General features: G+C 34.8%; 13 protein-coding genes across 14 annotated transcripts; 8 read left to right on the top strand and 5 right to left on the bottom strand.

The window, feature by feature from the left end:
• The first annotated feature begins 11706 nt into the window (after positions 1-11706).
• Positions 11707-18100, top strand: LOC142973669 (juvenile hormone esterase-like). Of its 2 annotated transcripts, XM_076115614.1 has the most exons (7): positions 11707-11869; positions 12474-12566; positions 12836-14102; positions 14595-14674; positions 14803-14963; positions 16006-17297; positions 17807-18100. In XM_076115614.1, the coding sequence occupies exons 5-7, from the start codon at positions 14814-14816 to the stop codon at positions 18018-18020; spliced, it is 1656 nt and encodes a 551-aa protein (XP_075971729.1). In that variant the 5' UTR covers positions 11707-11869; positions 12474-12566; positions 12836-14102; positions 14595-14674; positions 14803-14813; the 3' UTR covers positions 18021-18100. The 2 variants fall into 2 exon arrangements, with proteins under 2 accessions (XP_075971729.1, XP_075971731.1); XM_076115616.1 differs by lacking the exon at positions 14595-14674.
• Positions 18101-18648: 548 nt separating this feature from the next.
• Positions 18649-27073, bottom strand: Kap-alpha1 (karyopherin alpha1). The gene is made up of 11 exons (XM_076115617.1): positions 26916-27073; positions 26055-26228; positions 25574-25786; positions 25120-25343; positions 24202-24311; positions 23620-23773; positions 23260-23464; positions 22979-23106; positions 22737-22903; positions 21904-22136; positions 18649-18985 (listed from the first exon to the last, which is right to left on the bottom strand). Exons 2-10 carry the CDS (start codon positions 26226-26228, stop codon positions 21946-21948), a joined length of 1566 nt encoding a protein of 521 aa, XP_075971732.1. The 5' UTR covers positions 26916-27073; the 3' UTR covers positions 18649-18985; positions 21904-21945.
• Positions 27074-28257: 1184 nt separating this feature from the next.
• On the top strand, positions 28258-29298 carry LOC142973667 (UPF0389 protein CG9231). The gene is made up of 3 exons (XM_076115612.1): positions 28258-28365; positions 28462-28680; positions 28972-29298. Exons 2-3 carry the CDS (start codon positions 28481-28483, stop codon positions 29180-29182), a joined length of 411 nt encoding a protein of 136 aa, XP_075971727.1. The 5' UTR covers positions 28258-28365; positions 28462-28480; the 3' UTR covers positions 29183-29298.
• A 567-nt stretch (positions 29299-29865) lies between these two features.
• Ccdc58 (Coiled-coil domain-containing 58) lies at positions 29866-30651 on the bottom strand. The gene is made up of 3 exons (XM_076115613.1): positions 30491-30651; positions 30115-30387; positions 29866-30036 (listed from the first exon to the last, which is right to left on the bottom strand). The coding sequence occupies exons 1-3, from the start codon at positions 30518-30520 to the stop codon at positions 29929-29931; spliced, it is 411 nt and encodes a 136-aa protein (XP_075971728.1). The 5' UTR covers positions 30521-30651; the 3' UTR covers positions 29866-29928.
• Positions 30652-31165: 514 nt separating this feature from the next.
• Positions 31166-32994, top strand: RpL24 (ribosomal protein L24). The gene is made up of 5 exons (XM_076115611.1): positions 31166-31261; positions 31387-31462; positions 31736-31821; positions 32224-32385; positions 32825-32994. The coding sequence occupies exons 1-5, from the start codon at positions 31257-31259 to the stop codon at positions 32961-32963; spliced, it is 468 nt and encodes a 155-aa protein (XP_075971726.1). The 5' UTR covers positions 31166-31256; the 3' UTR covers positions 32964-32994.
• Positions 32995-34421: 1427 nt separating this feature from the next.
• On the bottom strand, positions 34422-36206 carry LOC142973663 (ATP synthase subunit beta, mitochondrial-like). The gene has a single exon (XM_076115609.1). The coding sequence runs from the start codon at positions 36090-36092 to the stop codon at positions 34554-34556; it is 1539 nt and encodes a 512-aa protein (XP_075971724.1). The 5' UTR covers positions 36093-36206; the 3' UTR covers positions 34422-34553.
• A 338-nt stretch (positions 36207-36544) lies between these two features.
• Positions 36545-39886, top strand: Nmd3 (60S ribosomal export protein NMD3). The gene is made up of 8 exons (XM_076115610.1): positions 36545-36745; positions 37067-37201; positions 37490-37640; positions 37791-38034; positions 38193-38596; positions 38681-38838; positions 39014-39196; positions 39603-39886. Exons 1-8 carry the CDS (start codon positions 36696-36698, stop codon positions 39787-39789), a joined length of 1512 nt encoding a protein of 503 aa, XP_075971725.1. The 5' UTR covers positions 36545-36695; the 3' UTR covers positions 39790-39886.
• A 772-nt stretch (positions 39887-40658) lies between these two features.
• LOC142973662 (sphingomyelin phosphodiesterase 1-like) lies at positions 40659-47606 on the top strand. Its single transcript, XM_076115608.1, has 10 exons — positions 40659-41006; positions 41176-41321; positions 42497-42658; positions 43100-43258; positions 43541-43921; positions 44318-44493; positions 45753-45947; positions 46149-46319; positions 46711-46885; positions 47224-47606. Exons 1-10 carry the CDS (start codon positions 40940-40942, stop codon positions 47551-47553), a joined length of 1962 nt encoding a protein of 653 aa, XP_075971723.1. The 5' UTR covers positions 40659-40939; the 3' UTR covers positions 47554-47606.
• A 590-nt stretch (positions 47607-48196) lies between these two features.
• On the bottom strand, positions 48197-50104 carry Uqcc1 (Ubiquinol-cytochrome c reductase complex assembly factor 1). The gene is made up of 5 exons (XM_076115923.1): positions 50005-50104; positions 49667-49846; positions 49111-49389; positions 48700-48894; positions 48197-48388 (listed from the first exon to the last, which is right to left on the bottom strand). The coding sequence occupies exons 1-5, from the start codon at positions 50029-50031 to the stop codon at positions 48308-48310; spliced, it is 762 nt and encodes a 253-aa protein (XP_075972038.1). The 5' UTR covers positions 50032-50104; the 3' UTR covers positions 48197-48307.
• Positions 50105-50583: 479 nt separating this feature from the next.
• LOC142973661 (ATP synthase subunit beta, mitochondrial) lies at positions 50584-52280 on the top strand. Its single transcript, XM_076115607.1, has one exon. The coding sequence runs from the start codon at positions 50676-50678 to the stop codon at positions 52221-52223; it is 1548 nt and encodes a 515-aa protein (XP_075971722.1). The 5' UTR covers positions 50584-50675; the 3' UTR covers positions 52224-52280.
• A 1517-nt stretch (positions 52281-53797) lies between these two features.
• LOC142973660 (uncharacterized) lies at positions 53798-59176 on the bottom strand. Its single transcript, XM_076115606.1, has 10 exons — positions 59046-59176; positions 58410-58605; positions 58136-58297; positions 57771-58055; positions 57406-57565; positions 56795-56942; positions 56479-56638; positions 56161-56395; positions 55361-56080; positions 53798-55275 (listed from the first exon to the last, which is right to left on the bottom strand). Exons 2-10 carry the CDS (start codon positions 58596-58598, stop codon positions 53915-53917), a joined length of 3420 nt encoding a protein of 1139 aa, XP_075971721.1. The 5' UTR covers positions 58599-58605; positions 59046-59176; the 3' UTR covers positions 53798-53914.
• A 405-nt stretch (positions 59177-59581) lies between these two features.
• On the top strand, positions 59582-63747 carry Uba3 (Ubiquitin-like activating enzyme 3). Its single transcript, XM_076115605.1, has 6 exons — positions 59582-60087; positions 60163-60323; positions 62380-62548; positions 62652-62901; positions 63025-63244; positions 63481-63747. The coding sequence occupies exons 1-6, from the start codon at positions 59750-59752 to the stop codon at positions 63693-63695; spliced, it is 1353 nt and encodes a 450-aa protein (XP_075971720.1). The 5' UTR covers positions 59582-59749; the 3' UTR covers positions 63696-63747.
• Positions 63748-65696: 1949 nt separating this feature from the next.
• Positions 65697-67946, top strand: twr (signal peptidase complex catalytic subunit SEC11 homolog C twr). The gene is made up of 4 exons (XM_076115603.1): positions 65697-65849; positions 65931-66190; positions 67109-67286; positions 67783-67946. Exons 1-4 carry the CDS (start codon positions 65802-65804, stop codon positions 67831-67833), a joined length of 537 nt encoding a protein of 178 aa, XP_075971718.1. The 5' UTR covers positions 65697-65801; the 3' UTR covers positions 67834-67946.
• Positions 67947-68098: the final 152 nt, after the last annotated feature.

Genomic DNA, 68098 nt, shown 5'->3' with positions numbered 1-68098 from the left:
GGCGGGTTTTCGCGGTAAACCGAATAAAAAGGAAAAATTTCTACAAATATATCGAGTACCATATGTGTACATGGGAACATGTATGATAATACATACATAGCATACCTATGAACATTGTATATACATACGTAGGGTAAACCCAATCACCCGCTTGCACACATGTATGTAACTACAATCTAATTTTAATAACATAGTGAGAAAATTACAAGGACAATTGTCCCAAATCCAAATTGTGCCAAAACCCGCATAACGACGTACTTGGTTCATAACTTGCTACATGTTCATAATCGTATCTAAGTTACGGCAGACTGTGTGACATTACTTAGCACACAAAACTTTCGTGACGTGTTTCTAGAAAAAATAAAATGTATAAAAAACAGTAAACAGATTTTAGGCTAGAGTATTATGCGTGACAAAGTGATACGGTAAAGTCATGTGAGTACAGCTGTATTTTAACTTCCGACTAGAACAATTTATGCGAAAAAAATTAACAGAAATCGCATAAAAAGTGTCTTAATTTAATGAAAATGTTGCTATCACATTTTCACATTTTCATTAAATTGTAACTGAGTATTGTACACATCACATTCCTCTCAATGGTTCTGCGTTTTTCGCATCAAATCAAACATAACGCTTACTTGTTACCACACTAAGCGCAGCTGCACCGTGATGTGTAATATTTCACGTATGTCGTGTCGTATTCATAGAAACCAGAATTCGTATACCGAGATCGAAGAGAACGCTATTTGCCGGTGTTAGATAGAGGTGATTAAGTAACAAAATAAACGTGAAATAGGCCGAAGCATTAGGCCATTAGCGACGGGCAACACTAAACGGTTTCGTGGAACTAAAAGTGCGCCTTCAGTGGAACAAAATCGCTGTCATTAGGGTAACGAGGGAGGGCCGCTGACGCAGCGGGAGTGTCCGACGTAACTCTTTAGCTTGCAAGACCTAATGAACCGGCTTCCCCTGGCAGCCAGCCTGCACTGGACCATGCGCTGATTGCCGTACGCTAACCTTTTTGTAGCTAAAAAGCTAATTGTCGGTTCTTTCTTTCAGTTCTCTAAGATTTATCTTAGTAACATATTCTTTCTTGGACAGGATCAAATTTTAGTTTACAATAGATTATAGATTTACGTATAGTCATTAGGTTATAGTTAAATAGTAGTTAAAAAGTTTTAATCAACAATATTGTTATATTATTTCCTCATAATTTCATTAATAAATTACTTAGGTACTTGCTTTAGTTTCTAAATGAAAGAAGCCCTTTGAGAACCTTTTTATCGTCTGGCTGATGACATCAGTGTAGCTCGTCGGGTGGGTACTTTGCGGGTTTTATTTACATTTAATATTAAACTGAATTATCAAGCGGCATTAGAAATTTAACGATGTTTTCCAGAAGACAAAAAACACCCTAATAGATTATAGTGACAAAAATATCCTTATTTGCGAAAACAATGCTGATGGGAAGTTTTTCTATTTTAATGAGAACTGGTTTTAATTACAACTTAACCATTAGGTGGTTAAACATAATCGTCATGGACATTATTATATAATTATACATACATATATCTTACTCCACCGAGTAGATAATGATGGCCAAAGCCTTTGCAAATGTAGATCATTACCCTCCCATATGTCACGAGTTATGTTAGATAATACCCCTAAAGTCCCGACCTTTCAAATCCGGAACTTGAATATGAGCGTTCACAACCATTGGCCCAGCAACAAGGCAATCAGTGCGCCTAAGGCCCACCTCACACTTAAATGTGTTTTGGTCCTACGTTATACGTTGCGTTCAATGTTATTGCAGGAGAATTTAAGTCTTGCAGAACTTTACTTTTTCAGCAACAAATAAATAAAGAAAGAAATGTTAAACTGTATTCTTTGTTACACATTTTGTTTTAAAAAGTTACTACTGTTGGAAACACGGTTTGTTATTGTATGTGGCTTAACCTTAATAAATTAGGTGCTGAGAATCCTGGAGTTATTGATATGAAAAGAGAACAAATTCAATCAAACATAATATTTGACTTTTGTTAAATAAGACAGTTTCATCAAAAACCGCAATAATACCGTATGAAGTCGATCAAATATAAATGAAAGTATTAAAAATCTGTAAGAAACTAAATCCGTTTACGCATTGTTAATCGTCCTGTCCAGTGGAGAGTCGGTTGAACCGTGGGAACTGTAATAAGGGTCGTGGCGTAAAACTTTATTACGCGCTCCACCTCAGCCCACAAGGCGGGATGCGAAATGACTCTCATTCTCATTAACCTCGCCTTTGCCGCCTCACTTTGTATCAATGCCAGATACTTTTTTGTAGAAAAACATGGTTGATGAACACAAAAAATATATAGACGTGTTACAACATTGTTTGTGGGTGTTTAGCAGACATTCGGACAACTTTTACTGGACCATGTATCTTTGCAATCAGACGAATAGTAATTCCATCACAATTTGAAATTTACTTTTATTCTTCTATATTAATAGGGTAACCCTTTAGGTCCGGTTAGTTTTTAATAACTAAATATATATAACAGCAGCAACTACCTATACATAAACTATTTTTGTAAGCCGATGACACAGAAGCATGAATTTAATGTTAGGAATGTATACGTGTATTGATTTGAATCGGTCATCGGCAAACAGCAATCCTGAAGGTCGACACTTTAATCAATCACACTCCGTTCGTTTCAAAATGCACGTACACGCCTCCTTGAAATATGAGAGCTCGCCCCCGGGGAACTAATGTTTTATATTCTGTCGTTGTATTGACAGTCGTGACTTATTGCCTGACAGATTGTGTTCTCGTCACCTAACTACTCTACTGGTATACAATATATTGATTGTTATGTAATCATCATAAGCACATCAGTCTCGCTACATATTCTTATCAAATATTCATCTCCATATAAATATATCGTTAATGCTTTTTTAACAACAACGACACAATAAAAATAATGTAGAGCGTCATCGTGTCATAAGGGCAGGCAAGTCACATTAGATAAGAAAAAATAAACAGGGTTATCAACGGAATTTAGTATCAAGTGAAACAAGTAACTCAAACGTTATAACGTGCACAAGATACTACAATTTGTTAAATACATTTTTGTCTTATTGTCTAATTCTACTATAAGGTTAAATCAACTCTACAGCATTACGAAACTACCACTTTTCATTAAAAAAGACAACCAACTAGCAGTGGCACTATTAAAGGCGTTGTAAAAATACTGCCGCACTTTCTTTCTCTTTATATTTTTTATGGCGCTCTGGATACCACCTACATCATAAAAAGTGAAATATTGTGTCTCAGAACGGATGCCTCCTCCCTTTATGAGATTGAACTGAAATCCGATAGAAAAGTGAACGTTGGGTGGAAATGAAGACACGTATCTAGAAATTATATATTCCATTACACGATGTTTTTAATCAATACAAGAAAAAATATACCCGGTAAAATGTGTGAATATTGTCAATTTTTACTAGTTAAACATTTTTTATAAAAAGTTATAAATTTTAAAAAATATTATTTTTCAGGCGCATTGAGAATACCGATTTAATGTATAAAAAGTTATTTGAATTGTTTATTATAATCCGTACATATTTAAATTCCTCAAACTAAGAATATACACATGACGTAGGAAAATCAATTCCGTTTCAGAACTTGCCACACTACCTTAGTTTCGAGGATAAAAGCAAAGCAGACAATGTACCAGATGTTCATCTTCCCGCCCGAATCGTAACAATCGATTGTAGCATCGCATCTATGAATCGTGTGAATAAAACGCGTTACTGTTCATATCTAGGCTACGTATTGTCTATTACGAGGCTTGAATTTGTCCGCGACTGGTGAGCGCGCGAAAATTTTGCCAAGATTTAACTACACCTTACAATTTAACTTTAACATATCTATCGTAACTGGTGAGTATAGTAAATATCTAGGAATATTGCATGAAGTACTGATCAAAAGAAGTAAACGTGGAAACTCTAAGATTGTTGATTAATAACTTTTCTTAACCTGCATTTCTGCATCATGATTCGGCAATAAAAAGTATTTCACCAACTAAAAGTTAAAAATAGCAGGTAGGTACTAATAATCAAAGACATAACGTCTTGTTTGAAATAAATTACAATAAGATTTAACTGGTCATGAAGAGCTTTTCCGACATAGAAAGTAATATCAGCAAAAAATAGAGCAGTTACCTTATAGCCCGTGTAATTTTCAGCAAATGTGATAAGCTCATGGCTAAAAACTAATGGTTTGGAAACTGATCGCTATGCTTCTTCCTTTTGTAGTCACTACTATCGGATTTGCATGAAAAGACTAGAGTCGTAAATGTCTTTCCAACTTATAAATTACGAATACATATTAGGAACCCAAATATATGTACCCTTTAAGTAAGGTCTATCTCGGTCAGTCCTAAACCTTTTTAATCGAAGATAGCAAGATATTTTGAACAAAGTGAAATCATGCCGCATTTTCCTATAAATATAGCTTATACGTGTTTCCAGATAACTTATTTTGTGATATTTGAAATAGATAATTACAATATGAGCATCTAGCTCAGTGAGCGCGTCGGGTAGGATGGGGCTAAAGATCGGACTACATCCGGAGCTCTTATCTGCACAAATAAACCGAAACATCCCCATATTATTGGCGACAGTTTGGCGGCAAACAACACACGTACTTCTTAGCTTACGTAATAATGTTAGTTTAGACGTAAGGCCTTAGAACTAAAATGGCATAATGGTAGGGAGTATATTTTTTTTTCATTAAATTATAATTACTTAAGTTCTAACCCAAAATAAACGAAATAATTTAAAACAAACTATTATGTCCGTGAGGGATATATTAGCGTGTAAAAAAAAATTTCCCACAACATTTTTTTTGTAAGCCCTAAGTGTACCCAATATTGAATGTAGGCTGCTCCTCGTTGCTTCCAAATCTCTCTTTCCTGTGACATATACCGCCATGATGAGCCCGTAAATGCCAAGAAATAGTCGCACCAATTGTGCCATCATGTGCTGTCCAGTCTGTTACTAACCTCACCCACCTATCTAGATGCCTGTGTGTACGTGGCCTGACCACTCTCATGTCACGTCACAGGTGATGTTCCTAACACGATCTTTTAGCTCAATTCTAATTATGCTGCGCTCCATTGCACGCTTGAATGTCGTGTTACTGGACTACTGCTGTTTATCAGTGACATTCGCAAAAATGATAGAAGCTTGCGATACTGCCTCATTAAGTTAATTTTAGACTATGCTATACTATTATGCTATACAGTATAGCAAAGGCGGACCTAATGCTATACTATATAGAGAGGAGGAAGAGGGTGGCATGCACTGCTGTCTTGTGAACTCAGCGTAACGTACCAATTTTTTGTTACAGTAAGCCAATAATACAATAGTATATGTGAATTTGTTCTTATCAATGTATGGTGTGCGATATGGTTGTGTTATAATCAATATACAATATGCTATATTACAGCGTAGTGTGAAACAACCTTTACTCTTAATCTACTGCTTTATAGTCATAACTATAATATTATATTGCTTAATACAGAAATATGCCTAAAGTACTTAAATAAATGGTCTTAAAGCCTAACAGTTTCATTAAAAACAACGAATTTTAGCTAAAATAAAATTACATGCAAGAAAACGTTCGAAGAAAACGACTAAGTGGTCGCAATACCGGAACATTTTTGCTGATGTCTAAATCATACACTGATCGCTTCCCCGCCTTAAGTCATCCTATAACTTTATAATATAGGTATATTCTTCTGTATAGGGAAACTTTGAATTATATCTCTAGCATGAGTACATTACTTTTTATCTCTGTACGTCTTAGTACCTGTACCTTCTCATACACTACTCATATCAAACTGCAATCATTGAAGCCTTTATTAATAGCATAAATAATGGGAGCGAATACTCGTACAGAAGGTACCTTAAATTGTTCGATATAAGATTCCGCTATGCGCTCATAGCATTATCCACTGTCATGAGCGTCGCCGCCACATCTGCGACGTTGCTCGTTCATTTGAAGCTAGAGCGACTACGAAATACTCCATTAGAGCGCAGCTGTCGGACGAATTTGTAATTGACAGACCTATAAATATTTTTCAAAAATTATATCTAACCTGGTTGAAACTATATTAATCTGTAAAGTTGCATCGCACCAAACATTCACGCTGATAGGTATTTACTCATCACGCTTTAGATGTGATGCATTAAAAAGATATCAGGAACAGATATGTAAGCATAGCACATACCTCAATCTATCCATATCGCTACTTAAAACGACACCTTCCAATTATATTTACTCATTGTATTTTTCACCTGACGTGATAAAAACTTATTTGAACAAAGGCTTAAAATAAATCAACTCTACTCCATTACAGCTAACATAAACCCAGCAAGCAAAAATGTTTCAAAATAGGCTTACAGTTTACAAAGTACTCGTTTTAATTATATCGAGACTAAGCATAACGATTATTACACATTAAACCCCCGCCATTCAAAGCGCGTATACTTGGAAGTTACATTAATTAATTCTCTTAAATCAAAACAACGTTGCTCCAAAGTCTTCGGTGGTTCACTTTAAATTTAATTGTGGAGGGGCGAAAAGCAGAAACAAATTGCCCAAGAAAATTCGAAGCGAGAGAATTCCAGCTAGATATTTGCTTTAAAGCGCTGTACTCTTGCACAATTTTTCTTTTTGCTTCTTTTTTTTATAGGGCTAATAAAAAACGCATTTATTTAAAGGGTAACATTAGACTGCAACATTCCTTAGTTTGGAATCAGGTGACCGTGTGTGAGTTGACCAAATATATTTATTTATATACTTTATTGTTTTGTTGTAAATTCATATATGAAATGAAGATTTTTAGTGCATAATGTATTGATGTAGCATGATTTAAACCGTATATACCAACATATATTACATACTATAAACAAATTTCCTTAACATCCCAGTACATTTGCGAGCCGAACCTTGTCAAAATTCAATGGGAAATGGAGCGAAATATTCATTGCCGGGTTTCAGCCCCTGACGAATTCGTTATCAGATAGCTAATAATCCAATTTGAATGGGCTGTTCTTACGTACGGTGAAATTTCGTTCTTTTTTCTCTATAAAAAAAACGTTTACACGTTGACTAAAAATGTATGGAATTAACTGCCAAACCTAATAATTTTAACTAACGGCTAGATTAGTATAATATCTATACTTTCTACAGAAATAATTGTAGAGCATGTTGAAATTTGAGTTGAGAGTCTAAGACTATCAACGAGACATAGCAACTTAGTTTACTTTATAGTATTTCTAGCTTACATTCAAAAATATGTATGAAATGTACTCAAATATGATGTTAATCCAAGTTATGTCTTTCTAGCTGATTTTTGACTACATCCCAGATTCGTTGAAAACAGCCATACATGCAGGACTTCATAGAATATAACACGAGAAATTAAAGTTAATCAACCTTAAAATAATATGTCAGTCGTCATTGGAATCGTATTGTGAAAAATCTTTGAAACTGTAGGGTAATACAAAGTAAGTTAAGTCAGGCAGCGTTTGGACGACTAAGGCTTACCCAGGGTCGACTAATTGCCAACCCGACATGGCCGAGTGCGATTGGCAGCTCGTCGGCACGCGTGTGACAGATCAAAGCTCCACTAATTAATATCACCTATCAACGTGCCGACATAGCTCGACGGCTCCGTTTTACTCTATACAAATACGAAAATTATGACTACTAAAATACAGGTACACGTTCGATATTCCTATAATAGGGTACATCTATATAAACAGATCATAAATAAATATATAACACGTATGATGTGGATCTACTACTACGTATGAGTATTTCAGACATCTTGCTTGCTTATAACTTCAGGTATAACAGGCATTATGTGACCTCCGAAAAGCTACTCCATTTATCTATCATACAAAAAATAGCCCATTAATGTCCCCCTGCTGGGCAAGGGTCTCCTCCCGTAATTAAGTAGGAGTCAGGCCTCGAATCCGCCACGCTGGCCAATTGCGGGTTGGGGACTTTGCATACCTTCAAGAACTGTTCTGAAGAACTCTCAGGCATGCAAGGTTCTATCAAGGTGTTTTCTTTCACCGTTGGAATAAGTGATAATTATTTCTAATATACACATAACTTCGAAAAGTCATTAGTGTATTGCCTCGAACCTGCAGCCACTTTCGTGGGAGGTATTACTTATATTATACTCAGCTATCACTGCTCTTCTATTCATATCTGCATTTCTTCACTAGGTACTATTTCGTCATGCGAACCGCTTAAAAAATACAAAATGTTTACAATTTAATATATTCAGCTTACCTAGTTATGTGTATGGTAATTCATAGCTCTAGGTAAATTCGATACACGCAACATCTATTTTGACACCCCATTCGAAGGTGCGGGGTAAGGGAATTACTTATTATCAGGCCAATGTTCCAATCGAATGCTTCCGGCGGAGACAGGCGGGAACGGAAATTTATTTTAAATGACATTTCTGAATGCAGGAATTCTTGAAGCCTTGTGGCAAGAAAAATAAAAGTTTCCTGATCGCAGACGTTGCAATTTCTAGGGAAACCATTGCTGGAGACCAATATCGAGCATATTAATATCACCGAGCGTGTTAATAAAATCATTTATTACAAACAAATTGTTTAGTTATAAGCTATGTATCCATCGTCATATATCGCCTAAATAGTAGGCAAATATATGTTTTTCTCGGTCAAAGTAGAGTCGAGTACGACCACGTACTACTTCTGAACTGGATAGATTTCATCTGCGATATAGATAAAGATCTTATTTTGGATTACGTTTTTTCTTCCTTAATCACAAAAATCGACATCGATTTCTTGAAGCAATAGAGTTTATTTAAACATTTTCAATACACAAATTTGAAAAAGGGAAAAGTACATTATGATTACTATACATTAAACTAGCAATAAAATGACTTTATGATAGAAAACCAATAGCCACGAGTGAAAAAATATTGCATACGGCAAATACATTCTGTAGAAATGTTATCGTACAAGGTTATATGTATTGTTAGTATGTTAATATTGACAGTGACTTCGAACCCCCCAAACAACACAGAGGAGATAGTTATGAAGTATGTACCCAATCCTTTGGTATTTCATCGCAGACTTGGCGGGCACTTTTAAACATAAGAATTTTAGTTATATGTTTGTAAAAATAGCAGTTAGGTACAGTGTATAGTTCTGAACTCTTAAAGACCCCTTTAATTGGACCATATACCTAGTTTGTTATGCCGCCGTAGCATCGAATAAGTATTTTTCTGTGTGGTTAACTCGGATAGATTAGGTTAGATTACTTAAGCGGAAGCTAAGTAAAACGAACATAATTTGACCAAAAATTTTACCTATGTATTTGTACCCATATATTAACTCATGTGAATATATGATTTCAGATGCAATGAAGCCAATGAAGTTGCAGCGAACACATTCGAATTCTATAATATTCTGTTTTTAGAGTGTTCCCAATCTTCAATGCCCAGTCAACGGTAGGTATGATAAACGTACATAATATATTTATTATTTCGAATTTTGAACTGTCATGACTAGTACGATTTAATGAACTCTTTATTATAACTTTTAGACGGCCATTCAAATAAAGCCGATGGCACTAAATACCAGTTACACTTTGATGATTAAATATCAAAATTAATCTATATGTATCTATATAATATAATAATTTATTCTATATTTAATAAAACATTTACCTATAGTAGTCCCTCGCTTAAATTCGGATATTTGAGTTTTAATAACATCATTAGCATCATTTTTCGACGTTCGAAATAAGATTTATGGTCAAATTCTTTATCACTTTTTTATTTCTTTACATAGATTTCTAACGGATAATCTGAAGAGCTTTGTGAACTACCCAGCCAAGACCACTGTGGGTTTCGCTCCAAGATTTACCAATAATCGAAAGTTTTTTGCAAACATGATTAACACCCAAGTCTTTAAAGATATGGTAACAAGAGACGAAGAAGAATTACGGAGAAATATGGTCAGAAAGCTCAAATATTGCCACGAAGTTGTCATTAAACAACATCCAATAAAAGATACTTATGATCGTGAAGTTGACCAATCAAAAATTTAAATAAGTTATTTATCTACTTGATGCTCATTTTAATATACAAGATATGTCAATAGTACTTACTCTATTATTGATACATTGTATGGAATTACATTTTCCCTACTGCAGGCTATGCCAATATCTATCTGAATTATAAAGAGGTAAATCTTTAGATGTACCAACTATAGCTGATAAGGTTGTGAAATTTATTTTGATCACCTTTACTATAAAATTCAGTAACTTGTTAAATCTTGAAAAATACCTAATCAAGTTTCAATTGAGAGTAGACCGACTTAGATTTGTTAGATTGGAAAGCCACGCGATTTCTAATACTCAGTTCTTAGTTAATCCACACAGAAATACGCGAAACATCTTAGTAACATACTTCTTACGATAATTTTACTTCAGTCCTAAAAAGTCCTAACGATTAAGTCCTAACAATTTTTAGGTTGCTATATAAAATGATTTGATATGTAACTTCAGTGACGCGACCTCGAAACTTGGTTTATAGAAAAATATAAGAATGGTAGGTTTATCCATACTAATATTATAAATGCGAAAGTAACTCTGTCTGTCTGTCTGTCTGTCTGTCTGTCTGTCTGTCTGTCTGTCTGTCTGCTACTCAATCACGCCTAAACTACTGAACCAATTTGCATGAAATTTGGAGTGGAGATATTTTGATACCCGAGAAAGGACATAGGCTACTTTTTACCCCGGGAAAATGACGCATTTCCCGGGAAAATTCAGGTTTCGCCACCGAAGTCGCGAATATTCAATATTATAATGACACTGAATTAACAAAATTCCGTTGTCATGGCAACTGTTTTAATGGCGGATATGCCTTAGCGCGATTTCGTTATATTGAGATATAAATAATTTTGAGAATATATTTCGTGAAAAAAAAGCATTAAGTATTTATATCATCACGCTACGACCAATAGGAGCAGAGTAACAGTCAAAAGTGTTACAAGACCCATTCTCTCTTATGTGACGCAAGCGAAGTTGCGCGGGTCAGCTAGTTGAATATATTTGATAGTAGAAGTTTGAAATCAAATCACAGAACATTACAGAATTATGCTTACAAGGGAAAGTAAATCTTAGAAATAATCTGTAAATCTTAAGATCTAGCTACTGCACTCATTCTATTGCAGTACTAGCATAATAATAAATCTAAACACGAGTGGAATGAGATTGCCAGGATGCCATTTTAATAAAAAAAGTTTTTAAATAGGCACATTCTCTAAAAGTAGGTAGGTAGGTTAACTGATGCATAAAAAATGTCTATAAGTATTCATGCGGCCAGTATAATGTGTGGTTTTACTAAAATTACTAAACTAATAAAAATAACAAATATATCCTGTTCTCGTTTTAATATATTTATTTGAAAGGGGATGTTTAATGAAAACTAATATTGGAACATTTTGAACCGACCTTACGTATATGTATCGTAGGTATTTTATACCATATGATTTTTATAGCTTCCTGTTACTGTATTTTCTATACGAAATAAAAATTATATTTGCCTATGAAGTACATTTTTTATTGTATTAACATTAAACCATAGAATAAGTTTACAAATTGAAATCGCCTATTTATCGATATCATAATCTATTATGGGTTATTTTTTTAATAAAAATATGTATTTTTGCAAGTGTACAACATGTTTCATAATAAAAAGCTATTTCGATTGACTATTTTATTATCATTCCACATACGTCGCATATCTTGTCCATTATCAAAGTAAGTAAAAAGCTATAAAACCCTGGTAATCATGACAGCAGTAATCGCTGGGTGGTGTTAGTTGGCGGGAGGTACCAACTAATAGATACCACGCAAGTGGTCATGGGTTCGAACCCGTCAACACACCAATGACTTTTGGATATGATGTGTATGAGAACTAACTATCAGTTGATCTAACGATCTAACTGTGAATGAAAACATGTTAATGAAACCTTGCATGCCTAAAAAATTGTAAATTTCTTGAGGGCATGCAAAGTCCCCAACGCTAACTTGGCCAGCGTGGTGGACTCAAGGCCTAACCCCTGTCTCGTTCGGGAGGAAGCCTTGTCCAGCAGTGAGACAGTAATAGGGAAAACAAATAAATTTAATATGGGTAATAGAATATGTCATAGTTTCTGTACTTTTCAACACTAATTAGTATAATTATTTTAAACCAGCTGACCCGGCGAACTTCATGCCGCCAAATGGTTGATTCTTTAATTTAATGTATTTGTTTGCATATTTTCATGTTTTTATTTTTCTCTCCTTATGAACCATCCTCGAAATTAAAGGAATATTATAAAAAAAAAATTAGTGACTTCTTTGTAACTACTCTTCTTTTTAGGTATAACGAAGTAAAGCAGTCTGCACTCAACACATTGAATAATTACAGCTACATGTTCTTTTCTTGCGTCTATTCTCCAATGCCTAATCAACAGTAAGTACAGTACTAGCTGAAAATAGTAACTTATGTGTAGTATGAAATAATCATCTTTTGAGCTAAGTACCCAGACGTCCCTATTTTTAATTTTCCTTCCGGACTTCAAAATATACTATCAATGTCGCAGATCTTCATCGTCAGGCTGCTATTACAAGCATGTGAAGTAGGTAATGTCATTTTAAAAGACTCTCTGGATATAGTTCGTTCGTAGTTCTTAGACATTGAAATAGGTATATAGGCGTTACAAAGATTTTTTTATATTTTAGTTATCTGATGGAGGACCTGAAGCGCTTCGTGAATTACCCTTCAAAAACTACGGTGGGGCTTGGCCCAAAATTTACAAATAACAAAAAGTTTTTTGCAAACATGTTAACCACTTTCGCTTTTAAAGAAATGCTAGCAAGAGATGAAGAAGAGTTGAGAAGGGCTTTAATTAAAAAGATACAATATTGCGGGAAAGTCACAATAGACAAGAATATGTTACCGGAATTCTATGATCGAGAAATTGATCAAACAAAATTATAATATTAAAAGTCATTAAAATTCTTAAAAAGAAGAAATTAATTTAAGAAACTATTTATGTCGTCCTGGCTAATCGCTCCCCATTCCAACAGGGGCGGTACCGCCCCTTGGTAGGCGCTGTAGCTATCGTGGGGGATACTAACAGGTGCATATAAAATGGGGGGCGTTACCTAAATGAGGCGATCGATTCCTATCAGCTATTTAAAAAAAACTAAACAAAATATTTCTTAAATAATAAACAGGTTTTTCAGGGGTTCAGAATTTTAAAGGTATCATACGATACCATGTTTAGTCTGAGTTGTGTTGTGATGTGCGCGCTGTGGTCACATGGCAAAAAATTAATTATTTTGTACTGTTTTTCAAATTCGGCCCGTACTCTTGGAGATTAGCGTGCACGAACAGAAAACCAGACAGTTCTTTGTTTATATTCTAACTCTGTTAATTTTTTTGATCGAGTTTTAAATTCCATTACGAGTTAAAGCATGCAATATGTTATAGGAAGTTACCAGATATGAGAATAAATTACATTAACAGTAAATTATTAAGTGAGAAGTGCACTTACTTTATAATAACTTTCACATAAAATATTTAGTGCCATAAGCATGTATAAATGATGATTCTTACAATTTTATTTAATAATATAATATATCTCTATGTAGAATAGCAACATTGTTTTAATTATTTAATTCATTCATTCGAACTGTCAGTGTCAATGTCAATTTTTATTCTGTATCAATGACAAAGATATTGTGAGCAGGTAGCTAAAATACGGTATCCAAATTAGTTCAAAAAGATCTAATAAGTACTTAAAATTTGTTCATTTCATGTTTGATAATAATTTAACTGAATATTCTATATTGTGACGACGTAATAAATAAGATATTTGCTGCTGGTTATAATAATAAAAGTTGTTTTGATACCATTGCTGTTGCATGAGAACTGATAACTTTGATAACGTCTGCAAATACCTCACCTAATTTGTAACTTGGTGTGGCAAAAATATAAGTTGTGGTTAGTAATTTCATCATATCATTTTTAAGTGTATCTATTTGTGATGCTTAGTTTTTAGATATATTACATAACATAACTTCCTAAAACAACTGTTTAGCCTTCAGTTATGTATCGACATTTGATTAAACCCTATATAGAGCTCAAGGCCTCTCTTAGGTCAAAATTGCGCCATATCCGTATTGTTTATTTTATTTTATTTTGCAGTATTCTAGCCAAATTATTCAATTCTGACAAATGATATCAGTTATTACTTTTTATTGTGAAATATTTAATTAATTATAGGCACCCCAGCATTTACTTACTTGTTTCTAACTGATTGTTTATATAAATAGCCATTGAGTTAGATGACATGTCCATATTATTATTTAGGATGATGACTTTTATTGAGTAGGCCAGGTATTGTTATGGTTACAAAAGCCCAAACATAATATATGTTTGGGCTTGACTACTAGACTAGTTTGAATTTAACAAATTCACACCTCTCTTCATCAGATACCAGTGTCTTTAAGGATATACTGCATGCCGGGTATCATGAAACAATAAAATTTTATAGAAAACAAGACTAGTCATAGGTAAACACATTGTTCATTTGTTATTTTTTCTTGGAATTGATTATTTGAAATACCCAAGTACATAATATTATATAATCTAGTACCAGTAGCTTCTCTGTTTTAATTAAAAATCCATTTTATATTTTTAGAATCAACTAAAATGGCTTCGATACCAGAAGATCTTAAATGTATTGTTGAGACAAAAGATGGCCCAATCTGTGGATATGTTGACAAAAGAGATGAGGGTTCTTACTATACTTTCAAAAGTATTCCTTATGCTAAACCTCCTGTTGGCAGCTTGAGATTCTTGGTAAGTTAAATGTACATCTTTACTGATATCCAAACATTGCACAGGACAACAATGTTGTAATTAAAATCATTTGAATAATGTGGAGACAAGTTATCCTGTAGTACCTGTAGAAGAGCAACAGGTTAGGGATGATTTATCAACAGGTGTCTATATGATTAGAAATAAAAAATCTTAACCATCATTTTAATTTATTTTATGTCAGTGTTGTTGGCCAGAGCAGAGCTGACTGAATATCATGAGGAATTCTGTTAAGCATCCTTAGCCACCATTGAATTTTGAAGACAGAATTGGCAACAGAGCAACAGAGACAGGTTTTATTAATTGAAATGTGAAGTTCTTAATATATTGAATGAAAGTGGCTAATCTTCATCATATGAAATTATGTTTTGTAATAACCTAGCTCTCAATTATTTATTATGCTTGTTCACAGTCAATTTTATATTTTTTTCATAGAGAGAATATTGTTTGTTTGTATGGCAGAGCATTTTAAAAGCCATAGTGGACTTTATTGATTTTGTTGAAAAGTGTCTCTAAGGCACACTAGTTTATTGAGTTGAGCATTTTGTTTAACCAACTTAGTTTGCTAATGTGCTGTTACATTTAATATTATTTGAAGAATTTTCTGCATAAGATATCATAGAAACATAAACTAAAAATATTTATAGTTTTTATAAATTATTTTTAAATTTATTAATCCCAGTAATGATTAAGCTGTAGTATTTTATAAGTCATACTTTTAGTGATGTCATTTTTATAATTAGTCATTCTTCAAATATTCTTTTATGTATTAGAGCACAATACTATTGCAGGTCTGGATTTTAGCTTATAAAGTTTGTTTTTTTAACTTAATAACTGCATGTATATTCATGATAGAGTTTAATAGAGTTACAACCAATGATGCATGTTAGCTAGGTTTCATGTAGGTAAGTTTAGTGCTGATTGCTGTGGTAAGTGCCTTGTAGAATTTTAGAGGAAATTAAATAGGTATTCAAGGCCAGACTTACATAAAAAAAATGTTAATAATAAAATATTGGTTTTACAGCCACCCTCTCCCATTCAACCTTGGAAAGATGTCTTGAATTGCACCAAGGATGCACCTTTGCCTATATGTTCTTCAATCAACAAAGAGATAACTGGATCAGAAGATTGCCTCTATATTGAAGTTTCCACACCAAATATAAAGCCTAAGGAACTAATGCCGGTTATGTTTTGGATAGGAAGCTATAGCTTCGCCTTCTATATCGATAACATATTTGATCCAGCTTTAGTCAATGATCAAGAAGTTGTATTTGTAAGATGTGGGTTTCGATTAGGACCCTTTGGTTTTCTTTCTATAAATGACTACACAGCACCCGGAAATTGTGGATTAAAAGATTTGATTATGGCCTTAAAATGGATTCAACGAAATATAAGCGTGTTTGGAGGGGACCCGAATAATGTGACGATATTCGGAAAATCTACTGGTGGAGCTATAGTTCATTATATGATGCTCTCACCGATGGCCACGGGGCTTTTTCACAAAGCTATAATCAAAAGTGCAAGTGCTTTGAACAATTGGTCCTTAGCAAAAAATCCATGTCAACCAGTAGTGGAACTAGCTAAATATTTAGGCATAGAAAAATCTTCGAAAGTGGAGATAGTGGAAGAACTACGTTCTATTCCTGCGTTAGATATCATGACTGCATTTAAAAAGATGTCAGTGGAGCATAAAGCAGTCAACAGTGATGTTATTGATGCTATTTTTAAACCATGCATAGAGGTAGACTTAGAAGGTCAACCTGCATTTATTACCAAAAGTCCACTGTTGATTATGAAGTCTGGCAATTATAATAAAGTGCCCCTTGTAATTGGTAGTAATAATATTGAAGGCGCTTCTCTGCAATTTATGAATAAAGATTATGCGGATTTCGAAAAGATTAACGAAAATGTTTGTCTCCTTGTACCAAGATCGTTAGCAGGCGAAGATAAATTGTCGAAAAATATAGGCCACCAACTACTAAAATTTTATTTGGGTGGTGAGGAGCACTTAAGAGAGGATACCAGAACACAATACTTGCAACTAATTAGCGACTATTATTTTTCATATTATGTTAATAAAACTATAAGACTCCACTCTCAAGTTGCACCCGAATGCCCAATCTATTACTATATTGTTAACTACGCTGGTGAATGGTCGTTGCCAAAAGATGTAGAATTCGTCGATTTTATTGGGCATTGCGCAGAAATTCCTTTCGTGTTTGGTATAAAAATGCCAGATATTTCCAAAGGCAGTAGAGATTCTGTAACCACGACCAAAAGAATAGTGAAAATGTGGACCAATTTCGCTAAAACTGGGTAAATATGATTTTATTTGTATAATTTCGAGGTGAAATCTGTGTAAACTATTACAAAACGAATACCATATTTTATGGTTTTATAGATTTTTTGCATAAAGGCACATGTCCAAAAACAGACCTAGTCGCAGAACTGCTTATTCGTAAAAGGTCTCATTCTTAACATTCCTCACTCTGCAAAAATGTTAAGTATGTACTTTGGACTCGTTCGCAAATAGATTTATTCTTAAAACACCCTATTTTCTTTAGTGTTACGTGTTGTAAAATAAAAGTCAAAAATCGTTATTTGTCATAATATAATCCTATTATCCTATATATATTAATTTATAATATATGTTCAAAACCGAATGCAGATTTTTTTGCGAAAAAGTCCAGCCATTATTTTGTGCGTGGGCAGGTAGAACTATTTTGTGTCTACTATAAAACTTGAAATTTTAATATAGGAATAAAAAAATAATGAAACTATTATTTATGAGCAGAGTATAATTGGGCATTTATATTTTGTTCCAGAAATCCAACACCTGACGCTGATGACCCTTTACTACAAATAACTTGGGATCCTGTTGAAAATCAAGACAAATTAAATTATTTAAGTATAGGGACTGAACTTACTAAGGGCAGAAATCCTTTCTATGAAAGAATGAAATTTTGGGACAAACTGCACAAAGAACATAAATTCTTAAGAGCTCTGGTATACTTCAATGACATTGGAGTATCTTGGTAAATTTTGTTATACATTACCTAGATTGTAGGTTTCTACGAAATAATATGTTAATTGAAAATATATGAGGTTACTTATAATTATGTAGAATATTTATTTATTGACTAAGACTAACCATTCACAATGTCAACCATGATTAAAAAAACACCTAACTAATATAGGATCCAACCATACCTGTCTTCCTTAACTCTGTGGCGCATTCGATAGTGCATGAGCGTAGAGGTCTCTGGCTCGAATTCTAGGTCGGGCCAAAGAAGTATTTTCTAATCTTTTCTGTCAAGAATTTCTTTTAAATTAAGAATTTAAGGTTGAAGGCCTCTGCTGGAGTAGATTTAGTCGTCCCAACGGGCTACGAGAGTAAAGGGATAGATAGTGTACCTACCTACCTCATTATTGTGCACACTGCATCTGGACTGAAAACAGAGTCCTTGGCTGGTTTCAATAAAAATGGATTCCATAGCCGAATATCGACCTGGAGCCAAATATAAAATCAAATTAGTAAGCGCCGCTTAAGAACGTCGGCGTTTTATTAATCCTTTTCCAGCGCGGAAGCCATGAAGAATCATCCGCGTTCACGTTTATTTTAACGACAAGGAGTCATAGACAACTTTTAAAATTTACAGAGTGAAAAATAAAATAACATTTTTGTGTTGGTACCAATCTGTAATACATTATGAAATGATAATTTTTCACATAACAATATACAAGTTTATTATTTTAGTAACAAAAGCTTGAAGGCCAACATAATACATAATCTTTACTACAAAATAAATGAACTAGATACGCCATTATCTACAGTAAAAAAATAAGAAGGCGAGTTCCTTTGTTAATAACATAAATTAATAAAATCACCTTACACATAATGGGTGCAAAATATAATTACATACACAATGATGTTGTAGGTCGATCAGAAAACAGTAAATTCAACGAAGTTGTAGGGTCTACCCACTTCTGTATACACATAGTATCTGAAAAAAGAAAATTTTTCGTCACCATACGAGAAATTATTATCAACTTCATGTCCAAGTCAAAGTATTCTTAAATTTTTACGTTTCACAATATGATTACTTTACATAATTTATATAAATGTCTAGGTGGTCGCCGTGTGCGAGTCATGACAATCTAAGGAATTACAACAGAGCAAGTTAAAAAAATATATTTAAATCGGTTAAAATATTTTTAAGTATATAAAACAGTAAATGACAAAAAAATGCAATAAAAAATGTTATAATAACATTATATAAATATACTGTTAACATTAGTGATACACAAGGACTTATTCAATTCAAAATATGTAGCAACTTTTTACTTGCTTAATCGAAACTGAAAACAAATTAATGCACATGCAACTTTATTCCAATTAACAACACGGCTACCGTTGTTCTAAAATAGGTTATTTCATATTAATTCTCGTAACTGATCACGTGTTATATTTAAACGTATTATTGCAATGCGTCATTAGACATTTATATAATCAATAAAATAATAACTAGTAACAATATCTACAATTTTATCTACAGAATTTGTATTTAAAATTATTATTATTTAATCATGAAACATTACTCGAAGGCACTAATCAAAGGAAAGAGAATCTCAATGCGCTTATTATTGTGAATACAAAAAGTAGGTACCTACAGGCTGATCTATTGTAAAAAAAACTGACAAAATTAAAGTGCATTGGCTTCTAAAAAGACCTCGGTTGTTTAATCTTTACTTATGTCGAATTTGTTTTGTTAGACGAGCATAAATGAAACCTAGGTTTGCTTTGACAATCCATGTGAAAGGAATTTAAGAGATCTTTAAAATTATTGACATTTAAGCCTAATTATTAATGTCTCTTAAAGCTGCGATAATTATAAAGGACTGTACACTCTGTACAGGCAGGCACCGTAGATTACAACTATTATTCCTCGTCGACGAACATAAATCAATAATGTACTAGCAGGGTAATCGGACCGCGGTACGTGACGGTCTAGAACTTACTTAAGAAGTGACACACAATTCCAATGAGGCAGAAAACGCCCTGTGTTATACGAGGTATTCTCGTAGTTTTGCCTTCGAAGTTGAATTAAAAGTATAAAAGCAGTAAGTTTTTTAAAATTGTAAGCGACATAGGTAAAACCTCACTGTATGTAAATACAAAGGTATATTTATAGTATGTCGAAGTAGGATCAATTCACACGTACTAATAAAATATTGTTTTACATAGAAACGCGAAAAATCAGATCTAGGATAAAGTGTAAGAATAAAATAAGTAAATAGACCAGCGGTATAAGCATTACGCAAATTGTTAAGGGTTAAAACACAAGATAACACCTATGACCTCTTGAAGTCATATGTCATGTGTGTATTCGAAATAATGATAACTTGCCTAATCCGTTAACAATTGAACACCGGAGAAATCTTTAAATACAGGTATTTCAAGGGATGCGAAGTTCCACACTTGCAGTTATGCAGATTGGTGGACAGAATTGGCTAAATTTATTTAAATTTTATTATCGCCTTACAAGAAGTAATTTATTTTCAAAATTGCTTTATTCTGTGATGTCATGAGATAAATAAATAATAGATATAGAATTAAAGTGGACATAATAACTCAAAGCATTTAGATGAAGAAAGATTTGTTATTTCTAGTGTAAAAGATATAGTTTAGTAGTAATAGCAGTGTCGTGGAAACAATTCCGTATTCGTACACGATAACCCAATGATCTGCGAAACTAAGCGCTTTTTTTCATGTAACAAAGGTTAATTGCTTATACACGCAAAACATGATTGTGTCCTGCAAAATAGTCTTACGGTAATTTACCCAATCGGGCTACATAATATATTTATCGATATATTATACATATTTTCGGTTACATTATATTTTCACATAATAGCATTTTTTTTATACTTTATACAAGTAAAATATTTATTGCCGTAACTAAACAGAAAAGCTGGTGAAGTATTAAATTTTTTAAGTTTTCAATAGCAGTCTAAAACCTTTTCCAGTCTAATCTAGTGCTCTGGACCAGCTCGTAAGCCAATAATGATTGCATGTTAAATTCTTTCTTCCACAATGTTGAAATTTTAAATTATTTAACTCGAACGCTCTCACTCTTTAATATAAACAAAAAAAGCCTGTGACGTATAACCAAGCAATTTCTAAAAAACATTTTTGACATTTCATAAAGCATAGCTAATTTCATTTAATCGTCAATTAACTGGTACCCTTGGCAATACATCATAATATATTTCATGGTTTGTGGTTATTCATAAACCTTAATAAAATATATAAATTGAGATGTCAATTACAATAATGGTTTAGGGAAAGCTTTAAAAAGCTAATGTTTAAAAAACTGTGAAAACACATATATGTTGTATTCAACATTAATATTGTCTCGCAAGACACTGTGGTAAAAAATAGGTGGCATATAGCTGATCCAGGTTGTATAATATGTATTCTATATTCTATACTTATATTATCCAAAAATCTGTTGATGATAGTTCTTGATAATTTTGAAGTATAAGTGAAATATTTCAATAATAATTAGCTTCATGTAAAATAAAATATAAGGTACTATTTTTAAAACTAATAATAATTATGATTATCGCATTGTAATGTATATTTACATCTAGATATTATATTTTAAGACACAGCATATAGATAGAAACTGATCAAGGCATTTTACATAATTATTCAATAATCAGAATATTAACATAATCCATGGAACTACCTTTAATACTACATGCAACGATAATGGACTTCACATTTGATGTAAAGTTATATAAAACTATCAATAAGTTTTAAACTGCTATACATGAAAGTTGCCTAATCACAATTTTTTAACTTGTCTAATAATATTAAAATAATAAACAATACATATTATCACAAACAAGTACTCACTGCACAGTCAGCATCAATACAAAGTAGCAATATAAGCCTACGTTAGAATTGGAAGCCACCCATTGGAACCGACTGATCCGTGTTAAACTGATATTGATCTGTTGTAGACGACACTGCAGGTGCAAGTCTACCATCCTCTTCTTCAGATCCAAAGTAGTTCTCAATAATCTCAAAAGACTTTTGATAGATATCAAGATTTTCATGTGATTGAAGAAATTCAATTTTATCCAAACCTGAAAACAAAAATATCGTGTAGGAATATGTATGCAAGTAGACACTTTAGATGTGGTTCATATCTGTTGCAAAGTTTCCACTTACAAATACTTTAGCAATGTTTGTGGCCATAGTACTCTACAGGCATTGATGATACAGATAACATATTCAATAAATCTCAACAACAGTTCAACTATATCCTGCTTCAGAAATAGTTTTGGAGTGAGGGGATGTACGGGACAAGCGCCGCCCCAATTTTTTTTTTTCTTGTCAGCGATTCTTATTTCTTTCAGGCGACCACCAATGGAGTGGATTTAACAATGAAGCCGTATGTATGATGATCCCTCACATATTTGAGCAACAGTCAAAGTGTTTGTCCAACCTTCCACATAATATATGGAGAGCTAGTTCGTGCATGCCGATCGGTAGAATAGTGTTAAGTTGTGAACTGAACCATAAGATCGGCCATAGATGTTGGCCGTGGACAATGATGTGTGTTGTGAGATCCTGTTTAATTAGATCGCGGGTAGAAACAGGTTGGACAAGATTGGAGTGTTGGACTGTTGGTCAAATGTGTAGAGCTAGCATGGAATAATATAACAAACAAACAAAATACTTACCGAAGCATTCTTCAATAGCTACTGCATAAGGATTATCACGTTGGTCTGATTGTTGCCCAGCCTTTAATATATTGTCTAAACCATTAAGAGCAACTTGAACGGTCTTCGCGTCAGTTAAAGTTAGTAAGTCACATAGAGGTGGTATACAACCTTGTTCCACTAAATACCTAAAATGAAATATATAAAAAATTAAGAAAAAGTTACATTATTTTAACACAAATAAAAAATGGTAATATTGGCACCTAATTTGGGTATGAGTGCCTCCACTTGTCGCATTAGTAATAGCCCACGCAGCTTCTTTCCTCGTTTTAAATTCAGCTTGCCTTAAAATTTCAATGAGAGCTGGGAAGATATTGGCATCGATTACTGCCTGAAAATTCAAAAATACAAACATTAATTATCGTATTGTCAGTATTCGGACAGTATATAGAGGTGGTATGACGTTTATCAGAAAAAAAATATACAGAAATGCTCTTATATCAATTAAAATTTACATTCTTAACCACTTCCTTTAACAACTCACTTGAATCTGTGCAGCATTGCCGGCAGTTATATTCGACAAAGTCCAGCAAGCCTCCTTCCTCAATGCCTCTGTGTTGGAGCGCAGAAGCCCATGCAAATTCGGCAGTGGGTTACAATTGAGTACAGCTTGTGTCTGTTGGTCATTGCCGGTGACAATGTTACCCACTGCCCGCAATGCCGCCGAAACGACCGTTGATTTGTTATGCCTACAAATTACAACATTGTGATAAGTATTTTTAACACGTTCCCTGCCCGCGACGCGTATGTGCGTTCTACAAAACGCACATACGCGTCAGGGGCAGCGAACGTGTTAATGCATGTGACTGTATACATTGGACTGATTTTCAAGTTTTTTCCTTACATAAGTAATTCAACAAGTCTTCTACAAACACCAGCATCTATGACAGCTTGAATCTTCTCATTTGGTCCGTCCGACAAATAAGATAAAGCCCAACAAGCGTCGCTTAATACATCTGCATCGGTGTGATGTAACAATCGCGCTAGCACAGGGATCCCTGAAAATAACAGTTACCATGTGTAAAAGACTGGTATTTCTGTGTTTGTATAATAAAAAATATAAATTTAACCCATTAATGTCCCACTGCTGGGCAAGGGTCTCCTCCCGTAATGAGGGAGGGGTTAGGCCTTGAGTCCACCACGCTGGCCAAGTGCGGGTTGGGGACTTTGCATGCCCTCAGTAAATGTTTTAAACAAATTTTAGGCATGCAAGGTTTCCTCACGATGTCTTCCTTCACCGTTGGAGCATGTGATAATTATTTCTAATACACACATAACTTCGAAAAGTCATTGGTGTGTTGCCTCGGGTTCGAACCTGCGACCACTTGCGTGGGAGGTGTCAACTTATACCACTCGGCTATCACCGCTCTTCTGTGTTTGTAGCATTAAAAAATATTAAATGAATACAATAACAAATTGGACTTGCCTGGGGCAACAGCTTCGAAGTTTGTAGGAGGATTTTTACCTCTACACAAATTTGAAAGAGTCCAAACAGCATTCTTAGTCATAGATAACCTTGTATACTTATTTAATATCCTAAAACAATAAAAAAAATGTTAATATGTCATGTGAAATACACTTCGAGATTCCTCTAGATGGTTGGAGTGCTGAAAGTAGAACAAAATGTTTATAATAAGTTCTATCTTCCCACACATATAAATTGTGACAACATACATACATTGGTGTTGATTGGTATCAAGTTTGCTAGATTGCATATAAAAATAAAAAAATTGCGTTAGGTATTACTGTAGCATATCATCCATAATATACATGAATGTACATATATCCCATTGTATACTTATACATATATATTGTACTACCCAATAACTAAGAAGATTTAATATTTTAAATATTAAATCTTTTCATGTCTAATATTTACTGAAACTTTGGTTATTTCTGCTTTATTGAAATCACACACATGAACATAATATAATGCTAATGTGTAAGTATTTACGAACCTAAATTCCTGGTTACAAATTCAGAAGTCCCAATAATTAGAATGATGGATGAATTTACATACAGTGTCTAAACATTGTGGTATCACAAATTCCTTTGCTACAGAGTAGCCCACATAAATCCTCTCTTACAAAAGTAATAGTTGTAACTGATTCAAGTGACATTTAAATACACTTCATAACAAGTTATTTTACCTTTTCATTTCCAACACACAAAAAAAACAAGCCACAAATTATATGATAGTACTTATGACTGCTAAAATCAATATTTCTCAGAAAACCAAGGTAAAAACTATATCACAGTGTATTTAAGTAAGTCTGGATGACAGGTAAATGGGGGATAGACAATAACCAAATACCCTTGTATATTGTACATTAGGAATACTTACTCTAGTAGGGGCATGAGGATCCCTGCAGCAAGTACTGTATCACGACAGCGCGGTGAGTCGCCAGCGACATTGCCGAGCGCCCACACGGCCTGCTCGCGAACATCGTCACTACCACCTCCCGCAACAAGCCCCACCAGCACTGGCACTGCTCCACACTCCAGCACAACGCGCGTCTGTTCTGATGACCCTGATGCTATATTTGTCAGAGCCCATGCTGCTTCAAACTAGAAATAAATGCAACACTTGCATCACACCAACATGTACTTGAGATGTGAAAGTAACAATAAACAGAGGTTAGTCAAATTATGACCATTTAATAGAATTTTATAATTTGTTAACAGTAGAATGATTGAAGGCATTAACAAAACTGATAACCTATACATCTCATCAAAAAAAATTTAGGTAAACTAAATAGCAAAACAATAAACAATGTGGTCAAATTACAAATGTTTACCTGTAAAGTTGGATTAGTACTATTGGTCAAAAATTCGACAAATTTAGGAACTATTCCAGTCCGTATCACTTCATCAATTGGTGGATTAGGCTCTTGGCTCAAAAGTTTACGAAATTTTTGTGTTGCCATAACTTGGTCCTGGGGGTTGTCTCCATATAGGGCGGCAACCATTGCTGGTGTGATATCATCTGATGGTGATATATTGATGTCATCCTAAAACATAGCAATTTATACTTCATGAATAACCCATTATGATACATAAGTAATTTAGGTCTCTATGGGAGTTAGCAAGAAACATACAATAATAGAAAATAGCTTGTTGCTAGATACTACCACCAAACTCAAGCATAGAATATGGAAAATCATTTAAGACTTTACACATCAAGGTTTCATATATCAATTATTTGATGTGGGAAAGAAGTGTGGGAAATACAAGGTGCTTTTACAAGTCAAACAGGTATTTCCAGACAGTATTCCATACCTGTAGTGCAATTTCTGGAGCATTTGGTGCTGGAAGATTAACATTTCGTCTTTTAAATAATTGTTGTTCCCTTTTTTGTTTCCTTAGCTGTACACCTTCTTCTTCTCTGCGGCGGCGCAACTCATCTGCGCTCAAGCCAGCATTCTTGTAACGATGTTTGTGTCCACCAGACATCTTAGAAACATTATATTCATTCATTAATTATATGTGGTAGATAGTATCAAATTGTTAGATTATTATAAATCCTTTGTTAGTTACAAAGTATATGAAGGTTACCTCAATAACCAAAAACTTGATCAAAAAAGTTTTTGTATGGCTGTACATCCTTATGAGTAGTGCAATTTTATCATAATAATTATTATCTCATTAAGAACACAAACACCCTTAAACAAAGTTTCTTCTACATTTTCATTGAATTGTGTTTTTGTTCATTAAAAAGAAGAGTAGAATAAAAACATACACACAGACTTATATCTATAATGTGCATAAATGGATAAATTCTAAATATGTTTAGATCATACCTTAATTATAAATAGGACGCAAAGATGACGTGATTTCTTTACTACTTGAGCTATTACTACTTACAACTTAGACTATGAGACCTAAAACTTAGAACTTCAAAGTCACTTAGGGTTTTCAATAACAATCTTATTCTATCACAACTTCAGAATACATTTTCCAAAATATGGATTACAATAAAAGTGACATAATTTATATACGCCTAAGCTACAAACGATCAAAAATAATTATCTTGCAATGATGGAAGAATCCAAGCAAAATTGAAAGCAAAGTCGTCGACTTATTGAGGAAAATGCACGAAATGTCATTTTTGTCAAAGGTATAATTAGCAAAGGTACTTACAATTTTAGGAACCAGGTGAGTGAAAAATAAAGAAAATTAATAAATTTCGTAAATCAATCCACCATCGATTATTTAAAAAAAAATATAAGATATTGTAGGTACTAAAATATCATCGAATCGGACAGATGAGACAGAACGTACGATCACGTCACATCACAGATAATATAACATAGCAATCATTCACAGATTATGTATGCGAAAAATATGAAGTCTTTAAAGTAAGAATTCTGGATAGTACAATAACTGAGTTTTCTCAACTCTTCCATTCGACAAAAACCGAGATCTTGGTATTGCAGCTAAGAAGTAAATTGTAGCTTTAATAATTTAGTTTATCAGCATTCAACTGGGGAAATATAACATACCAAAGGACAAGACAGTGGCGCCTTCGAACCTACTGCCTTTTCAGAGATAATCTGGTTATATTACCTTCTGATAAATAGGTATCGTTTTCTCATTTTTTTTTACATTGATATATCCCAGGCTATGTTCATGTTCTGTAAGTTTTCTCCCTTTCAAAAAATCCCGCGAATCCCACATCTGTAATTCTATAAAACTCTATCCCGCAAAGCCGAGATTTGGGTATTCCGAGGTTGGAAGTCCTGCTAATACATATTATCACAGAAGCTTTGAAAAGACTCCCTGTTTCTGAAAAATCCGAAAAACCACCAAGGTCAGACAAAACAATACCTAATCAACAGTCAGGTAGGTACTCAGTTAACAGATTGTTAGCAGGGTGGTCATATCTGGTAGGATCCTGCGCTCTTGTCCGTTTTAGGTCATTAACAAATTTACCTCTTGGCTGGTTAGGTAAAGTTTTAGAAATTCGGTAGGGATTAGCAGTATTAGAAATATCACAATTTTAGCTAGCTGATGGTAAATCAAATTGGTAGTATACATACTCATTAGGATTATGATACCAATGAATTTAATTCTATAATTTGTGATTAAAACAAATTATTTTAGCAGTATCGTATTATAAAGAAATTAGTACTTATAGTACATCATAGGAATTTGGACAGGTAAATTTGTTGTAGGTAATATTATCTAGAATTTGAACACTTTTTGATTGTTTACTTTACGATCGGATCGTACAACGTCTGATAAACTACTGGTAGGCTCCGTTCAGCCGAAACAAACATTGGCCAATGAATTGTAAATATTATTATTGTTATTTATTAGCGGGCATGCAGTTCTATGATCAACTGGTTAATGCCTGTATCCTGGTAATTCACTATGTTGTAATCATTCATAAAATAAATGTATCAGAAAGGAAGAAAAAAATGTTTTTACTAGGTACCTACCTACTTATTTGCAGGCTCACTAAATTGAAGTTGGTCACACTAAACGTCTGTCAGATTCTGTCTGACAGATCGAGTAAAGTGAAGTAATATTTCAGTCTCGGACTTATCTGGCAGACAGATTCTAATACAGAGTAATACTTATGTTTTAGGTCAGTAAAAATATAATAGTTCTTTTTTTTTATTTCCAACTAGCCTGACGAAAGTAGCAGAGCTTATTGACTGATTTTTACCCATCTTATTTATAGGAAGTAAGCGACGTAACCAATGAAAATGATGAAAATACTTGCCATACGATCCTGCGTAAGTTCTATACGTCGGAATTTTTGCACCCCACCCGCTGGATCACCAAGCTCTGGATCAAGACCTAATATGTCACCAAGATACAGACCCTCTGATTTTCAAAAATTCATTCTAGTATGGACAAAAAAATATAAGACCAAAGAAGAAATCCCTGCATTTGTTTCGTATGTTTTTTCTATTATATTATTTTGTTCTAACTTCCTCTGGTATGATTTTTTTTCATTTTTGATAATCACGAGAAAAATGCTTTGTTGTTTTATTAACACAGAACTACAATATATCTAAAATAAGATGTCCTATATGACCTTGAATCAGGTGTAAGAATTAAATTATCTTGTTTGTAGGAAAATCAAAGTAGGTTTTTCGAGTTGTAGTTTGTATTTTCCTGTTTATTGTGTCAAGTCTTCCTCTATGCTATTTGTTGTGTGAAACTAACAAAACTGAATTTGTTTTAGCCCTGAGATTATTGAGCGATCTCGCAGTGAAGCCAGGATTAAGATTGCAAATGTGTTGATGCTACTTACAGCACTAGCAAGTTTGGGTGCAGTATTACATGGTAAATCAGCTGCAAAACGAGGAGAATCAGTCCATCAAATGAATTTAGATTGGCACAAGAAATACGAAGAAGAATATAAGGAAAAAGAACAATCAGCTTCAAAATCCTAGTGATTTCCAAAGATATCTGTTAAATTTGTTAGATTAGGTGAACAGTAGTATTATCTCAGATCATTATTTATATATTTTTCTGTTGATATTGTATAAACGCTACAATAACTTTTAAAGTCTATGTTATTTTCTGATAACTTTTATCAATAGCTAAAAATAAAACAGGCATATATTTTTATGATCAAAAAAACATTGCTTGCCCGCTTTGTTCAATGTATTACTATGAGTAAATAGATCACTACCACAAGTGACAAAGATTACCTTAACTTTCCTGAGGGCTAAAAAGTAAGATATGTATGTATGCATTTCATACAATGTAATGGAGTATACATAAATTTATATAAATTGCACAAATCCCATCTATTAATCATTTTGTAATCACTTTTTTGCTAAAAGATGAAGCTATTAAAAGGTATATTCTATTCAAGAGTTTGTATTGAGTAAAAATAGTTGGTGGATAGTTATGTGAGTTTTGAGAAGTGCTAAGAGAGAGGTCAATACAATAGTTGAAAAAAAAAGAGTTATAAAAGGCCTGGCCACAGACTAGACTAGCAAATACTTTAAACATAGGTATTATTTTCTGTGGGACAAAGTAGTCCGGACTGCATCTTTATATGAGTAGCATATTTATTATGACACCTATATACCTAATATAATATCTATTTAAGTTAAATAAGAAGCAGTATTATCTAACAACTATTTATATTTTTATGTACACAATAAAAAGTTGATAAAAGCTTCAGTCTTCATAAATCATTGGGTTTGTAATAACTTCTGCACTTCTCTGTAAACAACTTTGTTGTTTTTTCTTTAATAACTTCCTCCACACTGAGTTCTGTTTGTAGTAGTCGTAGCTGAAAATAGAGTTGATATTATTGGAATAAATTAAATCATGTTATGACAAGGTGTATTCAATGTGCAGTAATGATTACCTTTTTTTGTTCAGCTTTTAAATTTTTCAAAACATCAAAATCATCAGGCTTCTCTTCTTTAGCAGCCTTTAACTTCTTTACCACCTCTGCGGTTGAGACGATGCAATTTTTTATAACATTTTCTCTTTCTGAATGCCCTTTTTGAATTTGAGAATATAAATCTTGACATGCTGAGTGAGCATCAACTTTACTGGCAAATGATTCCGTTGGTATTGATGTGTTAAGCGAATATACTATTTTGTCGTCCAATATACGCATTTTTTTCAGGTTATCCTGAAAATAAATCAGTTAATAACAATTCAAATATTTGCATAATACTGTTCTTAATAGTGAATTTTTTTTTAAAATTATCGTACAGAGTGTGCTGATTAGGTACCTGAAATTCTAAGAAGTCCGGGCAAATCATTTGATTATTTTAATGGACAAATATGTCGAATTTACGCAACTTTATTAGATTTTTGATATTTTTGGGAACTTCGACAACCGGATTACAACTATTTTGAGGTTAGACTTTTTTTTTAAATATAAAGTGTTGTGAAAATTTGAGAAGGCGAAGGTATTTGTCATTTGGAAATGAAAAATAAAATCCATGTAATAATAATATATTTTTTGCCAATAAATCGTAAAAAAATAATGATTTTTAAATTTAATCTAAGTAATATGTTTATTTCCGATTTAATTGTATTTGTAAATATTTTCTTTTTGTTAATTAGTCATAGTTAAGTTTAGTTTATTCAATATTCGCTAACAAAAATAAATTTGGAAATACTAAAGGACGTTTTAATCTCATCATCATCATTGGGCTGTGTCCATCTATTGCAGATGATTCAGGTGGCGCCAGATAGAGGAATATTTGTTACAAAGTAACATCTAATATAATTATCTCATACTTACTTACTAAAAGAATGCCCATAATTACGAATGTGATAAAGAATATTATTATTTATAGGTATCTTCCTTTATTTATAGGACAGCTGGTACTTATTAGGTAGGTACCTATTAAATCATCACTAGTATTTTAAATAATTTAGTAAGCTTATCGAGAATATAAATCTTTTTTATGGTGCCCACTACCTTATTCCCTGTCTATGGTACGTTCTTGTTTGTCTATGTGATTCTCCTTTTCATTTCGACAAGTCAAAATGAAGTACGTTTTCTCGTTATTTTAAGTTAATTTCTCTATATCTGCGTAATCTATCGTTATTTTCCTAATTATGTGATGAAATGGAAAAGTGTTGTGATGTATATTCATTGTGTGTGATTGATTTTCAGGATCGGACTTTGCGCCTACAGTGGTTACAAGATCTATCCTGGCCATGGAAAGACCATGGTTAAGGTGGACGGCAAGGTAAATCTTAACGTTTTTTATTTACTTATTAAGTCATATAGCTAGTAAAGTTCTGACCGGCGACTTTCGCCTTCCAGTTCACAGCGGATTCCGTAACGTGCTGGAAACTTACAATTGCAAAACAAACCCTATAATTGTTTTGAGTAGCCACTAAGATTGATATAGATGTGAATACCTGATACACATTGATTAAGCTGTGGATATACATTTCCTTTGATATACGTTACTGTTAGCAATGTTAACACTAATCAAAGTTTTAATTTAATTTCACAGACCTTCACATTCCTGAACTCAAAATGTGAAGCTGCTCATCTTATGAGGAGGAATCCTCGTAAAGTAACATGGACTGTGCTGTACAGGTAACTATAAGTTATTCTACACCTTGAAATCAAACCAATTCTAATACTATTACAATCTACGATTAAATGGTCACGGAGATAGATTGTAGGTTATGTTTTTAGGTTATGAATTGTTATTGTTTGGCTTCTGTAAAATCTGTATTCTGCGTTTACTTGTATTTCATGCGTTCTTCCAGTTTATATGAATGTTTTGAATGATTGGTGTATTTGTATTAGAAATTTTGATCTGGCCAGTACTGTGCTACTGTCCCTTAGTTCAGATGTTCTTCCACATCATAAGCACTTGATCCATAATTTCATATGTGTGGTTGCACAATACATTTTTTTTTCTCTTTAGTAGCAAGAGAGACTTCCTTTCAGTGTGCTTTATTATTGATGAATTTTTCATAATTACAATTTCAGGCGCAAGTTCAAGAAGGGTCAGGAGGAAGAACAGGCTAAGAAGCGCACAAGGAGGACCCAGAAGTACCAGCGAGCTATTGTTGGTGCTTCACTTAGTGACATCATGGCTAAGCGTAACATGAAACCTGAAGTGCGCAAGGCTCAGAGGGAACAGGCTATCAAGTTAGTATGAATACATGTTAGAGCTATGAACTTATTAGAAACCTTTTTGCATCACCTAAATTGTGAACAGAGTAGGTTCACAATGAAATTGATGTAGAAAAGTTTCCACAGATCAAAAAGTGTTTCTACAAACTATAAACTAAGTTTCTGGTTGGAAGAAATCAAAATTTCTTCAATATCTATTGGTTATGGGAGGACGTAATATACATAAATCCACTTGTACAATTTGTGCATTTGTAATTTATCAAGAAAAGATAAAAGAATGACATTATATGTTAATAGTTAGTATTTGACATGTTGTATGAGAAATATCTCTTGGAACCCATAATTTTTTTCTGTACTTGAACAGTATCCGAAATATTAATATACAATAGATACCTAGTTAAAATTACATATACCTAGAAATTAAAACTTAACTTTATAATTTTGTCTTTTACAGAGCTGCAAAGGAACAGAAGAAGTCCACAAAGGCAGCAAAGAAGGCTGCGGCTCCACCACCAAAAGCAAAGGCACAACCTAAAGCTAAAGCCGCTAAAGTCAGTCAGAAGTCAGCCCCGAGAGTTGGAGGAAAACGATAAAATCCTAAAATAAAAAAGATTTTATAAGCCACTCAAGTATTGATTTATTACTAACCATTGATCATTATTCCTTATTTATGTTTTAGGTGTTTAAACTTGAAGTTTTCAGTTACTGTATCTTATAGAGATAACTTAAACATGCTCTTTTTGGTAAAGCGAAAATAGCATCAATGTATTTATGATTTTTGTCAGAAAGAAACTTATAATAGACAGTGCATGCTGTTTGCACAGTGCCAGTAGATCTCTAAAAATTTTGGTGTGAGGAACTACTATAGCTACGATCTAAAAACCTAAAACAAAGTCGCCAAATAACTACACGAGTAGGTGTATTTGAGGAGTAACAGATCAATGTGTATTAACTCCATCAATCTAACTTTTGAGATAAAGGCATAATTTATAATATTTTTATACCTAATATTTTTATGTATAACCTGGATATAATATAGTTTGAAACGATGTATACATTTGATTCTTTTTTTAAATAGAAAGTAATACAGTTTGATGCATCATAATTTGACGTGGGTTACAAGTTTCGGAACAGATAAAAAATACGTTCTGTACAATTTTTTTTGGGGTGACTGGAGTTAATACACTTTGATCTGTTACTCCTCATTTAAAAGCAAACATTACATGCAGCATAATCTTGTTCAAATGTTCTACTAATAGGCCGCCTCACGCGCAATAGCCCTCGTCTTCGCGCCCTGCAATTCTCTCCAAGCGGACCTAAGAATCGTTCATTATGATGTAGCGAAATTGTTGAAGTTGTTAGGAGACACTTATAACACTGTCCAATCTGAAAATCGAATCTATATAGATTGAAACTAATGATTTGATAATACGGGAGAACTCACTGAGAAGTTTGTGTAGAACCATAGCGGTAGCTAGTAGCAATAAGACAGTATTACTTCATTGGTAAGTAAAAGACTAGGAAAGTTCAGAAGTTCCCCTTCGACCTAAAAAGTAAATAATGGGGTACCCATGTATCATAACATAATGAATATTACATAAATTATGCAGCTATATTCTGACAGGTTCGTAAACAATAATAAAATATTTATGAGAGGAATGCAGCCTGCAGGTGACAACGGATGGACATGGTTGTCGAATCGACAAAAAGCTTACGAGCTTAGGGACGGTTACATACTTATTATTTTAGCAGAAGTCGAATCACCGTGTCTTTTACCGTGTGGTAAGTATGTATGCTAGCCCTACATTCCAATTTTCAACACTAAATACGGTACGAATTATTACAGCTAAAATCTGTGTTGACCGAGCTACTTACGAAAAAGTTACGTAATTTTGTTGTTTAGTAATTAATAATTAAATTTATAATGTCTGACAGTAGCTGCAGACAAACAAATACTGAAAAGCCTGTTTTAATTTATTTCCTATTCACTTGTTATGTTGTTACATAAGGTGGATATTAATATAGGTACCTAGGCAATTAATACACTTACATATAATTTAAAAATTTATTTTCATTACTGATACAGAATGTTTATCTACAATATCTGCTTTCGTGTACATAATTTATTTAATAGGCATAAGCAATAACTTATGGTTAAATGGAAACATTAACAGCTAATTTATTTACGACTTGGCAAGGGTTTCAGCCTTAGCCACTACTTCCTCAATGGGTCCAACCATGTAGAATGCTACTTCAGGGAGGTGGTCATACTCTCCCTGCAGAATCTTGGAGAATCCCTTAATGGTCTCTTCCAAAGGTACCAACTTGCCAGCGTGTCCGGTGAACACCTCAGCAACCTGGAAAGGCTGCGACAGGAACCTCTGGATCTTGCGAGCACGAGCCACAGTCAGCTTGTCTTCCTCAGACAACTCATCCATACCCAGGATAGCAATAATGTCCTGGAGGGACTTGTAGTCCTGCAGAATCTTCTGGACTCCACGGGCAATGTTGTAGTGTTCAGCTCCAATAATGTTAGGGTCCATGATACGGGAGGTGGAGTCAAGAGGGTCCACAGCAGGGTAGATACCCAGCTCAGCAATGGCACGAGACAGCACAGTGGTGGCGTCCAAGTGAGCGAAGGTGGTGGCAGGGGCAGGGTCAGTCAAGTCATCAGCTGGCACGTAGATAGCCTGCACTGAGGTAATGGAACCCTTCTTGGTGGTGGTAATGCGCTCCTGCATGGTACCCATGTCAGTGGCCAGGGTAGGTTGGTAACCTACGGCAGAGGGGATACGACCCAGCAGGGCAGACACCTCAGAACCAGCCTGAGTGAAACGGAAAATGTTGTCAATGAAAAGCAGCACATCCTGTCCTTCCTGGTCACGGAAGTATTCAGCCACGGTCAGACCAGTCAGAGCGACACGGGCACGCGCGCCGGGGGGCTCGTTCATCTGACCGTACACAAGTGCTACCTTGGAGGTCTTGTCCTTCAGGGAGATGACACCAGACTCAATCATCTCGTGGTACAAGTCGTTGCCCTCACGGGTACGCTCGCCCACTCCGGCGAACACGGAGTAACCACCGTGGGCCTTGGCGACGTTGTTGATCAGCTCCATGATGAGTACAGTCTTGCCGACACCGGCGCCGCCGAACAGACCGATCTTACCTCCCTTGGCGTAGGGGGCGAGCAGATCTACGACCTTGATACCGGTTACAAGAATCTCCTGCTGTACAGACATGTCCACGAACTCGGGAGCCTCGGCGTGGATGGCTGCGGTCTTGTCGGTCGGGATGGGGCCGCGCTCGTCGATGGGCTCACCGATGACGTTGATGATGCGGCCGAGGGTCTCAGCGCCCACGGGGATACGGATGGGGGAGCCAGAGTCCAGGACGGGCTGTCCGCGGACCAGACCCTCGGTACCGTCCATAGCGATGGTACGGACGGTGTTCTCTCCCAAGTGCTGGGCCACCTCCAGCACAAGCCGGGGCGAGCGGTTTTGTACCTCCAAAGCATTTAGAATTGGTGGAAGGTTGTCTTCGAATTGCACGTCTACTACGGCACCGATAACAGCCACCACCTTACCTGATCCCTTGCCTGAAGCTTTAGCCGCATAATCACGCTTGTTCACCACGGGCGCAGCGGCTAAGGGTGCCTTGTCGGAAGTATTATTGACTACTGTCCTTGTAGCCAAACGGCCCGCCCTGCAGACGGTGGAGAACATTTTCGAATTTGAGAGTCGGTCGAATAAATGCACAGTAGATGGTCGGAGAGGTCACCAAAGAGGTTCGAATTCTTTACGTAACAATTCGACGTTCGGATATCAGCACAGAATGATTACGACATTGCCGTATCCGGATATGAGACTTAAAACGTCGGCATTCTCGCCAGTCTTCATATTTATAATTTTAAACATGTTTTTTTTATTAAAAGAGGAATAATAACATATGTAATAATAATTATGTTTAATAGATAAATTATCTTTATTCGATTATTCGATCTATACTAACCTACCATTAGTATTCTGTAGGTAGTGTAGGAACACTAAGTACAGCGTGCGCCTATTGGAAGAAAGTTACTGAATGGACTGCCTTATTATCATTACCACAAAAACTTTCTACATACTGGCAACATAATACTTGCCTTTATTTTGATTGTATCTGTCATTTTCTGCTCACTTCACAGTTTGACATTTCTTTCTCATGTGTTCAATGTGTTGATGGGCGACTGGATAAATGTGTAGCGTGTCCTGTCTAACACATTAGACATCATTTAACAATATATTCTATATTTTTATGATCCATCAAGATAAACGTTGAATATAAAAATGGAGTATATATCTCCTGATAATGTTTCGGGTCAAAGTAACACCAGAATGTAAGTAAGAAAATGTTAGGTTACAGTTTGGTGAAAACGCAGACGCAAGTCATTTAATGTTTTATTGTTCGTTTACCCGTTGATGGGTTGAGCCTTAGATGCCTATTGTTATTAAATACTTAAAGCTTAATATAAAGTTCGTACAGAGTAATTAAAGTTTCATAATATTTATGCTTCTTATTCCCGGCCCTGACGACCAGTAATTTGATTTACCGCTTGTTCATGTCTTTAAAACCATTATGTTCATAAGTTGTTATTAGATTCTGAGAAATATTTGATAGCAGAATGAGTGGTAAATAGAAAACAAATATTGTTTTTCAGATTATGCTGCCAGTGTGCTGTGCCTATAGAGGCTAACCCGTCTAACATGTGTGTAGCTTGCCTGCGAGCTAATGTAGACATCACAGATGGCATACCCAAACAAGCAACACTTTTCTTCTGCAGGGGATGTGAGAGGTATATTATTGTTGTACAATATTTGTTAAAGTTGTGAAATAATGATCTATTCATATTGACATCCAATATAAATGTCTAAAATACTTGTTAAACATATCTTATAACAATGTATATAATCATTAAAAAATTTCATTTTTTTTTACCCATTCCTGTCCCACTGCTCAGCAATGGTCTCCTCCCAAACTAAGGACAAGTTAGGCCTTGAATCCACTATACTGGTCAAATGTGGGTTGGGGACTTATTATAAATGTATAATATTTATATAAAATGATAATGCGTTTCCTGCAGATATTTACAACCACCTGCAGAATGGGTAGTGGCAGCATTGGAGTCACGAGAATTGCTTGCACTCTGTTTGAAAAGGTTAAAAGGCTTAAGCAGAGTTAAACTTGTAGATGCTGGATTTGCATGGACTGAGCCACATTCAAAAAGGATAAAGGTAGTTACATAATTCTTATAAATCATACACATTGAACTAAAGTAGTAAGATAATTACTTGAAAATAATAAAAGCCACTTCACTGTGTCTGATATCTTATTTGTGCTGTCATTAATATTGTATTTCATGCAATAATATTTCAATGTTATAGGTTAAACTCACAGTACAAGGTGAAGTTATGGGTGGAGCAGTGCTTCAACAAACCTTCATTGTGGAGTTCAACATTCAACATCAAATGTGTGATGCCTGCCACCGCTCTGAAGCTCAGGACTACTGGCGTGCCTTGGTACAAGTGAGGCAAAGGGCAAATAACAGAAAAACATTCTACTACCTTGAACAGCTGATTTTGAAACATAAAGCACATGAGAATACGCTTGGCATAAAACCCAAACATGGTGAGTTTAAATTATGAAACAATATCAAGTATATCACTGAAATAGTTGTAGAAACTTATACATATGTAAATAGATAGTGATTTAGGGCACTGTTAATGTAATCCAAAAAGACAATAACATTTATAGTTAACTAACAGAATTATTTTCTTACATTCCAGATGGATTAGACTTCTTTTATTCATCAGAGAATCATGCACGCAAGATGGTGGACTTTATTCAGTCTGTGTTGCCAGTGAAGTGCCAGCATTCCAAGAAGCTTATATCACATGATATTCACAGTAATATATACAACTACAAGTTCACATTTAGTATTGAGATTGTGCCGCTGTCGAAGGACAGTGTTGTCTGCCTGCCTAAGAAACTGACCCAACAACTTGGTGGTATATCACCAGTGTGTCTAGTACATAGAGTAACAAGTACTATACATTTGATTGATGCTGGGACTGGTCAAGTTTGTGATGTATCCTCTACAGTGTATTGGCGGAATCCATTTTCTCCAATATGCAATCCCAAGCAGTTAGTTGAATACATTGTGATGGACATTGATATACTGAAAGAACATGTAAGTTGAAGCTGTTTTCTTCCTTTACACTGAAAGAAATTCATAATTATTAGATCATTGATCATGATTTGTTATATATTTCAGGAGAAAAAGTCATTCCCTGGGCAAGGTATGGTGTCAAACAAACATGTTGTAGCAGATGTGTGGGTAGTGAAAGCAAGCGAGCTTGGTTTAGATGTCAATCCAGTGCACACTCGGACTCATCTAGGCCACATTTTAAAACCTGGTGACACTGTCCTTGGGTAAGCATAGCTTATGACTAGACATTAAACTTTACATACTTGGATTCTTGATATTAGAGTACTCTATTTCAAATAATTGCTATTATTTAGTATTTTAAAAGAAATGTTTAAATAGTATTTTAAAAGACTTAGACTTTTGAACTAATGTGTAACTTTATTTTAATTTTTTATCTAGTTATAACATTGGCGACTCCAATGTCAATGATTCAAACTTCGATAAACTGGATCGGAGTGCTGTACCAGATGTTTTCTTAGTCAAAAAGTTCTACGGCGAAAGGTCGGCTAGACGTCGCGCTCGCGCCTGGAAGCTCAAACACATGGCAGAAGAATTACATGAAGGACTTAGTTCTACTAATGAGTGAGTAACGTTTTTATCTTTTGATTCAAGTGCAAGTTATCATTGAATGTGATTTTAACCTCATTACTCTACTGCCTTAACTAGTGATGTAATGAACTAACTACCAACTGTCTGCTATTTGCTTTGATAAAATGTAATTGAAATAGATAAGTTTATTGCGAAATATTTGTTTCAAATGTAAACTATTGACTACAAAGATAAAAAACCTTAGTACAAACATATGATAATATTTTCATAAAACTGCATATGCAACATTTTATGTTAAAATTGTTGTTATTGCCATTGAAATAAAATAAAATCATGTTATTGATAATAATCACTACCACTTGTTACTAGCAAATAATGTTTGTATAGCATTTGTTGTTGGTTTAAAATTGTTATTAATTGCCTACATTTTCATTTGCAGAGATTACAATGATTTCTTGGATGACTTGGAAGAAGATCCGGCGTTTAGGCAGAACGTGAATATATTCAAGGACGATAAGAAAGTACCAGTGGACACTGACGAGATTGATCCAATGTTGCCGCGCATCACGCTCGCTGAGATGTTAGACGACTTGAATATCGAAGATGTCGAGATGACTGAAGTGTAACGTGAAGCGTTTGGATATTGTTATATTCTTGTTCTATACATTCTATATGTACTTTATTTGTATCCTATGCGGAATAAAGGTATCTATGCATCTTGTATACTTTTTGTTTTATTTTTTCATTTACAAACAAGTCATCATCAATCATTTACATTGTCCGATTTTGCGGCTGTAATTAATTAAATGGGGTTTGACATAATATGGAGATAGTTCGAACGAAAGAAAGGCATTTCAGTTTACCTCTAAAAACTCATAATTTGTGGGTGTTACGTGGTAAAAGATAATTTAATCTGTGATTCACAATCTTGCGAGTAAAAGATACTCTTCATAATCTAAGTCATAGTTTATAGTATTTAATAGATCTCTTCTTTGCAAGACACAATTTACATAATGATACATGAAAATCGAGTATGAGTTTTCGTACTCGTACTCGATTTTTGCCTTATATCTATAAGCTACTGTTAATCTCGGGTAATTCGCTGATAATGATTAATGGGTTTTTTCTTGTGTGATAAATGACAATAGCTCCCACTCTTTTTGATGAGCCTGAATAACAATTAAGTACGATTAAAATGATTAACTATGTAAACCACATTCCACTTGCTTAGTCCTTTATGATGTAGATGTAATAAGATATACAGACAATTTTACATTTTCTACCCGTCTTATCTGTTTTTAATGCCAAAAAGACTATTGTAACCAACGGGAAATTTCACTTGAAAAGAAAATCAATGATTATGATAATATTCTTATAATGAAACACATGCTTTAAAAGTGATTTAAGTTGATCGATGGTGGATTATATCTTTATCTGCGATAATGGTAACGCGAGTGCTTGGGTGAACATATCGTGAGAAACACTAAATACTGCGTGACGTACATACGATAAATTTTAATTTTTGAGAGTATCAAAATATCAATTTAGTGATGTGATTCATACATAAACAACGTGTATCCGTTTAAATGCGAATAAGTCGTCAAAGCAATGTAACAGTAAAAATATCAAGTTGCAATGTGACTTAGCCCGCATATACATTACTGGAATTCTTTAAATGTTCAGTAGTTACATTGGCTTACGTCTATTTGGTATCGGAATCTATATAAAGGTGAAGTCCACAGTTATCGATCATTGCTAAACAATCGACCAGCCAAGATGAGGGTTTTAATATTTACGATAACACTGTTAGCGTCGTCTTTCGCAACACAACTTTTATCTTCAGGTAAATTGTTATAGTTGATTATTATAAATTATATTTTTTTATAATTGAGCATTAATTTATTGTCAATCCAATTTTGTGTCCTTAATTTATTTATTCAATTAATACCACTTTCTTAATGACAACGTTACGACTTTTGGTTTGAATTTTAACCAGTGCCCGTAAATTTTAGACGACGTAGAAGCATTATTTATAAAATATATGAAAAATGAGTTAACTGAAACCGAAACGCAACAGTTTCAAGATCTAATCGAGATTCTCCACAGACCAGAATATGGTTCAACAAAATCCGTGGATAACGCATCGCAAGCCAGAACGGTAAGCTATTACTATAATTGACTGTTATTGTAATTCACGGAAGTAATGGATGATTTTAGGCCGTTAATTTATTAATTCTAAGCTTGGTGCAGTGTCGTTATTACAACCTGTAACTGTTTTATGCTGTGTTTATACTTTAATTATTTTTAATTATTATTATTTGCTACAAATAATAATAATTATGTCAGGATCTTTTCGGCTTTCGCGGTCTTGGCCGATAGCTCGGGGCATTTATATAGCCTAATGAAAACCGTTTGTCAAGCTACTGGCTCAGTGCATTACCTATTTAATTTCTACGATCTATTTTTTTTACAAATATCTAGAAAATTACTCATAACACTATCAAGTTTGATTGACAAGTGGTTTATCTACGCAACATCAAAGATCTTCATCAATGACCTTACGTTTGTCACGATTGTAGACATCTTACGAAATTATTTCAAAACTTTCATATCTTTAATAGGTACATTTACTAGATAAAAGTGGGCAGGTAACTATTTTCGGTGGACCTTGTGCACCGACAAATATTTAGGTACCTATGTAAGTACATTCATTGTTATTGACAAATTCAAAAGTGTTAATACACGTTAATATACTAAGTATACTTACCCAATTATAAATTGTACATCATCCTTATTTGTGTAGCATCATGTTATCGCAAATATATTTTTCTGATACGGATTAGCCACCTTGGTACTTAATAATTACGATAAACGTACAAACTTCAACAAAAATGTAATCCCAGCAGCAATATCTAATCATAATCTATTAAAAACCAAAAAAATAGGTAGGTACATAAAATTATTTTGTTTATAAAACGTCAAACAACGAAAAAGTCCTATTAACATATGCATTATTTTTGTTTTGGGCCATATGATTAGTTAATCGAACCCACGACACCGAGTTAAATTATGGTTACGCTATCCATTACGCCACATAAACTGTCAATAAAATAAATAAATATCATTGGACAACTCACATACGGTTATTTAATTCCAATTTCCAAGATTAAACAAAATTAAATACTCGTTCTCACACTACATAGATTAACCCCGGGCGGGATTCGAACCCACCACACGCGGCGCTATATTTATTGCGGCGAGATTACCATTTTAACCACTACGCCAAACGTGCAGTTAAACTACGTTTTATTTTAATGATTCTTGTGTTTTCAGAGTATAGACTGCTTAGTTTGCCGAAGCGCGTTCGCTACTGTATTTTCAGGAGTTCAGGATGGACAATCTGACGAGGAAATTATACAAGTTGTCACAAACCTCTGTATTAATATGGGCATCGAAAGTCAAATTGTTTGCGAAGGAGTGGTTGCACTGAATGTGGTATGTTGATAGATAATACCTGCTTATTTACAGGTTTATAAAATATCATTGCGAAAATAGTAAACACATGCACATGGAGTGCATGTAAATAATGACTTACATGCATTATTAAAGCTACACCCGTAGAAATAACTAAATAGATACCTAGTCCTTTTTATATTATTGCTTTCTTTCGAAAGGAGGTACTGAATCCCGTTGCCTTTTATCTGGATTTAAAATTCCTACTCAATTTTTTTTTTACTCAATGATACCTGATACCTACCTAATTTTTTATTGCGATTCATTATGACGGTATCTATCTATATTAAATCTATTTTATTTAAGTGTCATGGATATTTAATTAAACCTTGGTTTAAATTTTAAACATCCATTAGGTTTTGACATTTTGTATTTTTCTATTATCATCCTACTTAATTAAAATTTTTATCGTTTAAATTTCAGCCAATAATTACGTACATAATAAGAAATGAGCCAAAAGCAACACCCAGAGCGTTTTGTGGGCTAGTAATGCAAAGAGTCGGAGATCCAAATAACTGTCGTATAGATGATCCAAGGTTTGAGTGGCAAGTTGATTTACCTCCGCCAAGTACAATCAGTAACGTAAGTATGTTATATACACGCTCCTTCTTCACTTAATTAGCTGTATATTTCATTGGATGAATGGATTGAATGCCGCAAGCGCAAGCTTAGCCAGATTCCGATTATCAGTTACCTAATCGCTGAAAATATTCCCTAAGAAAATTAACTGTTTTCTTCTCTTGAGCGAGGAGAACCGATGTGACTTCTTTTGTATACATTACTAAGCTGTGGTACTTAGTGCACCTTGAACCTTCCTATACTTGAGCTAGATCTACCGCTGTTGAATATATTAACACATTTCAGACTCCTACAGCTAACACAAAGCCTTTGAAGATAGCTCTCATAACAGACGCTCACATAGACCCTCTGTATGAAGCAGGCGGAGTTGCCGAGTGCGGTGAACCAACATGCTGTAGAAAAGGACAGACCTTAGCCCAGAACTATATATACAGATCTGAGTTTAGTGAGTCAATAGTTGAACAGGGCATAGTAAATGCAAGTGGAAAACTAATGTTAGACCTAAGTGTTGCTTCTAAACTACGACAATTGAAAAGATCAACGCAGACCAGATTTCCAGCTACCAGAAGTCCTGCGCCAGCCGGCTATTGGGGAGATTTTAGAAATTGTGACACGCCCATTTGGGCATTTGATGACGTCATTGATAGAATTACGGAAACACATAAGGTGAGCTTGAGATTTATAGAGTACCTAACTCCCTGCCCTGCCTCAAGCGGGTTGCTTGTTTTCGACTAAGTATAAGTAGGTACCTACTTCTGTTTTCTGCTCAAATGCAGCAAACACAGTTTGCGTAACTACCTAAGTAGGTACAATCAATCACAAATTGTTTAAGTAATAGACGATTATCGTACGATGTTTTATTAGGTTTCATAATTGATACGCGATATACGATAAGTAATTGTATAGTATTGTTCATTCATAATATTTTATTAGGATAGTGTTCACACCTGATTCGGTATGACTAATAGAAATGAGGGCGCGTACCCACTACGTTGTAAGGATCTAAATAAAATGAAATTCAAAAAGCTGCATCCTTTTATGAAATTGCATTTTTTTTCACAGGACATCGACGTAGTATATTATATCGGAGACACCATTGATCACGGTGTATGGGAAACATCTTACGAGTTAATTGACGAAATGAACCGTTACCTTATTGAGAAAATAAGGAAGGGCTTCGGTGATAATGTGTTAGTCGTGCCTAATATTGGAAACCACGAGTCTCAGCCAACAAATCAGTGAGTAGATCTATAGGTATTATCAATATATCGAATTCCTATACATGATTGTTACTCAGCCACGCCACAACTAGTGAACGGATTTTGGTGAAAATTGGTACACAGATAGTTTATCACCTAGGTCACAAAGTACTTTTTTATGCCGTAAAGACTTAAACGTAAAGACCTCCCGGCCACGTCAGAAATAGTTTAAATAGCTTATTTTCATTAAGTATGATAGATGTTCCTTTAAATGGAAAAGGAAAAATATTTTAATAGGTAGGGGAACCTGTTGTACCTTGGCACTATGTGTACCTAGGCCACTGGGCTCGTTTTCAAATATTCGCGCGATATTAAATTCTACTGTTTACGGTATTCGATACGTCACTACAGACTATTTAATGTAAAGTTAGTCGCATTCCGCCATTAAGCAGGCGTTTGGTGTTATCGACGCTGAAACTTTTTTGTGTGAAAAAGTAAGTATTTCTAATATATTTTGAAGTCTAATAGTTTTAAAAGTTTTCTAATAGTCACTTAAGTGTTATATGCTATCGGTTCTTTGATTTTACAAGTCTCAACACAATAAAAAACTTACGAGATACTTAACCTCTAAACTATATAAAATCACCGTTTTAGTGAAGTTGGAGTAGTGTTGTACCTCGGTCACTGTCGATCAGCTGACACTGACTGACTGGTCACTGGCGCAGCGATGTGATGTAACGGAACGGTGGCCAAAGTTAGTTGTTTTTGTTTAAATATTTTGTTTGAAAAGCATAAAAAAAGCTATGAATATTATTTTAATTTTGATCATTTCTAAATGTTAATCATTTGAGAATTTTTAAAATGTTTTGTTAAATACTGTATACTGTAATAATACTGTGTACTGTAATAAATCAAATAAAATGATTTTAGTTAACAAAGCTTGATAATTTGCTTAAATTACCCCCAAATTTCAATGTGTCCTAGGTACAACGTACTACTGGCCTAGGTACATAGGGTATGTTGTACCTTGGCCACATTTCCCATTTTTTTTTAAATTTAAAAATATTATGTAAGTATTAAATATACATTTCTGATATTTTTTTGGTGAGTACCCAAATAATTGACATTTCAAAATATGCAAATATGATTTGTGTGCTGCACGTCAAATCACAATAAAAAATATATTTCTAAAAAACCGGCCTAGGTACAACAGGTTCCCTTACACAATAACTTAAAACTATTATAGGTAGTGAGTAGGTACTTATCTCTAGATACATAATTTACCATTTTGTTTTCAGGTTCGCACCGTCTAGAATAACAGGAGACAAATTGAACACAACTTGGTTGTACGACGCACTTGCAGAAAAATGGGATCATTACCTTTCAGAGGAAGCAAAAAAAACATTAAGAGAGCGCGGCGACTTCTCTTTATTAGTAAGACCGGGATTAAGAGTCATATCTTTAAATAATAACGTCGCTTACAGATATAATTGGTAAGTACCAATAACTTTAAATAAAAGAAACATAATTAAAAATCGTGTTTGTTGATGTTCGTTAAGGTTAAGAGCACCATTGTTGTGTTCAGTTGTTGTCGGTCCCACCAAAATTAAATGTATTTTATGCGTAATTAGAGTATTTTTTTTAATGCAGAAGTATAGTATGGGTTTGCTTGTTTATGGTTTCTTTTTTTTCAGGTGGTTAGTCTATGATCCACTCGATGCGAAAAAGCATTTGGATTGGTTAATAGACGAATTGCACAAGGCTGAACAGGCTGGAGAGAAGGTTCACATTTTAGCTCACATCCCACCTGGAGTGCATGACTTGACTCAAACATGGACTAGAGAATATAATAGAATAGTTAACAGGTATAAAATAAAACATATAGGCACTTATGTCCGGTTTAACCATGTTATTATGTGCAATTCTGACTTACTTTGACTGCCACTGTGGCGCGGTTTCGAATCCCGAGTCGGGCCAAAAAGTTGTTACCAAGTTTTTCTTTTAAGAGATTCAGTGATTTCCTTGAGTTAAGAAGTTGAAGTCATAGCTAGGCCTCCTCTTGATTATCGAAATTGAAATGATAAATTTTTTGGGGCTATTGGCGTTTGCCATATTTTTGCATTGGGAAAATACTGTTCACACTATCGGCAGTGTTAGTAATAAAGTACTCTGTGGTCTTAGTACCTATATTCAGCAATGCCTAAGTATTGGAAGTGATATAAGTACTTATTTTGTAAATGCCTACTTGTCTTTCAGATTCACCGCGACAATCGCAGCCGAGTTCAATGGACACACACACTCGGACGAGTTCAAAATATTCTATAATCCAGAAGGGAATCCTATTGAAATGGCGTGGGGTGCCGGCAGTACAACTAGTTACACGTTCTATAATCTTAACTATAAAATAGTCGACGTAAACACCGCCACTTATGTAAGTACACAAATAAAGAAAGAAGTACGAAAAATGTAAGACCTCACACTCTGGTTGCGACAACTATCGACACTGTCGACAACCGGCCACCTATCTATCGACATTTTTTCTAAGAAAATTAGATCAACGCCCCTAGCGGGTGTCGATGTAACTATTTTTAAGCACATTTAAAATGTCAACCTCTCGATACTCGTTAGTGTGGTTAGTATAGCCGCGCTACCGTACTGAGTTTTGGACTTAAAAGTCCTTGGCTCTGCCGTGCCAGCCGTAAGTAGTACTTAGCGGTGAGGGGATGAGACCTAACGATCTGTATATTATAATCGTATATTTCTTTGCAGGAACCAGAGAACATCGGGAATTACATCTACAATCTCACAGAGGCAAATCTCACCCCCAATCGTAAACCACATTGGTTCCAACTTTATGATATGAAGAATACTTATAGCCTTACCAATCTGTCTGCGACATCCATGAACGAATTAGTTCACAAAATGGTCACTACTAACAAAGAATTATTAGACATCTATGCTGCATTCTATTCCAAAATAAGCGATCGTTGGTCATGGTGCAATGATGGTTGTAAAATTGATAATCTTTGTAAAACAGTAGTCACTGTGTTGTGGGAAAGAGAAAAATGTGAAGAATTGAGAAAACTGTTTTCGCCCTAAGTTGTTTTTATGTTTTAATTTTGTTTAGTAAAATAAGAAAGAAACTATATTCATTGATTTGTTTCATTTCTTAAAACCTGAATGTGATACCCGATTACCACCAATAAAAGTATTGTTTATTGTTTCAAAGCTGATCAACCCACTTGAAGGATTGTAAGCCAGTTAAGCCACTCTCTGGGTGACATTCGACGGATATTTATAAACATCTTTTAACCTACCCTGTGCATAAAGCTTTCGTACTCTGTAGCATAAAGCTGTTCAGTTCATCTACCAATATCAGCAATATCAACATAGCCAGTTGCGCTCACTGGTCGGTAAACGATCAGTGGGCTAAGCAACCCTTGGCGCGGTCAATCTATAGATAAGTGACCGCATAGTTGTATTGGAACTGAGCGGTTCCGTGCTTCGGAGAGCTTAAATTGTCAGTCCTGGTTATTGTCTACTAACAGTCGTTAAGCCATGTCAAACGCCTTTCGGGCGGCTTGAACTTTGACTCTAGGTTGACAGCTAACCATACGACGGTGACAGGATTCATAGAAATTCCATTCATAGAATTTCTGAACCAAGGGTTACTTTATTCACCGTTTGTCTAGTGAAATTTCCTGTAAGCAGTCAGTAAATAATGATATTAATCAAACAAGTATTTTCATGTTTTAACAAATACAATTTGATTTATTTCAGTATTTGTACAGAAAACAAACAATATAAATCTCATAAATTAAGTATTTAAACTACTAACTAGAACACAGCAACACTAATGATCCAATATACTTAACCATTTGATGTCAGGTTTCCATCTCAATTCACTGCTTGGAATCTTATCCAGGTCTGATATCTGAAATATAAAATCAAATTGCTTAGAAACCAGTAATATTTATAACTATTATAAAATACCTTTTACTATTTAATTTAAAATTCACACAAAATAAACATATATTATATTCTTTTCGGTATGGGCCAGCATTCGATCGGTGACTACTGATGGGCATTGCCAATGAGGTAGGCCTAAGAAATCCTAGCACAATGATATAGATGCCTTCAATAGCAATTGTATGTTCAAAACAGACAACAGGGACCTCTGGTAAAAAATGAGTGTGAACTTTTTCCAGCAGTGGGAAGACAACAGCAAAAAAAATGTTGAAGTACCTGATGCCTAACAAATTTAACAATTCTTTCAATATGTTCAGCTTTGACATCTTCAGACAGAGAGTAGAACCTCCTCCAAAGGGCAGCAGCCAGGACCTTATCATCATCTAAGCCTTCATCATATGCCACCAGTGAAGCTTGGAACTGTTCAGATAGTTCTGATACTTGCTTTCTTGCTATCGCTGGATTTGCACCCTGGAAAGAGTTTAGTACAATGTTAGTATAGAATAGACCACCATGAAAAATCGATGAACAATTATTATTCATATATTCTCTCTCTAACATAGTTATATGTACAATAATATGTTTATGAAACAGTTGTTATTTACTATGTTCCTTAAATAGATGTGTAGGATTATACTGTTTTAGTTACCAGTGCAAAAATAAATCATCAAAAAATATTCAACTAACCTCTAATAATTTGATTTTAATACCAACATCAGCCCACATGGCTTCTATGATACAGTTTCTAACAAAGTGGCCATCTCCTTTGATGTATTTTTTCTTTTCGGTGGGTGTTGTCGAGACATCTTCAGCCATGTATCGTACCATGAGCATCCAAACATGTAGCTCTGTTATAGTGAACCATGATGCAAAGGTGTCTGGCAGATCTAAGCTTTCAAACCAGTCTATGTAAGAAACCTTGTCTGGTATATTTTCATACAAGAAGTAGCCTGTTAGTTTTAACCGCTGAAAACATAGGATAGTAAGTTATAAACTACATCATTTATTGTTGTAGTTTTAGCTGAATTAAATCTGCAAATATCAAAAAAACTATTTAAATTTGCAAGAAACTTATAAATAGACTACATACATTTATTTAATAGAAATAATCATTTACAATTAAAACAATATTCAATTTGTAAAAGATATAAAGACTTTAAATACAGAGGATTGAAAGAAACAGGTAGATTAAAATAGAATTATGAAAAAAGTCAGTCAAGATTGAAATACAGATACGACTTACCGTTCTATTTTGATCCATCCATCCAACTGCATTCATAAACTTTTTTATATAGCCTTCATCTACAGCGACAGTGCTTTGGTTTCTTTTAGCATAAATATTTGTATTGTTAAATGGACTCGCCGCCACAACACATGGTCTTGTATAGTCGGCTCTAATATTGATGCGCTGATGCCAAAGTATCTGTAAAAAATAAAAATACTACTGAAATAGAGATAGTCTCAAGTGTGATCAGTCAAATTTTGGTGGCAGATTGAAATTATCTACTGATATAAAATGTATGTAATTTTTTAAATATTATTTCAATATAGACATATTTTCTCTTGATTCTGTGTACGTACACGGGATAAAGCGCGTGATCGAAACATTTTTTTAATATAAACAAGTCAGTCCATAACCTTCCATGCCTTTGACACACAAGTTATGTCATTGACACATTTGACACTAATGACAGTTATTTAATGTCATTTTGACAATCGTTGAACAAATCGAACGAGACTTTCATTGTCGAACAAAATCGACACTTAGTAAGTTTACGATATTTTGTTGTGCAATTCTTCCTGAAATACTATACATTTACATACGATAAAACTTTCTGCCAGTCTATCACTCTCTATAGTCAAATACAGTCACTCGTATCGTAAAAGCCATAACGATAGCTTATATATAACTTGAAGCAAAATTAGCTGAAATAATAATAAGTAGTTGTTAAAACAGAGCGTTTGAACTGATTAAAATGTCTATTCTTAATATTACTAAACATCAAATAGAATAGAATAGAATAGCATTTATTTGCAACAAATCAAAGAACAATTTACCAGAATTTTTTACGTTCAGATTGGACAATGAATGCCTTGCTTTTCCATAATATCATAGACAACTAAAGACGAAGAGTTGCAATGGCCCGTTCAATAAATTGTTCACGTTTCGTGTCTATAGTACCTAATTTTAGGTTACATAATTACACGGGCGGGCGCCGATATTTTCGCCCAAGTCCATTGAATAATCAAAAATGTTGGGGGCTGTAAGTCGGGTCGGAAGCGGCCTCTTAGCCGCTAAGTCAGTAGCTGAAAAAACCATCACAGAATGTGGTAAAATCGCGACTGCAACTGCCATCAACAAAAGGGATTATGCTGCTAAAGCCGCAGGAAAGGGTTCAGGTAAGGTGGTGGCTGTTATTGGTGCCGTCGTAGACGTACAATTCGAAGACAACCTTCCACCCATCCTAAATGCCCTTGAAGTTCAAAACCGCTCGCCCCGGCTTGTGCTGGAGGTGGCCCAGCACTTGGGAGAGAACACCGTCCGTACCATCGCCATGGACGGTACCGAGGGTCTGGTCCGCGGACAGCCCGTCCTGGACTCTGGCTCCCCCATCCGTATCCCCGTGGGCGCTGAGACCCTCGGCCGCATCATCAACGTCATCGGTGAGCCCATCGACGAGCGCGGCCCCATCCCGACCGACAAGACCGCAGCCATCCACGCCGAGGCTCCCGAGTTCGTGGACATGTCTGTACAGCAGGAGATTCTTGTAACCGGTATCAAGGTCGTAGATCTGCTCGCCCCCTACGCTAAGGGAGGTAAGATCGGTCTGTTCGGCGGCGCCGGTGTCGGCAAGACTGTACTCATCATGGAGCTGATCAACAACGTCGCCAAGGCCCACGGTGGTTACTCCGTGTTCGCCGGAGTGGGCGAGCGTACCCGTGAGGGCAACGACTTGTACCACGAGATGATTGAGTCTGGTGTCATCTCCCTGAAGGACAAGACCTCCAAGGTAGCACTTGTGTACGGTCAGATGAACGAGCCCCCCGGCGCGCGTGCCCGTGTCGCTCTGACTGGTCTGACCGTGGCTGAATACTTCCGTGACCAGGAAGGTCAGGATGTGCTGCTTTTCATTGACAACATTTTCCGTTTCACCCAGGCTGGTTCTGAGGTGTCTGCCCTGCTGGGTCGTATCCCCTCTGCCGTAGGTTACCAACCTACCCTGGCCACTGACATGGGTACCATGCAGGAGCGTATTACCACCACCAAGAAGGGTTCCATCACCTCAGTGCAGGCTATCTACGTGCCAGCTGATGACTTGACTGACCCTGCCCCTGCCACCACCTTCGCTCACTTGGACGCCACCACTGTGCTGTCTCGTGCCATTGCTGAGCTGGGTATCTACCCTGCTGTGGACCCTCTTGACTCCACCTCCCGTATTATGGACCCCAACATTATTGGAGCTGAACACTACAACATTGCTCGTGGAGTCCAGAAGATTCTGCAGGACTACAAGTCCCTCCAGGACATTATTGCTATCCTGGGTATGGATGAATTGTCTGAGGAAGACAAGCTGACCGTGGCTCGTGCTCGCAAGATCCAGAGGTTCCTGTCGCAGCCTTTCCAGGTTGCTGAGGTGTTCACTGGACACGCTGGCAAGTTGGTACCTCTGGAAGAGACCATTAAGGGCTTCTCCAAGATTCTGCAGGGAGAGTATGACCACCTCCCTGAAGTAGCATTCTACATGGTTGGACCCATTGAGGAAGTAGTGGCTAAGGCTGAAACTCTTGCGAAATCGTAAATATGAATGAACTCGAGAAAACATTGTTATTTCTAAATAAATTTAGTGAAAACTAAATTTCTTTGTTTTATTCCATCATTCATTAGTCGCACATGTATTTTTCAGATTCTTATATAATTTCATTCAGACCGCTGGATCGGCTAGTCTCTCATGCTATTCCTAAAAGTCCTACCTAAATGTATACGTAATAATGTCAAGGACAATAAACTTCTAAAACCTGAATGGGATGTGTACTTGGCACGGAAAGTCACGTAAGTATAATTAGAGTTCCGCAGTGTTACATAAGTCTATATAATGTTTTGAGATATCTGTTATGTAGTCAGCCGATACATTACTTTCGACTTTTCTCACCAAAGTCCTGTCTGTTTGGTCGCGTCCTCACGTGGCCCTAGCGGCTATTAAGTGAGATTCTGTGGATGACAGAAACGGAGCATTATTTTCAAGTGTTTATTATTCAAACGATGAGTGCTAGACGACCTTTGATTTATCAACTTAGAATACCCTGACAAGGGATAGCCCTGAAACAATAAACACGCCACACCCGTAAACGCTCTGTCTTCGTCGCTTCACTTAACTTAGCACTCAAAAATAGAACTGATCAATATGTTTTTAGGTCAATAATAAATGTGAAATATGCAGACAAGTTATAAAACATACATTCTGAAAACACAACAGATACTCGTGTTTATCTGAATTTGTATTGTATGGGATTCGAACTCGTTAGCTAGTCGCGAAATGAATTTGTCATAATAATCATTGCAGTCGCACCCGGAGCATACCAGTATAGATTGTTATTTATGAAAGTAACCTATAGGCGATCCTAACACTGTCAGACAGTCGAACTTGGTCTCTTGTATAGAGATACTCTCTTCAATATAAGTATGTCAAGTATAATTCAGAGAAGTAGTGGTAGTTTTCATATTAGGTAGTAGATATGGGTATGCTATTCCTATTATTTGGAAAACTCAGTGTGACTTGGCAATGTGGAATATGCCTAAAATAACGATATTTTATTGGAAAATCATTTGCGTACAGATACTACCTAACAAAGAATTTATCACCAATATACATTAGTATATACTAGTACTTAGTATAGTTCAGTAGTCTTACTTTAGAGTAGATATCTACTCAATTGAAAATACTGTATTTATTTACTTCTTTATCAGTAGTGTACGCAGGCTACATAAGTTTGTGTAACGTGTTCTTAACGGTAGGTGCAGTGGGTATATGACGCAAGTACCGTGCCAAAGAAGTGTCGTCGGTTCGATTCCCACTCGGCATATCAATATCCTCCCAAAAAGGCCAATTTCGAACATGAGATTTTTTGTACCCGTTCATTCTAGAATTCTTCGTTACTAATATAAATTTTAATATCCTCAATGAGTCTCTCAAAAAATGGTATGTTACAATACGAGCTATGCGCTTGTTTATCACGATTTCTAGACACGTAGATCAATTGCTTTAATTAAATAAAACTAACAAGACACAATATCTACCTACCTTGCTTGCTTCGAGTTGTCTGGTTGAATACATCACTGTGTCTGAAATATGGTTAATGAAATTACAGCACAGAATTATCCCAATAAGGCATATTTATTTATCATCTCTTAGTGTACCCGTTTATAGGTACATAGGTAAAAACAAAACGTGCTTCGAGCAAAACAAAAGATTTACGATAATAATTAGTAGTTTCATAAAACATCTTCAAATTCTGATGCGTCTAAATTGCTTATTGATGAATTTTCTTCTATGATTTTGCTATCGTCAGCATTATTTGATTCTTCCAGAATTTCGTCATCATCACAGCTATTACTATCAATGATTTTAGGTTTACTAGAACAATCTGTGTTTGCTTCTGGTAGAGGTTTGTCAATAGATTTTTCTGCAACAACTTTAGGATTGTCATTATCTGTCGGAATTACTATTGTAGGTATATCTGCTGATGAAGGCTTCTCACTAGTATTAGGAACTTCAGCTACAGGTGGTCGAGTGACGGCACAATCAACTTTAGGAACTTTAACGACAACTACTTGATCAGATAACTTGTCTTCACCAGACGAATTTTTATTAGGATCTTTAAGTTTGATTGTTTGAAATTTAAGCGGCGTTTTTACAGCTTGTGTACCATCTTTATTTCTGTTTAAAGGTTTTATAACAAGTATTTTTGTTTTCATTCCAGCCTTCGTAAAATCTTTGATGTTTTTGTTGATTAAAGGATTTTTCATCACATCTAAACTTGGACGGCGGAATTTAATTGGTGGAATGCTAATAGGTTTTTTGAGTTCTATTGCAGGTTTTATATTTCTTTGATCTTTTGGACTCGCAATGTCATTTGTTTCTGTGGCAGGTTGTTCAGCATCATCACTCGTATTTTTAGGCGGATCATTGTTCGATACTTTATCAACGTTTTTCGGATGATCATTATTTACTGGCGGATCGTTATTTGTTGATGAAACTTCGACTACAGACTTGTCTTTTATAGGACTAGAGGTTTCTTTTCGTTCTTCACTATTACTATCTTTCTTTGGAGACATCTTGTCTCCTCTAGACACTATTTTAGGTAACATGGGCCTTAAAAATATGTTTTGAGGTCTCATTTCTTTAAGAGAATAAAAATTTAATGAACTCGTCCTAATATGTGCTGCTGCTTTCTCAACAGATTTCTTAGACATAGCCATCAATGCTCCACAGCAATCTTTGTTCATGTTATCGTAATTCATTTGTATTTCGTGTTGAGCTTTTTTCTTGGTTTGATTAGATTTAGCATTTGCCATTGTAACAGAGTCTCTATATCCTTGGGCTTCCATTTTGAGCAAATTCGATAAATCATATTCAAAATCTTCATTTTTAGGTTTAGTTCTTCTTCTGACTGGTCTTCTAGATGTAACAGACGTGTCAATACCTGATACTCGTTTTTTAGTAACATTGTCCATGATATCATCCATGTCGGAAGAATTTTCTTCAAAGCTCTTCAAACTTGAAGACGTGTAGTTATCAGCGAGAGACATGCTTTTGCCATGAGAAACATCACCATCCTTGCTATCTTCACTAACTGAAATGTGAAAAAGTTATGTTAAGTTTTATGGCACATATTTAATAACAAAAAAACATATGTTGTTGTTTTATACAAAACAAACCTTTCATCGCCAATTCCTTTCTTCTTTTCATTGAACTTTTATTATGGTAAATTTTCCTTTTTCTACTGCCCTCTAATCTTGTACTACTGGAAGAACTATCATCAGATAGACGACTAGAGTCACTGGAGCATCGACTAGGACGTCTAGAATCGGGACTCGTTTCATTAGGCTCAGGTAATTCCTCCAAAGGTTCACACAGTTCTAAAGCCTCGTTACCGTCGATCGCTTTCACAGTACTATAATAGAAGTCTTTATCGCCTTTCAGTTTATGCACCACTTTGACGTGTTCAGGTAACTTTTCAAACGAGTAGCTTTTAAAATTACATAACTTACAAGCGTATCGCATCCACTTCAAATGTTCCGCCATGTGGTCATACAATTCCTGAATCTCGTTAAACGTAATATCACATCGTCTGCAAGACAGTTTACTTAATTCTATATCGGGTAGAATCTTCTGCCTGAACGCCACCAGGTTATTCTTCTCCGTCTGGTGAGCGAAGGGTAACCTTATGTTCAATTTGGGGACAACCACTATCGGTCTCAACTCTTTCTCCGGCGACTCGATCGTATCGTTAGATTTATCGTCCTCGCTGACGTCCATCGCCGCGTCGTCTTCTAAATCTTTCTCTTCCTCCACGGGGGGAGTCTTCCGATCCTCTTTGCTCGGCTTGTTTCGCACCGGGACCGGCGCCGGCGCCTCGTCTTTGGATATTTTATTATCTGTAATGTAATAAAGGAAAAAGGTATAAAACGCACGTCAGTCGATCTCGGTCGAGTCACAGAGCCGGATCAATACGAACCGTTGGCATCGGCGGTCTTCAGGGGCAGGTTGAGGGCGAGCGACGGCCCCTTGTTGTAGTCCTTGCGGATCTGTATCTCGATCTTCTTGGTCTCGGGCGGGCGGCGCGCGAGTGCGCGGGAGCGCGGCTGGCACGTGTGCGTGTGCGCGGCGAGCGCGGCGCGACGCTCGAACGTGCGCCCGCACCCGCCGCAGCGCGGCAGCTCGCCGTCACCCTCCATGTTGTCCATCCACGCCTGGAACCGAAACTTTCCTCAATCCGATACTTTTGCGGTACACCGACAGTCGAATGTTTCGAGATTGGCGTCACGATACCCACCTGATTCTCTTGATCGATTCTCTCCTCTTCGGTGATCTTCTGAGCGGCAGACGCTTTCATATTGTTCTTACGTTTCTCGTAGAAAGCCGGCGGGTTGTTCATTTTGAACGCTTTAGCTTGAATAGACTCTCTCAATCTTCTGATCTGCGCCGCTGTTTTTCTGCAATTTTATCGATAAGTTTAAATTGACTCAATTTCGTAAATGCGACTGTGATTCATCTCACTTAATGTTTGATATGAATAAAAATATAAATTAATTTGCATTTGACCAAACTATCTTCAACGTAACAAAGTATTTTATATTACGAGAATCTACCTGTGCACTTTAAAGAGATGTCTATAGACACTCCAAGACGTCGAAAATATCTCCAGACAATCCGGACACGGGTAGACCAATCTACTCTCAACATGTTTGTACTTCATATGGAACTTTAGAGTCTTCTGAGTTGCAAACTGCATTTCGCCTGAAAACAAAAAAGAAGTTGCTTAATATATTTTAATTTTAAAACTAGTTGATCCTATCCTTCAGTATGGGCTCAAGGTGCAGGTCTATAAAATACACCAGCGTTTCGCCATTATCAAAGCAAGTGCCATAATATATTATGAGCGAATCTATATAACATCGGGCACGTTATCAATCAAACTCCGGATTACTATTGAGAATAATATAATATAGTTTAAAAGCCCAATAGCACTATGTCCCAACTGGGAATCGAACCCGGGACGTCGTGTCGTGAGCAGTCAGATAGGTGCACTACTGACTTCGCCACAGAGGCAGATATTTAGAGTTAGTCCCACACATAACAAATAATATTACTCAGTCTTTACCAATAGCATTTCTATGTCTATTTAAAATAGGGACAAGATTTAATGAAACCTTACTCTCAGAAAAATAAGCTATAATTTCGCATGTTCAAATATACTTACAGATTTTGCATTTTAGTATGTTAGTGCCATCATTATCTTCATCATCACTAATTTGTATGACATTGTCAGATTCTGGTGCAGCAGAGCTCTTGATTTTAAAATTACCATCACTTTGTAATACCGCTACATCTCTTGACAAAATGGTGTCCAATTCTTTCACCTATAAGTAATGAAAAAAGAAAATTATAATTACATGTTTGGCATACTGTGTCTAACTAAAAAAAATCAATAAAGTACATACATACAAGTACACAAGTTTATTGTGCAACAAAATTTTTGCGGATACTAAACATTTATGCATTATAGGTAATTAATACAATTTAGATTCAAAATTAACAGTAAGTAACATGTTAAAATTAACATACTTGAGCTCTCATATTATCATCTGGCTTATCTTCCTTTGTTTCAATATTTTGAAATACAGCTACAGAACTATTTGGTATCTTTTGCAGTGCCATTTGTGGCTCTTCACTAGTTTCAAATGAACCTTTTGTTTTAACAATCTTCTCTATAATAGTGGTCAAATCCTTAGTTAACGGTATCCTATTATCATTATCATCACATGTTTCATTGTTTTCAACTTCATTACTTTCTTGAAGTGATTCTTGATATCCCTGCTCCAAACGTTTTATTTTCAGTATCTCAGCAATCTGAAATTAGAAACATACACAGATTACATAAGGAATTATTTTAACAGTTGATATTATCATATAGTGTATGTGGTTCTTACCGCTGAAGTAGATTTGACAAAGTGGCTATGTACAGATGTCTTAAACTTTTCCTTACAATAAACACGTTTATGAGATATAAAATTGGCCAAACTACGGAATATATTTCGACATACTTTACATTCATACAATAAATCACATTCATTTGACAATAAGTCTTTAAGCTGAAAAGAAAAAGAGCAACATTGTTTATTAATGTAATAAAATAACATGTACAATATCAATAACAAAATTAGATGTGTAATTCCATAATACATTTATTTTAAAATGACTTACTTCCTCAGTAGCCAAGTCAAAAATCTTTCTTGCTTGACCAAACCCTGTGATACTAGTTGGTATTGGTTTTCTAAGTAAGGCAAAGTCTGGTTCATCAGCATCTTCACTGGTTTGACTGATAGTCTTGTTATTTGTTTTACTTCTATCTTCCTTGCCCTTTGTTTTGGTATTCATTTTATTACCAGCCATGGTAGACCTAAAAGATAATTTATTCAAATTGATATTAATAATATTCCAACATAGTATTTAAATATGTAAATTATTAACACCGCCAAGAACTATTAACGCACGAATTTAACATTTATAAACTTTATATAATCTACGACAATAACTTGGTTGGTACCTTTTTGTATAATACTGACCAACCATGTTGTCAGTGATATCTCAGTTACAATGTTATACATGGATATTTGAGGGAAAACAATAATATGTACCTTTATAAATAATTATTAGAATATATTGATACACCTTTATCAGGCTCAAGCATGCAATATCAGATTTACCAGCTACCAAGACATCCGCCGTCTCTCCCTCAAATATACACAACAACATAAGTGCTATTGTCATAAAAATAGATCTAATTAACATTTTAAGTACGGCAGATTACGATAAGTATATTTATATCTTCATACTCACGTGGAAATCTTCACAACCGCAAACTTGAAAATCCTAGTCTTGCGACAACAGCACCTCCATCACGCCTCCATTTTCAACAAATGAATATCACCTATAGTGCGTAACTTTTGTGTGTTCATGGCCATGAGTAAACCAACTGTAGATGGTAAAGCAAAAAGTATACGTATAAAAAAATACTTATTAAAATATTAATTATAATATATATATTATAATAAAATAAGAATTAATAATGTGTGTTTATCAATTTTAGTTAGGTATAGCGAATGCTGATTCAATAGTAAAGCATTGGTGCACGAAAAGTTTAAAATAATGATATTTGTGCTGTGCAAAAAGCAAAGTTAAATTAATTCATATAGATTCACAATAATTAATTCCAGTTTAAGAGAAAAGTAAACTAATTATTACATCGCTTTAGTGGATATTCGATTTTGTATTAACAAGAATCTTTAATTCTATTCATAGAATTCTTTAGGTAGAAGGAATGTCTTTGATTGATCAATTGTTTTTGTTAGTGACATTTACTGTCAAATTGACGTAACCACTAATATGATTGACGTTTTGTAGCGTTAGAAAGACCGGCCTTATTCGTATAATTTGTTGATTAAATTTTCATTGACTGAAAATTGTTGATTTTTCGCAAAAAATTCGCCATCGCGCTAGCAAACCATATAATTCAATTTTGTCCATAGTTACTGTTGGCAATTATGGCATCTGGTGAAACTCAATCTGCTGACTACCAGCAAAGAAGATGGCTAAATATAAGAAAGCTATTGGAAAGATCGGGACCATTTTGCCATCCAGATTTTGAACCTTCTGCTGAAATATTGGATTTTATAATGGATTCATGTAAAGTATTGATTGTCGGTGCTGGGGGTCTTGGTTGTGAGCTCCTGAAGGATTTAGCTTTGATGGGGTTCAAAAAACTTCACATAGTTGATATGGATACTATTGAACTCTCTAATTTGAATAGACAGTTTTTATTTAGGAAAAATGATATTGGATTATCTAAAGCCAAGTGTGCTGTTGAATTTGTAAATAAAAGGTTAGTTACTTAGAATAGACAACAAGGTTTTTTGTAAATTGATAAGTATCATGTAAGAATTGGTTTTGTTCGTAGGGTTCCTGGGTGTGAAGCTGTGGCACATCATTGTGCTATTCAGGATTTTGATGAAGGATTTTACAGACAGTTTCATATAGTAGTATGTGGTCTTGATTCTATAGTAGCAAGAAGGTGGCTCAATGGAATGCTCATGTCATTGCTGCAGTATAATGATGACAGTAAGTTATAGTTCTAGTATTCCATATAAATATTTATGCTAATATTATGCATGGAGTGGTGGATTCAAGGACTTACCCCTCTATCATTATGAGAGGAGACCCTTGCCCAGCAGTGTGATATTAATGGATTCAATGAGTCACACCAGCACATCAAAATATGACTATGAAACATACTGCATTTAATTTGTGTACTTATGCTGATAATAATAGTTTTTGTTTTATCAAAATCGGGTCAAAATTACCGAAGTTACAGGGTTATAAAGTTTCACTGCTTTTTTAAATTTGCGTTGCTTCGCGCGCTATGCGCTGACGTCACGACGCGACAGACACGCTTGTTCGACTGCGGGTGATGCGGAGTTTTGATTTGAAAAGTGATTTGCAATAAATATTTAAAGAGTCTGTGTATGTGTATGTGCTATAAATTTAATCATCGTGTTTTTGTAAAATAAGCCTCTACTAAGATATCCTCGATCTCGATCGCCACGCACATAATCATCAACTAGACCCAGGTAAAGAAAGTTGAACTCGTATAATACTAATAATATTTTTGTGTGTAGTTAACAATAAAATTGAAAGTTTGTTACAACTGGCATTACAAATAATGAGTGTTACGTACCTACCAAGTGTAAATTTGGAAAACATAGTTTTAAAATAAAATTATGAAAAAAAAATTGTCACCCCTGCCTCTGACTTTAGTCAAGTTGATGGCTATCATATGAACGCATGAATCTACACTGTAGGTAGTCTTATATGATTGGGCGCGTAATAAAAACTTTTAATTAAACTAACATTTTAATTTTGATATTATTAGTTCGCTTGCGTCACATAAGAAAATGGGTCAAAATTTTCCCCGTTTTTGTAACATTTTTTATTGCTACTCTGCTCCTATTGGTCGTACCGAGATGATATATAGCCTATAACCTTCCTCGATAAATGGTCTATCTAACACTGAAAGAATTTTTCAAATCGGACCAGTAGTTCCTGAGATTAGCGCGTTCAAACAAACAAACAAACAAACAAACAAACAAACTCTTCAGCTTTATAATATTAGTATAGATTAGTATAGATAATAAACATGGGTTCTTTTTTCAAAACAAAAAACCAACGCCAACTCAACCGCCGCGCTCGGCTCGCCGCCGCCTGTGAGGTCATTGAACTGCTCATTAAATAGTATCAACTGTTTAGCAGAAGTTCATTGCTAGGTAGGTATAAACATGATATGGCATCTTGATCTTGAGGAAGTGTTCAAAAGGCAATAAACTTCTATTTAACATTTGCGTTTGACAGTATCTGAACCGGGCTTTAAGTTTTAGATTAGGTGTCTTTAGCAAAAATATAAAACAGTTTACATGGTACAGAAAAAAACAATTTTTGGGGTGTTTTTTCACTGGAGTTAGTACACATATGAACAATACAATATTTTCTAACCATTTTGTTTGTCCAGTATAAGCAAAACAAATTATTTAAAGCGAAACCGCGAGAGCGCAACGAGCCTATGTAGGTATCGGCAAGTACTGACGAAATAGCAGTGTCGTGAGATGACGTCACACGTCCGTGCGGCCGCTTCGCCGGAGTTTGGCGCGAAGGCCATACTTTGACGTTTAATATCTCGGTCATTTTTGAAGATACGAAAAAAATAAAAACAGATTTTTTGTCCTTGAAGTACCTAGTTTTTAAATATGCTCATAACAAAAATCATTGGTGTGACTCATTAATTTTAATTTATTTATTATAATGTGGACTCAAGGCCTAACCCCTCCCCCTCGTTTGGGAGGAGACCCTTGCCCTGCAGTGGCACAGATATGGGTTATTAAAAAAAAAAAAAAAAAATGTGGAAGTTTGGATGGATGTTTGTTACTCAATCATGAAAATATTGCTAAACAAATTTTGATGTGACTTGGCTGTGTTGTAGCTTATGTATCAGAATAATGCACAGGCTAAGGGAGAGAGCTGGATTTAAATACGAAAATAGTCATTCTTATTATTTGTAACATGAAGTACATAAAAAAAATATCTTTATGAGTACAATGGTCTAACTGTATTTTCTATCTTTTAGGGAGCTTAGATCAGAGCAGTGTGATTCCACTAGTGGATGGAGGTACTGAAGGATTCAAAGGCAATGCTAGAGTTATTTTGCCTGGTATGAGTGCTTGTATTGAATGTACTCTAGATTTGTACCCTCCACAGAAAACATTTCCACTGTGTACTATTGCAAATACTCCAAGGTACTTATTTGAACCTATTTTAATATGAATAGTAAGTTTATAATTTTTTGTAGGGTGAGTGCGCTATTTGAAAATCATGGATAATTCTTATATCTTTTTTCAGGTTGCCTGAACATTGCATTGAATATGTAAAAGTCTTACAATGGGCAAAAGAAAATCCTTGGGGCAGCAATACAGCTCTTGATGGAGATGACCCCCAGCATGTTGCTTGGGTGTTTGAAAAGGCACAAGACAGAGCCATGAAACATGGAATATCTAATGTTACCTATAGATTAACTCAGGGAGTCTTGAAAAACATTATTCCTGCTGTTGCCAGTACTAATGCTGCTATAGCTGCTTGCTGTGCTAATGAGGTCCAATTTTACTAAATTTAAATTGTATATTTTTTTTACATTAATTAAGTAGCATCTTATCTATGTTATAAATAAAAAATCTTGGCATATAGATTTAATTAATAAAAAATAATATATTTTTAGGTTTTCAAACTGGCGTCATCCTGCTGCACTAATATGAACAACTACATGGTGATGAATATGGCAGATGGTGTATATACTTATACATTTAACGCTGAACGAAGACCTGACTGTGTGGCGTGCAGCAATACTACACGCGTCGTCGAAATTGAACCAGATGCAACTTTGCAGACTATCTATGACAAACTCTGCGAAGATCCAGCCTATATGATGAAAAGCCCAGGTCATTACACATAGTATTGTGATTTCACTGATTTCCAAAAAATCTTAAGTTATAAAAGAATATGAGACTGAATCACATCCTACCACAGATAGTTTTTGTATAATGTCATCATAATCAATGAAAGTACATGATGCAGTGAACAGCATATTATAGAACACAGTTGTGTGTGTATCTAAAGTTATGTAAAAATATTATCTGACATTATCTGTATCTTATTTCATTACTTTATGTTATAGGTATAACAACTGTAATAAATGGCCGCAACAAGACTCTATACATGTCATCAATAAAGAGTATTGAAGAAAGAACTAGAGATAATCTCAAAAAGAAAGTAACAGAACTTGGCCTATACAATGGTGCTGATATATTGGTGGCCGATGTTACAACGCCCAACACTGTTACAATCAAATTGAAATTTGCGGAAAATCAAGATGTCGAGATGGCGCGATAATTTTATTGCTTTAATTTATACAATGGCTTAAATATATTTATTGGTCACTAAACGATTGTTTTATTAGCAGAGAATAAATCATATGCAATGTCCTGAGATTTATGGTTACCCTACTATTTTCAGGTACATCTTACAAAATTGATCATTTCACCAAATTCAATAAATTACCATACTCTTTTTTTACATACAACAACACATAGTAGTGATCAAATTTTGTACCGTAAAACGGGGTGAATAGAAACGATTTTCAACTTTGTCCTAAAAATTTGTTGCGAATAACTTGTTATTTTTATTGTCGGGTTCTTTTATATCATGTCCGGCGCCATGAAGAAAGAGCTAAAACCATATTTGTCCATAAATATGCATAATTTTACGATATTTCCTTAAAAAAATGGTCATTTTCTATTCACCCAGCGATAGGGGTAAATCGAAACGACCAAAGGGGTGAATGGAAAAACAGTTAGGGCTGCCAAACACGACTTATCCAACATACTGAAAAGGGAGGTTGTGTGTTTAAAAATTTAAATAACCGTTGATAATTACTTTAACTCAAAAAATAAAGCAAGATAACCTAACTAACTTTCATACTATATGCAGTAGTTTGCCGTTATAACTTTGATACAATGATAATTGTGAAGTTCAGAAGATTATTGACTATTATTTTTCATTGTTTATGTTAATTTTGTTTACAGTTTTTGACAACCCTATTTATTAATCTCTATTGACCCCTCACTCGTTTCTATTCACCCCTTACGCGTTTCTATTGAACCCTGCTATGTTTCCATTTACCCCATACTGTAGTTCTATTCACCCTTCAACCGATTCTATTCACCCCGTTTATACAAAAAAAATACTATTTCCATGATTTAAACATATTTTTTTGATTTAAAAACGTTTCTTCAATTAACAATATTGTATCTTTATAAATTAATATACACCTAAAGAGATAAAAACTTCAAACAACTCATTAGAGAAGAAATCCCACTTTAAATCCAAAGTTTTGAGGGTCGATATTAAGGCATTCAAGGACGGTAGACTTTGAAGCAATTTTTTGGGTATAAATATCAATTTAAACATTTAAACAATTATAACACCGCAGAGAAGTAATATCGACGTGTAATCATTTAAAATTTGAACAAAATTCTTCAACGAGAAGTACTCAAATATTAGCCTTGAAAACTTTCCTGATTTTTTTTCTATTCACCCCGCGAATTCTATTCACCCCGTTTTACGGTATCGTTAATAATATCATATTTTCTTATGTGGGGTTGATTTTACCGTGCATCACAGAATCTGTAGTGTGGTCATTTATTTCTTGTGTGATCAAAGAGTAAAGTGTTTGGTGGTAACGTTAAAGATTTATAATTTATTGATTTTTATTCTTTTGTTATTCGTGAAATATTTTGCATCCCAACAGACATGACAAACCAAAATTGTATTTACTAAGAGTAAAGGTTTACAGTTATTATTTTATTCTTTTGCACATGGGCATCCAAATCGACAACAGGTGGATACCTAATGAGCATGGCTTTAAATAACTATTTTTGCGAAGACATGTCTAAAAAAATCTAAAGTGGAGCACAAACGGATTTTGCGATTTTGCTGCTTTCGGTATTTTGCAGTAAGCAACTTTAGCACGGAGAAATTTTAAAAGCTAGCATCATCGGTTATTGTGAACTCGAAGCAAATGTAATTAGACAATAAGAAATACCGATTTCATTTAAGTGATTCGATCTTTTCAAGTATGTATTTATTCAGAATAATAAATTATTTTAGATCTATAATGTACTCATTTTTTTTAAATAGCTGACGTAGCACAGTCGGCCCACTCATAAACTATACGTACTAAGTAATTTTTTTGTAAAGTAAATAAATAATATACATAATAATGTTTAATTTAAATACATTTCGTGAAATACTACCTCATTCCGGTATTTTTACATTGAATTTTAGTTAGATTCAGGTGTGTCAATGTTATCGATACTTTTTGCCCAACTCTAGCTATCTGACGTGGTGCTGTCGACAAGACGACAACAGGGAAAGGCGATAACCACAAAACTAAAATAAATTTCGTATTTGTTAGAGATTATTTTTAACTAAATCAAAATGTTGGACAGCATATTTGATGATGTGAAGCGCATGAACAAACGCCAGGTAATGTTTCATTGAACAACTTGCAAATGACGTGAATATTATGCCGGCTGTTATTTTACATTTCTTACGTTTACATTTCAGTTTATCTACCAAGTTCTTAGTTTTGGTATGATAGTGTCATCAGCCCTGATGATATGGAAGGGCTTGATGGTTGTTACCGGCAGTGAAAGCCCCATAGTCGTTGTATTGTCGGGCAGTATGGAGCCTGCTTTTCACAGAGGCGATTTATTGTTTTTGACGAACTATCCTGAGGAGCCAGTGCGCGTTGGCGAAATTGTTGTCTTCAAAGTAGAGGGACGTGATATTCCAATCGTTCACAGAGTACTTAAGCTTCATGAAAAGTAAGTATTCATACATTTTCCTGTTTGTATTTTTGGCGTATGTTATGTGATTTAAGTGAAACTAAATACTCTTCAGACAATTTGTATTTATAAAGACCATTATTGTCTAGTGGTAATCGAAATACCTACCTACTTTTTATTGGGTGTTCTATAATAATATTACAAAAATACAGAGAGTATTTAGTGTGTAAATTGGGTATTATCTAGAACCACTGCATGATTTGAAAACAATCCTTTACTATTTGAATGGTATGTTATATTGGTCATAAGCTATTTTTAAATGAATCTACATAAAATATGTTCAAATTAGCTGAGCATGGGTGAAGTTGATGATAAGCTAGCAAAGTATTGTACAGGAATGGGAATCATGTTGAATAAGAAAGCAAAGATGAGTGTCTTTGCTTTCTGCACGCAATAATCACCTAATATAACCATTAAGTCTGTAGAATACAGCATTAAATTGCATTAAAAAATATTTTATATGACTAATTATTTGTTTTTATAATAGTATGTGGCCTGATAGTTGAGTTTGATAATGTGTCTCATGTGTGGTAGAAGACTTAGGCAACAGACAGCATTTTCATTCACATCTTACTTAGCCATTGCATTAAACAAGTCTAATGTTTTAAATATAAAATATGCATATGGTTAAAATGAGTAAAAATTAAACTCATGTCATGATAATCTCTGTTGTGCAGTGGTTTAGGTCACCACGCTAATACCACTGTGTCGGGAGGTCGTGAGTTCAATTCCCACACAGAATTGTTTCAGGTATGGTTGTGCTTTGTGTCCGTTGTTTGTATGTTTGTAATAGTCCCTGCGGCACAAGAGTAATTCTTAGTGTGGGAGATGTTTAAAAAGAAAAATAAACTGTATAATTATACAATGTTAAATATTGTTATTTTTTCTTTATTTCAGGAACAATGGCACAGTTAAATTCTTAACTAAGGGTGACAACAATAGTGTAGACGATAGAGGCTTGTATGCTCAAGGACAGTTGTGGCTTACTAAAAAGGATGTAGTCGGCCGTGCAAGAGGATTTTTACCTTACGTGGGAATGGTCACAATTTACATGAATGAGTATCCTAAGTTTAAGGTAATTTATTTTACATAGCACCTTTAGTATATTAAGTGTTCATTTTATTCATTTCATGCTTATTATTTTACATTGATGCGTGTGTCCATGCTTTACTCAGTCAGACTTTTAAGTTATTTAAAAATCTTATATATATATTATGTTTTATTGAAGCAGATGGGTTTGGCAGTAGTAACATTAGGTTATTACTTTAACATCCATTATTATTTAACAGTTGAGATCTCACAGTGCCTGGATATTATGTCCTGTGAATATAGTATTGTCTATTGCTGATTGGTAGGTTTCTACTGTGATATATCATCCATGCATACTCATGTAGCGGCCTGAAACTATGTATGCTATATAGTTAAACAAGAAATTTGTAATAAAAGCATTTACAAATGCATACCATCTTATTTCCTTCATACATTTCAGTAATAATCATATGTGCTTATAAATAAACTACAACATAGAATGTGCATAAGCATTGACCTTATAAAATGTGTTTTTGTTTCAGTTTGCTGTGTTGGCGTGCTTAGCAATGTATGTGTTAGTGCACAGAGAGTGACAGCTTTAATTTGATCTGAGAAAATGGATGATGGAGGTCGTCTGTGGGGAAGATTCATTGGCTCTATGGATGTATTTAATTTTATGATTAAATGAACGTTCTCTCTAGTGTTATATTATTATATTTATTTTGAGATTTAAATTTTATTTTTAAATTGTTTGTTTCCTTCACACAAGAAGTGGTGTACAGGGAAAGTGGTCCATATAATGGTATACTGCTTGTGCCAGGTTCGATTCCCACTGTTTTTGGTATGAATAACAAATTG

The sequence above is a fragment of the Anticarsia gemmatalis genome, chromosome 6 (assembly GCF_050436995.1).
Source record: "Anticarsia gemmatalis isolate Benzon Research Colony breed Stoneville strain chromosome 6, ilAntGemm2 primary, whole genome shotgun sequence".
Classification (NCBI taxonomy): Eukaryota; Metazoa; Arthropoda; class Insecta; order Lepidoptera; family Erebidae; genus Anticarsia; species Anticarsia gemmatalis.
Note: the sequence above shows the minus strand (reverse complement) of the source record. Positions and strands in the feature narration are given on the sequence as shown.

What these genes read in the sequence shown, in the direction of transcription:
- LOC142973669 (XM_076115616.1), top strand. Translation starts at nt 14,814, where the DNA reads ATGGCTTCGATACCAGAAGATCTTAAATGTATTGTTGAGACAAAAGAT. An exon ending in TTGGCAGCTTGAGATTCTTG is followed by an intron (nt 14,964 to 16,005) that starts GTAAGTTAAATG and finishes TTGGTTTTACAG; the next exon opens with CCACCCTCTCCCATTCAACC. An exon ending in ACCAATTTCGCTAAAACTGG is followed by an intron (nt 17,298 to 17,806) that starts GTAAATATGATT and finishes ATTTTGTTCCAG; the next exon opens with AAATCCAACACCTGACGCTG.
- Kap-alpha1 (XM_076115617.1), bottom strand. Translation starts at nt 26,228, where the DNA reads ATGTCTGGTGGACACAAACATCGTTACAAGAATGCTGGCTTGAGCGCA. An exon ending in GGCACTCATACCCAAATTAG is followed by an intron (nt 22,904 to 22,978) that starts GTGCCAATATTA and finishes ATTTCATTTTAG; the next exon opens with GTATTTAGTGGAACAAGGTT. An exon ending in AGCTATTGAAGAATGCTTCG is followed by an intron (nt 22,137 to 22,736) that starts GTAAGTATTTTG and finishes TTTTGTTTTCAG; the next exon opens with GTTTGGATAAAATTGAATTT.
- LOC142973667 (XM_076115612.1), top strand. Translation starts at nt 28,481, where the DNA reads ATGAAAATGATGAAAATACTTGCCATACGATCCTGCGTAAGTTCTATA. An exon ending in GAAATCCCTGCATTTGTTTC is followed by an intron (nt 28,681 to 28,971) that starts GTATGTTTTTTC and finishes AATTTGTTTTAG; the next exon opens with CCCTGAGATTATTGAGCGAT.
- Ccdc58 (XM_076115613.1), bottom strand. Translation starts at nt 30,520, where the DNA reads ATGATTTGCCCGGACTTCTTAGAATTTCAG. An exon ending in CGGACTTCTTAGAATTTCAG is followed by an intron (nt 30,388 to 30,490) that starts GTACCTAATCAG and finishes ATTTATTTTCAG; the next exon opens with GATAACCTGAAAAAAATGCG. An exon ending in TAAAAGCTGAACAAAAAAAG is followed by an intron (nt 30,037 to 30,114) that starts GTAATCATTACT and finishes CTCTATTTTCAG; the next exon opens with CTACGACTACTACAAACAGA.
- RpL24 (XM_076115611.1), top strand. An exon ending in ACATGGACTGTGCTGTACAG is followed by an intron (nt 31,822 to 32,223) that starts GTAACTATAAGT and finishes TTACAATTTCAG; the next exon opens with GCGCAAGTTCAAGAAGGGTC. An exon ending in CAGAGGGAACAGGCTATCAA is followed by an intron (nt 32,386 to 32,824) that starts GTTAGTATGAAT and finishes TGTCTTTTACAG; the next exon opens with AGCTGCAAAGGAACAGAAGA.
- LOC142973663 (XM_076115609.1), bottom strand. Translation starts at nt 36,092, where the DNA reads ATGTTCTCCACCGTCTGCAGGGCGGGCCGTTTGGCTACAAGGACAGTA.
- Nmd3 (XM_076115610.1), top strand. Translation starts at nt 36,696, where the DNA reads ATGGAGTATATATCTCCTGATAATGTTTCGGGTCAAAGTAACACCAGA. An exon ending in GGTCAAAGTAACACCAGAAT is followed by an intron (nt 36,746 to 37,066) that starts GTAAGTAAGAAA and finishes ATTGTTTTTCAG; the next exon opens with ATTATGCTGCCAGTGTGCTG. An exon ending in TGGCATAAAACCCAAACATG is followed by an intron (nt 38,035 to 38,192) that starts GTGAGTTTAAAT and finishes CTTACATTCCAG; the next exon opens with ATGGATTAGACTTCTTTTAT.
- LOC142973662 (XM_076115608.1), top strand. Translation starts at nt 40,940, where the DNA reads ATGAGGGTTTTAATATTTACGATAACACTGTTAGCGTCGTCTTTCGCA. An exon ending in GAATTACGGAAACACATAAG is followed by an intron (nt 43,922 to 44,317) that starts GTGAGCTTGAGA and finishes TTTTTTTCACAG; the next exon opens with GACATCGACGTAGTATATTA. An exon ending in GAGTCTCAGCCAACAAATCA is followed by an intron (nt 44,494 to 45,752) that starts GTGAGTAGATCT and finishes TTTTGTTTTCAG; the next exon opens with GTTCGCACCGTCTAGAATAA.
- Uqcc1 (XM_076115923.1), bottom strand. Translation starts at nt 50,031, where the DNA reads ATGTTTCGATCACGCGCTTTATCCCGT. An exon ending in GGATGGATCAAAATAGAACG is followed by an intron (nt 49,390 to 49,666) that starts GTAAGTCGTATC and finishes CTATGTTTTCAG; the next exon opens with CGGTTAAAACTAACAGGCTA. An exon ending in TTAAAATCAAATTATTAGAG is followed by an intron (nt 48,895 to 49,110) that starts GTTAGTTGAATA and finishes AACTCTTTCCAG; the next exon opens with GGTGCAAATCCAGCGATAGC.
- LOC142973661 (XM_076115607.1), top strand. Translation starts at nt 50,676, where the DNA reads ATGTTGGGGGCTGTAAGTCGGGTCGGAAGCGGCCTCTTAGCCGCTAAG.
- LOC142973660 (XM_076115606.1), bottom strand. Translation starts at nt 58,598, where the DNA reads ATGGCTGGTAATAAAATGAATACCAAAACAAAGGGCAAGGAAGATAGA. An exon ending in TTGTCAAATCTACTTCAGCG is followed by an intron (nt 58,056 to 58,135) that starts GTAAGAACCACA and finishes TTCTAATTTCAG; the next exon opens with ATTGCTGAGATACTGAAAAT. An exon ending in ATGATAATATGAGAGCTCAA is followed by an intron (nt 57,566 to 57,770) that starts GTATGTTAATTT and finishes CATTACTTATAG; the next exon opens with GTGAAAGAATTGGACACCAT.
- Uba3 (XM_076115605.1), top strand. Translation starts at nt 59,750, where the DNA reads ATGGCATCTGGTGAAACTCAATCTGCTGACTACCAGCAAAGAAGATGG. An exon ending in CTGCTTGCTGTGCTAATGAG is followed by an intron (nt 62,902 to 63,024) that starts GTCCAATTTTAC and finishes ATATATTTTTAG; the next exon opens with GTTTTCAAACTGGCGTCATC. An exon ending in CTATATGATGAAAAGCCCAG is followed by an intron (nt 63,245 to 63,480) that starts GTCATTACACAT and finishes TTTATGTTATAG; the next exon opens with GTATAACAACTGTAATAAAT.
- twr (XM_076115603.1), top strand. Translation starts at nt 65,802, where the DNA reads ATGTTGGACAGCATATTTGATGATGTGAAGCGCATGAACAAACGCCAG. An exon ending in AGCGCATGAACAAACGCCAG is followed by an intron (nt 65,850 to 65,930) that starts GTAATGTTTCAT and finishes TTTACATTTCAG; the next exon opens with TTTATCTACCAAGTTCTTAG. An exon ending in GTACTTAAGCTTCATGAAAA is followed by an intron (nt 66,191 to 67,108) that starts GTAAGTATTCAT and finishes TCTTTATTTCAG; the next exon opens with GAACAATGGCACAGTTAAAT.